At 43.7% G+C, this 72,089-nt stretch overlaps 1 protein-coding gene across 2 annotated transcripts; it reads right to left on the bottom strand.

Annotated features, from left to right (window-relative positions):
* Nucleotides 1-37,743: 37,743 nt before the first annotated feature.
* LOC148145187 (insulin-like growth factor 1) lies at nucleotides 37,744-53,201 on the bottom strand. 2 transcript variants are annotated; one of them, XM_087973760.1, is made up of 4 exons: nucleotides 53,067-53,201; nucleotides 50,591-50,738; nucleotides 43,127-43,293; nucleotides 37,744-40,237 (listed from the first exon to the last, which is right to left on the bottom strand). In XM_087973760.1, the coding sequence occupies exons 1-4, from the start codon at nucleotides 53,109-53,111 to the stop codon at nucleotides 40,019-40,021; spliced, it is 579 nt and encodes a 192-aa protein (XP_087829886.1). In that variant the 5' UTR covers nucleotides 53,112-53,201; the 3' UTR covers nucleotides 37,744-40,018. The 2 variants fall into 2 exon arrangements, with proteins under 2 accessions (XP_087829886.1, XP_087829887.1); XM_087973761.1 differs by lacking the exon at nucleotides 53,067-53,201 and adding an exon at nucleotides 51,352-52,452.
* Nucleotides 53,202-72,089: the final 18,888 nt, after the last annotated feature.

The following is a 72,089-nucleotide window of genomic DNA, read 5'->3' as shown; positions in this document are numbered from 1 at the left end:
ATCAACTCAGCATCAACACCAATATCAGTGCCACTGAGATCTACACCAACTACAACACCAGCACTAACATCAATGTGAGCACCATAATCAACTCAGCATCAACACCAACTACATCACCAGCACTAACATCAACGTGAGCACCATAATCAACTCAGTATCAACACCAACTACAACACCAGCACGAACATCAACGTGAGCACCATAATCAACTCAGCATCAACACCAATTACAACACCAGCACTAACATCAACGTGAGCACCAACATCAACTCAGCATCAACACCAATATCAGTGTCACTGAGATCAACACCAACTACAACACCAGCACTAACATTAATGTGAGCACCATAATCAACTCAGTATCAACACCAACTACAACACCAGCACCAACATCAACGTGAGCACCATAATCAACTCAGCATCAACAACCATCTACAACAACAGCAATAACATCAACGTGACCGCCATAATCAACTCAGCATCAACACGATCTACAACACCAGCACTAACATCAACGTGAGCGGCATAATCAACTCAGCATCAACACCAACTACAACACCAGCACTAACATCAACGTGACCGCCATAATCAACTCAGCATCAACACGATCTACAACACCAGCACTAACATCAACGTGAGCACCAACATCAACTCAGCATCAACACCAAATACAACACCAGCAGTAACATCAACGTGAGCACCAACATCAACTCAGCAACAACACCAAATACAACACCAGCAGTAACATCAACGTGAGCACCAACATCAATTCACCATCAACACCAAATACAACACCAGAACCTACATCTACGTGATCACCATAATCAACTCAGCATCAACACCATTATCAGTGCCACTGAGAACAACGCCAACTCCAACACCAGCACGAACATCAACGTGAGCGCCGTAATCAACTCAGCATCAACACCAACTACAACACCAGCAGTAACATTAACGTGAGCACCAACATCAATTCACCATCAACACCAACTACAACAACAGGACCAACATCTACGTGAGCACCATAATCAACTCAGCATCAACACCAACTACAACACCAGCACTAACATCAACATGAGCACCAACATCAACTCAGCAACAACACCAAATACAACACCAGCACTAACATCAACGTGAGCGCCATAATCAACTCAGCATCAACACCAACTACAACACCAGCACTAACATCAACGTGAGCACCAACATCAACTCAGCAACAACACCAAATACAACACCAGCACTAACATCAACGTGAGCACCATAATCAATTCAGCATCAACGCCAACTACAACACCAGCACTAACATCACCGTGAGCACCATAATCAACTCAGCATCAACACCAGCTGCAACACCAGCACTAACATCAACGTGAGCACCAACATCAACTCAGCATCCACACCAACGAGAACACCAGCACTAACATCAACGTGAGCGCCATAATCAATTCAGCATCAACACCAACTAAAACACCAGCACTAACACCAACGTGAGCTCCATAATCAATTCAGCATCAACACCAACTACAACACGAGCACTAACATCAACGTGAGCTCCATAATCAATTCAGCATCAACACCAACTACAACACCAGCACTAACATCAACGTGAGCGCCATAATCAATTCAGCATCAACACCAACTACAACACCAGCACTAACATCAACATGAAGACCATAATCAACTCAGCATAAACACCAACGAGAACACCAGCACTAACATCAATATCAATGCCACTGAGATCTACACCAAATAAAACACCAGCACTAACATCAATGTGATCACCATAATCAACTCAGCATCAACACCAACTACAACACCAGCACTCACATCAACGTGAGCACCATAATCAACTCAGCATCAGCACCAACGACAACACCAGCATTAAAGTCAACGTGAGCACCATAATCAACTCAGTATCAACACCAACTCCAACATCAGCACTAACATCAACGTGAGCACCATAATCATCTCAGTATCAACACCATCTACAACAACAGCACTAACATCAACGTGAGCACCATACTCAACTCAGCATCAACACCAGCACTAACATCAATGTGAGCACCATAATCAACTCAGCATCAACCCCAACTACAACACCAGCACTAACATCAACGTGAGCACCATAATCAACTTAGCATTAACACCAACAACAACACCAGCACTAACATCAACATGAATTCCATAATCAACTCAGCTTCAACACCAACTACAACACCAGCACTAACATCAACGTGAGCACCATAACCAACTCAGTATCAACACCAAATACAACACCAGCACTAACATCAACGTGAGCACCAACATCAACTCAGCATCAACACCAAATACAACACCAGCATTAAAGTCACCGTGAGCACCATAATCAACTCAGCATCAACACCAACTACAACACCAGCACTAACGTCAACGTGAGCGCCATAATCAACTCAGCATCAACACCAACTACAACACCAGCACTAACATCAACGTGAGCACAAACATCAACTCAGCATCAACACCAATATCAGTGCCACTGAGATCTACACCAACTACAACACCAGCACTAACATCAACGTGACCGCCATAATCAACTCAGCATCAACACGATCTACAACACCAGCACTAACATCAACGTGAGCGGCATAATCAACTCAGCATCAACACCAACTACAACACCAGCACTAACATCAACGTGAGCACCAACATCAACTCAGCATCAACACCATCTACAACACCAGCACGAACATCAACGTGAGCACCATAATCAACTCAGCATCAACACCAATTACTACACCAGCACTAACATCAACGTGAGCACCAACATCAACTCAGCATCAACACCAATATCAGTGTCACTGAGATCAACACAAACTACAACACCAGCACTAACATCAACGTGAGCACCATAACAAAATCAGCATCAACACCAACTACAACACCAGCACTAACATCAACGTGAGTGCCATAATCAACTCAGCATCAACAACCATCTACAACAACAGCAATAACATCAACGTGACCGCCATAATCAACTCAGCATCAACACGATCTACAACACCAGCACTAACATCAACGTGAGCACCAACATCAATTCACCATCAACACCAACTACAACACCAGCACCAACATCGACGTGAGTGCCATAAACAACTCAGCATCAACACCAACTACAACACCAGTACTAACATCAACGTGAGCACCATAATCAACTCAGCATTAACACCAACTACAACACCAGCACTAACATCAACATGAACACCATAATCAACTCAGCATCAGCACCAACGACAGCACCAGCCCTAACGTCAACGTGAGCACCATAATCACCTCAGCATCAACACCATCTACAACACCAGCACTAACATCAACGTGAGCACCAACATCAACTCAGCATCAACAACAATATCAGTGCCACTGAGATCAACACCATCACTAACATCAACGTGAGCACCATAATCGACTCAGCATCACCACCAACCACAACACCAGTCCTAACGACAACGTGAGCACCATAATCAACTCAGCAGCAACACCATCTACAACACCAGCACTAACGTCAACGTGAGCACCATAATCAACTCAGCATCAACACCAACTGCAACACCATCAGTAACATCAACGTGAGCACCAACATCACCTCAGCATCAACACCAATATCAGTGCCACTGAGATCAACACCAACTACAACAACAGCACTAACATCAACGTGAGCACCATCACTAACATCAACGTGAGCACCAACATCAACTCAGCATCAACACCAACTACAACACCAGCACCAACATCAACATGAGCATCATAATCAACTCAGCATTAACACCAACTACAACACCAGCACTAACATCAACATGAACACCATAATCAACTCAGCATCAACACCAACTGCAACACCAGCACTAACATCAACGTGAGCACCATAATCAACTCAGCATGAACAATAACTACAACACCAGCACTAACATCAACGTGAGCACCATAATCAACTCAGCATCAATGCCAACTACAATACCAGCACTAACATAAACGTGAGCACCATTATCTACTCAACATCACACCAACTACAACACCAGCACGAACATCAACGTGAGCACTAACATCAACTCAGCATCAACACCAACTACAACACCAGCACTAACATCAACGTGAGCACCATAATCAACTCAGCAGCAAAACCATCTACAACACCAGCACTAACATCAACGTGAGCACCATATTCAACTCAGTATCAACACCAACTGCAACACCAGCACTGACATCAATGTGAGCACCATAATCAACACAGCATCAACACCAACTACAACACCAGCACTAACATCAATGCGAGCACCATAATCAACACAGCATCAACACCAACTACAACACCAGCACTAACATCAACGTGAGCACCATAATCAACTCAGCATCAACACCAACTACATCACCAGCACTAACGTCAACGTGAGCACCATAATCAACTCAGCATCAGCACCAACGACAACACCAGCCCTAACGTCAACGTGAGCACCATAATCTATTCAGGATCAACACCAACTACAACTCCAGCACTAACATCAACGTGATCACCATAATCAACTCAGCATCAGCACCAACAACAGCACCAGCACTAACGTCAACGTGAGCACCGTAATCAACTCTGCATCAACACCAACTACAACTCCAGCACTAACATCAACGTGAGCACCAACATCAACTCAGCATCAACACCAATATCAGTGCCACTGAGATCAACACCAACTACAACACCATCACTAACATCAACGTGAGCGCCATAATCGACTCAGCATCACCACCAACCACAACACCAGTCCTAACGTCAACGTGGACACCATAATCAACTCAGCATCAGCACCAATGACAACACCAGTCCTAACGTCAACGTGAGCACCATAATCCATTTAGCATCAACAGCAACTACAACTCCAGCACGAGCATCATCGTGATCACCATAATCAACTCAGCATCAGCACCAACGACAACACCAGCACTAACATCAACGTGAGCACCATAATCAACTCAACATCAACACCAATTACAACACCAGCACTAACATCAACGTGAGCACCATAATCAATTCAGCATCAACACCAACTACAACACCAGCACTAACATCAACGTGAGCACTATAATCAACTCAGCATCAACACCAACTACAACACTAGCACTAACATCAACGTGAGCACCATAATCAACTCAGCAGCAACACCATCTACAACACCAGCACTAACATCAACATGATCACCATAATCAACTCAGCATCAACACCAACTACAACACCAGCACTAACATCAACGTGAGCACCAACATCAACTCAGCATCAACACCAACTACAACACCAGCACTAACATGAACGTGAGCACCATAATCAACTCAGTATCAACACCAACTACAACACCAGCACTAACATCAACTTGAGCACCATAATCAACTCAGTATCAACACCAACTACAACACCAGCACTAACATCAACGTGAGCACCATCATCAACCCGGCATCAACACCAACTACAACACCAGCACTAACATGAACGTGAGCACCATAATCAACTCAGCATCAACACCAACTACAACACCAGCACTAACATCAACGTGAGCACCATCATCAACTCAGCATCAATGCCAACTACAATACCAGCACTAACATCAACGTGAGCACCATAATCAACTCAGTATCAACACCAACTGCAACACCAGCACTAACATCAACTTGAGCACCATAATCAACTCAGTATCAACACCAACTACAACACCAGCATTAAAGTCAACGTGAGCACCATAATCAACTCAGTATCAACACCAACTACAACACCAGCACTAACATCAACTTGAGCACCATAATCAACTCAGTATCAACACCAACTACAACACCAGCACTAACATCAATGTGAGCGCCATAATCAACACAGCATCAACACCAACTACAACACCAGCACTAACATCAACGTGAGCACCATAATCAACTCAGCATCAACACCATCTACAACACCAGCACTAACATCAATGTGAGCACCATACTCAACACAGCATCAACACCAACTACAACACCAGCACTAACATCAACGTGAGCACCAACATCAACTCAGCATCAACACCACCTACAACACCAGCACTAACATCAACGTGAGCACCATAATCAACTCAGCATCAATACCAATATCAGTGCCACTGAGTTCAACACCAACAAAAATATGAACCCAAACAACAAACTCAACACCAACTACAATATCAATGCCAGCACAATGACAGCACCAACATCAGAACAAAGCAACACAACAACACCAAAGCCAACATCAAACTCAACACCAATGCCAATATTAACATCAACATCAACAACAAAACCAACATCAGCACCAACACTACCATCACCAGCATCCACACCCGTATTAACAACACCAATATTGACATCAACACTGACACCAAAATCAATATTTACAAAAATATTAAAATAAGATTCAATGCCAACATCAATAACAGTAACACCAACAGTAACGTTGGCATTAATACCTAACTAGCACCAACAATAGATGCTAATCTCAACAATATTATCAGCATGTACACTGACATTAACATCAAAATGGACAACAACACTAAAGCCAACAGATTCCCCAAAATCAACATCAACTTTAACATCAACATCAGTACTAATCCCATTACCAACACTCACATCAACATCAACACCATTATATCAACAACAGCAACGTCAACACCCATACCAACCACAACACAAACATCTACTTTAACATGAAAACCAACATCAACAAACCCAACACCAAAAGCAATACCAACATAAACATGAACACCACCATTTAACATGGTAAACAACAACAATGCCAATACCAGCTCCAAACCTAACCAAATTCAAAATAAGCATCAACATTGACATCAGCACAATACACGTTCAACAACAGCAACATCAATGCAAACACCAGAACTAACACCAACACCAACACCAACACATCAAAACCAACACCAGCACCAATATCAACATGAACACTGGCACCACAATCAATAGCAAAACCACCATCCACAGCACCAAAATAAGGATCAACACCAACTGCAAAATTAGCACCAACATCAACGTCAATACAACCACCAACACCAACATTAACATCAACACCAACATCAACACCAACACTAGCACAACATAACTGTCACCATCAGCATTAACATCAACATCACCAAAGCCAAGAATAATGCCAACATTGACACTGACAGCAGCCTTAACACTACCATCAACACCAAACCAGCATGCAGAGCAATATCAATATTAGTACCAAAATAAACATGAAAACTGACATTACCATCAACATAAAACTTACACCAATGTTAAAATGAGCACCAAAATCAACACTAACATTAACATCAATGTCAACATTAACACCAACAATGACAAAACCAACATCAGCACTAACACAACCACCAAAATCAACACCAACAGCAACACCAACGTGAGAACAAAGAATCAACATGAAAAACAATGTCAACATCATCATCAACCTCAAAGTGAACAGCCACAATAGCACCCACAAGAACACATCATCAACATCTACATCAACACCAATACCAGCACGAATATTGACAGGAACACTGCCACCAAAATCAGGTTCAAAATAAACACCATCAAAATAGGCACCAACACCACAACCAATGTCAATAGATAGCATCAACATCAATAGCATAAACACCATCATCAACTTCCACATGAACAGTACCAAAAGCTCCAACATCATTGTCAGCACCAACATCAATGCCATCACTGATGTCAACCTTAACATCACAGCAAAACCAACAGCAATCAACATGGACACTAGTGACAAAACCAGCAACAACAATATCAATAATATCACCAGCATCAACACTACCACCAACACCAAGAATATCGTGAGCACCAACACCAACATCAACATAAACACCAACATTAAAACCAATACCAACATTAATATCAACACCAACACCAATGTTAGCATGAAGACTCATCATCCGCGTCGAAAGTATAGAGCAACACCAACAACTGCAACACAATAGCCAACTCCAACCCAAGAACCATCTACATGAACATCAAAACCAAAATCGATATGAACAACTAAATCAACATCAACATCAATGACAAAATGAGCACCAAAGTCAACATCGACTTTGACTTCAACAGCGGCATTATCAACACCAACACCAATATTGATAAGAACATCATAATCAAAATCAATATTAACATGAAGACGAATATCATAACAAGCATTCGCACCAACAGCAATATCAGCATCAGCATCAGCATCAATAGCAGCACCAAGACCAACACCAATATCATCATCAACACCGACATCCACTTCAACATAAAGCATCACCACCAACAACAGCTGCAATCCCAACAGCAACACCATCATTAAGTTCAACATAAACAGCATCACCATCATCACAAACACCCACTTTAACACCAACGCCAAGAAGAACACCAAAATCAATATCAACACTTACAGCAAAATCAACATGAAGACCAACAGAAATACCAACATCAATGCCAAAATAAACATCAATACCAACATCGACCCGAACATTGACATTAATGTTAACATGGACACCAACACCAACGTTAACATGGACACCAACACCAACGTTAACATGGACACCAACGCCAACATTAACATGGACACCAACGCCAACGTTTACATGGACACCAACACCAACATTAACATGGACACCAACACCAACGTTAACATGGACACCAACACCAACGTTAACATGGACACCAACACCAACGTTAACATGGACACCAACACGGTGGCACAGTGGTTAGCACTGCTGCCTCACAGCTCCAGAGACCTGGGTTCAATTCCCGCCTCAGGCGACTGACTGTGTGGAGTTTGCACATTCTCCCCGTGTCTGCGTGGGTTTCCTCCGAGTGCTCCGGTTTCCTCCCACAGTCCAAAGATGTGCAGGTCAGGTGAATTGGCCATGCTAAATTGCCCGTAGTGTTAGGTAAAGGGTAAATGTATGGGGTATGGGTGGGTTGCGCTTCGGCGGGGCGGTGTGGACTTGTTGGGCCGAAGGGCCTGTTTCCACACTGTAAGTAATCTAATCTAATCTAATCTAATCTAACACCAACGTTAACATGGACACCAACGCCAACGTTAACATGGACACCAACACAAACGTTAACATGGACACCAACGCCAACGTTAACATGGACACCAACACCAACATTAACATGGACACCAACACCAACATTAACATGGACACCAACACCAAAGTTAACATGGACACCAACACCAACGTTAACATGGACACCAACACCAACGTTAACATGAGCATCAACATCAACAGCAATTTTAACATCAACATTGTCATCAACACTAACACTAAAGTCAAAAGTAACTTCAACACCAACACCAACAGCAGCACCAACACCAATATCAAAACCAACATTAACACTAATGCCAACACCAATATCAATGTAAACATTGATAGGCCGGTGAGTCTCACTTCTGTTGTGGGCAAAATCTTAGAGAGAATTGTAAGGGATAGGATTTATGAACATCTGGATAGGAATAATGTGATCAAGGATAGTCAGCATGGTTTTGTGAAGGGCAGGTCGTGCCTCACAAACCTTATTGAATTCTTTGAGAAGGTGACTAAGGAGGTGGACGAGGGGAAAGCGGTAGAGGTGGTGTATATGGATTTTAGTAAGGCATTTGATAAGGTTCCCCATGGTAGACTACTGCAAAAAATACGGAGGTATGGCATTGAGGGTGAGTTGGAGGTTTGGATTAGGAGTTGGCTGGCTGGAAGAAGACAGAGGGTAGTAGTTGATGGCAAAGGTTCATCTTGGAGTGCCGTCACTAGCGGTGTTCCGCAAGGATCTGTTTTGGGACCATTACTGTTTGTCATTTTTATAAATGACCTGGAGGAGGGGCTAGAAGGTTGGGTGAGCAAGTTTGCGGATGATACGAAAGTCGGAGGAGTTGTAGACAGTGAGGAAGGATGTGGCAGGTTACAGCGGGATATAGATAAGCTGCAGAACTGGGCAGAAAGGTGGCAAATGGAGTTCAATGTGGCTAAGTGTGAGGTGATTCACTTTGGTAAGAGTAATAAAAAGATGGGGTACTGGGCTAATGGTCGGATACTTGGTAGTGTCGATGAGCAGAGGGATCTTGGTGTCCATGTACACAGATCTTTGAAAGTTGCCACCCAGGTAAATAGTGCGGTGAGGAAGGCATATGGCGTACTGGCTTTTATTGGTAGAGGAATTGAGTTCCGAAGTCCTGAGGTCATGTTGCAGTTGTATAAGACTCTGGTGCGGCTGCATCTGGAGTATTGTGTGCAGTTTTAGTCGCCATATTATAGGAAGGATGTGGAGGCACTGGAACAGGTGCAGAGGAGGTTTACCAGGATGTTGCCTGGTATGGTAGAAAGATCGTATGAGGAAAGGATGAGGCACTTGGGGTTGTTTTCATTGGAGAAAAGAAGGTTTAGGGGTGACTTGATAGAGGTTTACAAGATGATTAGGGGTTTAGATAGGGTCGACAGTGAGAATCTTTTTCCACGTATGGAGTCAGCTATTACAAGGGGGCATAGCTTTAAATTAAGGGGGGGTAGGTATAGGACAGATGTTAGGGGTAGGTTCTTTACTCAGCGAGTCGTGAGTTCATGGAATGCCCTGCCAGTAGCAGTGGTGGACTCTCCCTCATTATGGGCATTTAAGCGGACATTGGATAGGCATATGGAAGATAGTGGGCTAGTGTAGGTTAGGTGGGCTTGGATCGGCACAACATCGAGGGCCGAAGGGCCTGTACTGCGCTGTATTCTTCTATGTTCTATGTTCTATGTAACACTGACACTAAAATTAACATTAAGGTCAACATCACAATAACCATCAACACCAACAGCATCAACATTAATATCAACACAATATACAACATCAACAGCAGGATCAACATTATCAATACCAGCACCAACACCAACACCAACACCAGCACCAACATCAACAACAACTTCAACAAGGACACAAAACTCAACACCAACAACAAAATGAACACCACATTAAAATCAACATGGATATCCATATGAGCACCAACACCTGCACCAACATAAACACCATAACCAACACCAACACTAATACCAAGTGCAACATCAACAGCAATACCACCACCAGCAGCAACATCAGCATTAATATCATCAACATCAACAAAAACATCAACATCCAGCCAAACATCAACCCCAGCCCAATATCAACCCCAGCCCAATATCAACCCCAGCCCAATATCAACCCCAGCCCAACATCAACCCCAGCCGAACATCAACCCCAGCCCAACATCAACCCCAGCCCAACATCAACCCCAGCCCAACATCAACCCCAGCCCAATATCAACCCCAGCCCAACATCAACCCCAGCCCAATATCAACCCCAGCCCAACATCAACCCCAGCCCAATATCAACCCCAGCCCAACATCAACCCCAGCCCAATATCAACCCCAGCCCAACATCAACCCCAGCCCAACATCAACCCCAGCCCAACATCAACCCCAGCCCAACATCAACCCCAGCCCAATATCAACCCCAGCCCAACATCAACCCCAGCCCAACATCAACCCCAGCCCAATATCAACCCCAGCCCAATATCAACCCCAGCCCAACATCAACCCCAGCCCAACATCAACCCCAGCCCAACATCAACCCCAGCCCAATATCAACCCCAGCCCAACATCAACCCCAGCCCAACATCAACCCCAGCCCAACATCAACCCCAGCCCAATATCAACCCCAGCCCAACATCAACCCCAGCCCAACATCAACCCCAGCCCAACATCAACCCCAGCCCAATATCAACCCCAGCCCAACATCAACCCCAGCCCAACATCAACCCCAGCCCAACATCAACCCCAGCCCAATATCAACCCCAGCCCAACATCAACCCCAGCCCAACATCAACCCCAGCCCAATATCAACCCCAGCCCAACATCAACCCCAGCCCAACATCAACCCCAGCCCAATATCAACCCCAGCCCAACATCAACCCCAGCCCAACATCAACCCCAGCCCAACATCAACCCCAGCCCAACATCAACCCCAGCCCAACATCAACCCCAGCCCAATATCAACCCCAGCCCAACATCAACCCCAGCCCAATATCAACCCCAGCCCAACATCAACCCCAGCCCAATATCAACCCCAGCCCAATATCAACCCCAGCCCAATATCAACCCCAGCCCAACATCAACCCCAGCCCAATATCAACCCCAGCCCAACATCAACCCCAGCCCAACATCAACCCCAGCCCAACATCAACCCCAGCCCAACATCAACACCAACACAAACATCAACACCAACTTTAGCTTTTATTATGAAAACCAAGAACAGAACTAATCCATTGTCAACACCAGCACTAACTGTAACATCAACATCAAAACTAACATCAAGGTGAACACCAGCACTAACAGCGTCATCAACAGCAACAGCAACATGGAAATGAATACTGGCACCAAAACCAACACTGACACAAACATGAACAAAATGCCTCAAGAGAACACCAACATCAACACAAGCACCAACATTAACATCCCAAAAACCAAACAAATATCTACAGGACCAGTAACATCAATATGAGCACCAACTCCAACACCAACATCAACTCCAACACTAACATTAACACCAACATCAACTCCAACACTAACATTAACACCAACATCAACTCCAACACTAACATTAACACCAACATCAACTCCAACACTAACATTAACACCAACATCAACTCCAACACTAACATTAACACCACCAACTGTACCAAAGCAAATACAAATAACAAAAGTACCAAATCCAACACCAAAATCAACTTGAACACCAGAACCAAACCAAAATCAGCACCAATATTAACATGAACACCAACTCCATGCTCAAAACCTACACCATCAGCAACAGAAATACCAACACTGACCAACATTAGCAAGCACCAACATAAACAACAAAATCTAATTTGACCTCAACAGTAAACCAATACAGTGCCAACATTATCATCAATATCAAAATCAACACCAACAACAATATCATTACCAAAATCACCAACAATAGCATCACATCAACAGCACAGTAACACCAACAGCAACTGCACACAATCACCAATGACAACTCGAGCACTATTATCAAAACCATTAACACTAACATTAAACTAACTCTTAAGTCAATACCAACATCAAAACACTAAAAACAACAATACTCATTTTGATGCCAACATGAACATCAACAGCATCTGCAAATCCAGCACCAACATCAGCACCAACAATACCAACAAGACCAACACCAACAAAAACATCAGCAAAATTCATTCACATCAAGAGAAATATCAATATCAACAACATCACAACCAAATTCAACACCTCCACTAACAGCAATATCAGCACTATCACCAATGTGACCAATATCGGCATCAACAACATCCTCAACACCGTCAACATTGAAGTTAACATTAACAACAATAACATCAACACCAAAAGCAGCCACAACTCCAATGCCAATACCAGAACTAACATAATTGCCATCATAAGCATCAACTCCAATATCATTATCACTAGCATCAATCCAAGCATCTTCATCAACACCAATGTCAATGCCAACATCAACACCAACATTAACACCACCATCAAGATCAACACCGAATCCAAAATCAACATTCGGACCAAAATCAACACCAACTGCAACACTAGCACCAACAAAGCCAACATAACTACGGACACTAATATCAATTTCAACATTAAACCAACACTACCAATATTGACATGAACACCAACATCAAAATCAATATCAACAGCAACAACATCATAATCAGAATCACAACAGTGATATCAACACCAATTCATTCCTGAAGAAGGGCTCATGCCCGAAACGTCGATTCTCCTGCTCCTTGGATGCTGCCTGACCTGCTGCACTTTTCCAGCAACACATTTTCAGCTCTGATCTCCAGCATCTGCAGTCCTCACTTTCTCCTATCAACACCAATACCAACATGAAAATGAATACCAACACTGACACAAACATGAACAGAACACATTAACCTCAAATGGAACACTAACATTAACATGACCACTAACATTTGGAGATGCTGGTGTTGGACTGGGGTGTACAAAGTTAAAAATCGGTACCGATAGGGAGGGCCTCAACCGGGACCTTGGGTTCATGTCACATTACAGGTGACCACCATTGCTCTATACACACACAGAGACACTCCTACACACACACTCCTACAGACACACACACGCCCACACTCACACAAGCATCGTCTCACAGACTTAGACCCCTTTATTCTCACACGCATACATATACACTCTCTCTCACAGACACGCACCAATCCCCACCCCAGGCACACACACACACACAAACCCACTTGCACACATACACATATACACTTGTGGGGTGAATCTGTACTTACAGTTACATTGTACTTTGTTCAAAAACTGCATGAATCCATGTAAGACTATGTTAACACACTTTTTAGATTAGAATCAGTCTAAATGTTATGGCACAGACAGGGAACACAGGGGGCTAACACCTTCAATATATTATCTGGCTGACACCAATTGTTACAGTTAACCTGAGAATGTAACTTTGAAAAAAGGTTTTGTGATTTACATCTGAAAGAAGTGAAACTAACATGGTCATTCTAACAGATGAGAGACTTAACAAACAACACCAATACCACCAATACCAGTATTTGTCAATGTATAATTTCAGTTACATCACACTGTAAACTTTTGCTATAAATTCAGTGTTTTACAATCAAGCCCTCCACAACCACCTGATGAAGGAGCGTCGCTCCGAAAGCTACTGTGCTTCCAATTAAACCTGTTGGACTATAACCTGGTGTTGTGCGATTTTTAACTTTGAACACCAACATTAACACCACACCAACATTAACATCAATACCAACATTAACACCACACCAACATTAACACCACACCAACATTAACACCACACCAACATTAACACCAAAGCTAATGTCAACACCACCAACAGTACCAAAACAAAATCAGTTACAACAGCACTAAATCCAACACCAACACCAATACCATCAACACCAACTTCAGCACCGATAGTCTTAGAAAAACCAAGAACTGAGCACAAGATCAACTTCAACATCAAAGCTAACACCTACACCAGCAGCATCAATAGCATCTGCTTCACAATTACCAAGACCAACCCAGGCACAATCATCAATACCAATTGCAATTGAACTAAAAGCACCAGAAACTTAAATAAAACCACAATACCAACGAATGCCAAATCCAATATCAACACGAATACAAAATAAAACCAACATCATGATGAACATAAGCACCAATACCAACAGCAACATCAATAGAAACAAGAAAAAACAAGACCAACATCAACTTCAACACAAACACCAACAGAACCAAAACAGATACAAATACCAACAAAAGCATCAAACCCAAAACCAAAATCGACATGAATGCCGGCACTAAACCAAAACCAGCACCAATATTAACATGGGAACACTGACACCAACATTATCACCAACATTAACACTAAGACTATCACCAGTTCCATCATTGTAATCAACACCAACATCAACATCAGCACAAACCACACAAAACAAGCACCAACATGAATAGTAACAACAGTCCCACCATCAGCACTAATATCAACATAAACACCAATATCAAAACCAGCATCACATCAAAACCAGAAGAAACACCAGCACCAACATCATCACCAAAACCAACGCTAACATCAACATAAAAACAAACAACAGCATCAAAACCAGTACCGACACGAGCCATCGACATCAGCAGCACAGTAACACCAACAGCAACTGCACACAATCACCAACACCAACCCCAGCATCATCATCAATCAAATTCAACACTAAACCATCAACAATAGCAGCACCCATTTTGATGCCAACATACAGCATCTTCATGTGGATGAGGGTAGGACAGTCGACATGGTATACATGGACTTCAGTAAAGCCTTAGATAATGTTCATCATTGTAGACCACTGGAGAAAGTGCAGAGGCATGGGATTGAAGGTAATTTAGAAAATTTGGATTAGAAACTGACTTTCTGTAAGAAGGCAATGAGTGGTGGTTGACGGAAAATATTCAGCTTGGAGTCTGGTTATTAGTGGTGTGCCACAAGGATCTGTTTTGGGACCATTGCTGTTTGTCATTTTTATAAACAACTTGGATGCAGGCATAGGTGAATGAGCTAGTAAGTTTGCAGATGACACTAAAGTGGATGGAGGGGTGGACAGTGTGGAAGAATGTTATAGGTTGCAGGGGGACTTGGATAAACTGCAGAATTGGGCTGAGAGGTGGCAAATGGAGTTCAATGAAGATAAATGTGAGGTGATTCACTTTGGGAAGAATAACAGGAAGGCAGAATACTGGGTCAATGGAAAGATTCTTGGTAGTGTGGATGTGCAGAGGGATCTTGGTGTCCATGTACATAGGTCTCTGAAAGGTACCACCCAGGTTGATAGTGCTGTTAAGAAGGCATACACTGTGTTAGGTTTTATTGGTAGAGGGATTGAGTTCCGGAGCCACAATATTATGCTGCAATTGTACAAAACGCTAGTGCGGCCACACTTGGAATATTGTGTACAGTTTTGGTTGCCCCATTACAGTAAAGGTGTGGAAGCATTGGAAAAGGTGCAGAGGAGATTTACCAGGATGTTGCCTGGTCTGAAGTGAAGGTCTTCTGAGGAAAGGCTGACGGACTTGGGTCTGTTCTCATTGGAGAGAAGAAGGCTAAGATGCGATTTAATAGATACATACAAGATGATCTGAGGATTAGATAGGGTGGACAGTGAGAGTCTTTTTCCTAGGATGATGATGCCAGCTTGTACAAGCGGGCATAGCTGCAATTTGAGGGGTGATAGATTTAAGAGAGATGTTAGAGGTAGGTTCTTCACTCAGAGAGTGGTAAGGGAGAAGGGCCTGTTTCCACGCTGTAAGTAATCTAATATAAAAAAAACTCTAATTAAACACCACCCTCCCCTCCTCCCTCATACAACTCTCTGTGGTAAGGAGTAGCAAAGATCATCTTGCTCATGGGCACAGTTTCTACAAATATATAAAATGAAGAAGTGTCTAAAGTAAACGCTAGTCCTTTGAAGTCGAGGTGTGGTGCTGGAAAAGCACAGCCAGCCAAGCAGCATCCGAGGAGCAGGAGAGTCGATGTTTCGAACACAAGCACTTCACCAGGAATGTAGACATCAGACATTCCTGATGCTCACAATGTTGACTCTCCTGCTCCTTGGATGTTGTATGCCCTGCTGTGCTTTCCCAGCATCGCACTCTTCGACTATGACCTCCAGCATCTGCAGTCCTCACTTTCTCCTAGTGGGTCCTTTGGAAGATAAGAAGGGGCAATTCGTTATGGGATATGATGAAATAGCTGAGGCGTTGAACAGATATCTTGTATTGTTCTTCACAGTGGAGGATACTGATAACATGCCAGTAATTGACAAAGAGATGAAGGTAGGTGACAACCTGGAAACAACCATTATTACGGAAGAGGTAGTGTTGGGCAAGATAATGGAGCTAAGGATAGACAAGTCTCCTGGCCCTGATGGAATGCACCCATCGGGAGCTAAAAGAGATGGCGGGAGAAACAGCAAGTACACTTGTGGTAATTTTCCAAAATTCGCTGGACTCTGGGGGGAGTCCCAGCAGGTTGGAAAACAGCAAATGTGACGTCACTGTTCAGAAAGGGGGGTAGACAAAAGATGGGGAATTAATGACCAGTTAGCTTAACCTCTGTAGCAGGGAAGATGGTTGAGTCCATTATCAAGAAAGAGATACCGAGGCATCACGATAGAATTTGTCCCGTTGGGCAGTCGCAGCATGGGTTCATGAAGGGCAGGTCACGTTTAACTAATCTTTTGGAATTCTATGAAGACATTACGAGCAAGGTGGACAATGGGGATCCAGTGGATGTGGTGTACCTAGATTTCCAAAAGGCCTTCGATAAGGTGCCGCACAAGAGGCTGCTGCATAAGATAAAGATGCATAGCATTATGGGTAAAATATTAGCATGGATAGAGGATTGGTTGACAAACAGGAAGCAAAGAGTGGGGATAAATGAGTGCTATTCTGGCTGGCAATCAGTAACTAGTGGTGTGCCTCAGGGATCAGTGTTGGAACCACAATTTATATAGATGATTTGGAGTTGGGGACCACGTGTCGTGTGTCAAAGTTTGCAGATGACACTAAGATGAATGACAGAGCAAAATGTGCAGAGGACTGTGAAACTTTGTAGAGGGACATAGATACATTGGGTGAGTGGGCAAAGGTCTGGCAGATGGAAGATAATGTGGCACAGTGGTTAGCACTGCTGCCTCACAGCGCCAGAGACCTGGGTTCAATTCCCGCCTCAGGCGACTGACTGTGTGGAGTTTGCACATTCTCCCCGTGTCTGCGTGGGTTTCCTCCGGGTGCTCCGGTTTCCTCCCACAGTCACAAAGATGTGCGGGTCAGGTGAATTGGCCATGCTAAATTGCCCGTAGTGTTAGGTTAAAGGGGTAAATGTAGGGGTATGGGTGGGTTGCGCTTCGGCGGGTCGGTGTGGACTTGTTGGGCCGAAGGGCCTGTTTCCACACTGTAAGTAATCTAATCTAATCTAATCTAATCTTAACAAATGTGAAGTCATCCATTTTGGTAGCAGTAACAGTAAAAAGGATTATTACTTGAATGGTAAGAAGTTGCAGCATGCTGCTATGCAGAGGGACCTGTGCATGAAATCACAGAGGATTGGTCTGCAGGTAAAACAAATAATTAGGAAGGCAAATGGAATTTTGTCCTTCATTATTAAAGGGATTGAGTTAAAAAACAGGGAGGTTATGTTGCAGCTGTACAGGGTGCTGGGGAGGTCACACCTGGAGTACTGCCTGCAGTTTTGAACTCCTTACTTGAGAAAGGATATACTGGCACTAGAGGGAGTGCAGAAGAGGTTCACTAGGTTGTTTCCAGAGTTGAGGGGGTTGGCTCGTGAGGAGAGACTGAATAGTCTGGGATTATATTTATTGGAATTTAGTAGAATGAGGGGAGGGGGGGGATCTTATAGAAACATATAAAATTATGAAGTGAATAGATAAGATAGAAGTAGAGAGGATGTTTCCGCTGGCAGGTGAAACTAGGACAAGAGGGCATAGTCTCAAAATTAGAGAGAGCAGATTTAGGACTGAATTGAGAAGGAAGTTCTTTACCCATAGGGTTGTAAATCTATGGAATTCCTTGCCCAGTGAAGTAGTTGACACTACTCCAGTAAATGTCTTTAAAACTTGAAGGATTAGACAGCCAGCTGCTGCTCCCTGTTCTTATGTTCACACAGGATTGCATTCTAGTTCAGGCCTCAGTATCCCAGTGCCTGCTCCATCAGGTAACTGGGACTTCCCAGAGAGTCAGCTGCCCTGACGTAGAGCCCAGTGTACTATCCAGGGAAGGACCATGGAACCTGCCATAGCTTCACCTGGGGCACTCATTAACAGGAACCTCGACATTTCCTGGGATTCATGGGAACCCAGGTATCAATCCACCACTGATGATGATTTTCAACCATTGAATAGAATATCTATCTTTTAAATCCTCTCTTCCAACCCGAATAAGGTTGGGCTTCAATGATTCACTGATTTCACTAACCCATCAACAACAACAGCAATAACAATACGCTTTAACTTCCTTAGTGTCATAAAATATCCCAGTGGTATATATTTTAAGCAAAGGGATGGCAAATGGCTCAGTTGTCAGCACTGATGTCTTACAGCATCAGGAAGCTGGCTTCAATTCCACCCTCCAGCAACTGTCTGTGTCATGTTTGCACACTCCTTCGCTGTCTGCACGGGTTTCCTCGGGATGCTCCGGTTTCCTCCCATAGTCCACTAATGTGCAGGTTTGGTGGATTGGCCATGCTAAATTGCCCACAGTGTCACAGGGATGTGTATGTTAGATGGATTAGCCATGAGATATGCAGGGTTACAGGGATAGAGCTAGGGGCGGTGAGTGTGGATGGGATGCTCTTCGGAGGGTCGTTATGGACTCAATGGGTCAAATTGCCTGCTTCCACACTGTAGGGACTCTATAATTTAGGGGAGGTGTTGTCTAGTAGCATTACTATTAGAGTATTCATCCACAGGTCTCGGCAATGTTCTGTGGACCCGGGTTCAAATCTGCCAAGGCAAATAAAATCTGAATTCAATAAATATCTGGATATAAGAGTCTAATGATGAGCATGAATCCATTGTCAGTATAAACCCATCTGGTTCACTAATGTCCTTGAGGGAAGGTAACCTACCATCTTATGTCATCCAGACCCACAGCCCACTGCTAAATAATGATGGGCAATACATGGTGGCTCAGTGGTTAGCACTCCTGCCTCACACACCAGGGACACGGGTTCAAATCCACCCTCAGGTGACTGTGTGGAGTTTGCACATTCAGCCCGTGTCTGTGTGGATTTCCTCGGGGTGCTCTGGTTTCCTCCCACAGCCCAAGAAGTGCAGGTTAGGTGGATTGGCCATGGGAAATGCAGAGTTACGAGGATATGGCGGAAGATTGGGTCTGGGTGGGATGCTCTTCGGGGAGGGGAGTTGGTGTGATACGGTGGGCTAAATGGCTCATTTCCATACCAGACGGATTCTGTACAAATGCAAAAATGCTAAACTTTTAGAAAGTTGATATCAAGAATCTTCAAACATGTGATGAAATAGTTGATGCAAGAAAGTAGACCTTAAGGATTAGGACTGGAAGAGTGGTGTGATCGTGTTTGCATGGCTGGGGTAATTTAAAAAGGCAGAGAGAGGTGATTGACACATGGATGATGTGTATTGTATGATGTTCATTAGGCAACACTTTTTATTGAGACACTGCTCACCGTTTGACAGGATCCTCCAAGGTCAGACAGAGGAATTGACAAGTTCTGAACAACGCCCCACAATGGGGAAGGATACTGGACGACAGTGCTTTGTAGTTCTGAGAATGGGAGTTCTTTGGAGGGATGGGATACAGAGTGAGATTCTGTCAAAGAACTGAGGAGTAGAGAAAATTGGTTCTAACACCTCTGTTGAAGTCCACCACCCCCTTTCCCAACTCATTCCCTCACACAGCCTCTAAATTGTGAATTCCTCACCCTCCCTAGTCTTCTCCTGCCTCCTCCAGCAACCAACCCCCACCCATCTCCACCAACGTACCCATTTATTAACTTTTATTCCCCTAAATTTGGTGTTGTCCTACACTGTGTCACTTTGACCTCTTTACCTCAGTTTCTCCATAAGAAAACAAGAAATGATTAATTGAACTGGTATTTCATCCCTGTGTTTTTGTCTGTGGTATTTCCCACTGTTACATTGTTGGATGTTTGCATCATTTTGAGTCTTGTAATGAAATCCATCAAATTTGATTGAATGCCAATTTCTCTCTTTTTCACAGATGTGTTACTTTCATTCCAAACTTTCTTGAGTCAGCAAATAGCGAGCTCACTGGCACTGACTGATACCACATTGAAACGCAACCTCAGGTTACAGCCATAACCTCATAGCAAAGGATTTTCAAGTTCTGCATTATTAATTATCAGAAGCTTTGATCAGCATATTTGATGCTTTATAGACCATGGTTCATTTACATTCAGTCAGATGGACCCCATCCAAGAATTCCCCTCAGAAAAACAAACACATGTACCGCGGAAGCAGGAAATCTAGGATGAAAACAGAAAATGTTGGAAATACTCAACAGGTCTGGCAGCATCTTTCCAGGCTGAAACCGAGTTAATGTTTCAAGTCAATGACTTTTTGCCAGAATGCGATGATCTGGCAAGTATTTGACGAAGGGTTATTGACTTGAGACAATGGGCTAAATCTTACTTTGTTTTTGTCTATGCCTGTGTTGCGTTGAGTTTTTTGGAAGTTTTGTTGTCATTGTGAGGTTAGCAAGGTCTCTCACTCTATCTTACCAAGCTCAGCTCATTAATTACCCATTGCATCTGAATTTTCTGCTCCATCTTACCCACACACCTTTCCCAGGCATTATGCCAATGCTGGGATACCCTGAATTCACTGGCATCTCTTGCCTCCATTGAACATCTGAGCAAACACTATCAGTCTGGAGATGCCATGCACAGTTCCTGGCATTTGTCCTGGGCCTGGCAGACAAGGCAATCATACCCCAGTTGGCATGCAAGGTCCTTATGTCCTGCCGGATGAGCTAGCACTGTCACAGGACTCCCTTCTTTTCCCAGGACTGGCAGTGGAAGCCATGCCAGTCAGGAAATCTGCTGTCCTCACCTAGTCTGGCATCCACACTCTCAGCAATGTAGTTGGTTCTCTATTGGCCTCTAGGCAATTCGGGGTGGGTAAGAAAATGGTGGTAAAAATTGTACCATTTATTGCAAAAGTGAATACTTCTGAAAGGGTTAAAACAGGAAACTGCATTAAGCTCCACTCAAACGGCAGCAGAGTGGCTCAGTGGTTAGCACTGCTGCCTCACAGCGCCAGGGACCCAGGCTTGATTCCATTCTTGGGCGACTGTCTGTGTGGAATTGCACATTCTCCCTGTGTCCGTGTAGGTTTCCTCCCACAGTCCAAAGATGTGCAGGTTAGGTGGATTGGTCATGCTAAATTGCCCATAGTGTCCCGGGATGTGTGAGTCATCCATGGGAAATGTGGGGTTACGGGGGTGGGGTGGCAATGGGTGGGATGCTGTTTGGACTGTTGGTGTGGACTCGATGGGCTGAATGGCCTGCACACTGTAGGGATTCTGTGATTCAAACTGATGATGTCGTAAAGTCTTAGTTATTGAGTTATGTATGTGTACAGCACAGTAAAATGTCCTTTAGCACATCAACAAGCACCTGTATATTTTAATCTCATTTCCAGTGCATGGCCCAGGAGTTTAGCTCAAAATTCCCGTGGGGTCAAATATGGCTCTTGACAGTCTCAGTAATTCTGCCTGTAACTATCTAATTGCTATCATGAAATAAACTACATCTTGTTAAGACTAACTAGTTGCCGTTCCTTACAACTGGAAACCAATCAGGCCTTTAGACCCAGTCAAAGAAATAGGATTCACCCACAAATACCACATTTGCGCACTAACTCAAGATTTATGAGGTTGTGTTCGGCAATTCGCTAGCACAGAATAATTTCTCTATCTTCAGGCTTGTCAATTTGCCAAAGATCCTTTCGCTGTGGTTGCGAAAACCTGATGAAATCAAAACTGAGAAAGGTTTTTGTCCATCCATGCATGATTCTGTTCATTGGAAATTACAGGTAACTGTCTGGTGACCTAGAATGCTTACATTTCCCAACCAGCAAATGCTTTATTTTATGAGAGAATTTGCACATGTAAATTTGCACAACCCATCTTTATTCTGTTTACAACCAGAAGAGTTGGATTCACTCACTCCTGCCAGGGTAGGATTTGGCAAACAGTGCCAACATGCAGTTGTAGCTGCATTGTAAATTTGATAAAATGACGAATTAACTTGTTAAGAAATCTGCAGTATTTTCCTGCCACTTAATGGTCAATTGGTCTTTGTTTACTAACATTCTGATGGTGTGATGAACTTGAGTCCTCAAGTCCATCCATCAGGAAATGCATAGAGTTCAGTCAATTCCAATTCCTCGTGACAGTTTTCAATGAGCACTGGGCGAAAGGTACAACTATTTTCTGAAGTATTAACACAAACTGCTCATAAAACACAATCTTGCTGTACAACAAATTTATTTAGTTCAAAACTAGTGAAAGACTTCAGCGATTGCTATTTTTGACCTCTGTGATGCGCCAAGGTTATATTCTTCCATCAAAACGTTCATCCTTCTCGACCTTTGACAACTGTGCATTTTCTACTTTTGCATCAAAGTAATTATATCGTGTTTCTCCCCTCACCTTCTTTCTGGTTTACTGGGTGCCATTATGGCAGGGTGGGATTTATAATGTACACAATGGAATATTAGAAAGTTACAAAAGAGGCCAACGAGGGGGATGATCAGGCCTTTACTGGGAGCATGACAAACTGTGCTGACCAACTAACTTCTGAACAGCTTCCAGATGTAGAAAAGAGGATTCACATTACGAGTATATCAGAAATTCTGATTAGTAAAGAATGCCGATTGTTAGAGAGCCAGATAACGGAATGTTTACATATGAAAACGCTGCCTGACCTACTGAGCCTTTCTGTTTTTATTCCAAGATTAAGTTTCCTGTTACCCTGACTTCGAATGATGGTCAGTGTTGCTAAGTATCAGAAACTTTCTGGCATCTCACTCAAGTTTTGTTTGTTATCTAATTCTTAAGATGTAGCTGTCACCAAAACTGTTGCCTATCATTAATTGGTCTTCTGTATAGGTAAAGGATGTAACTAAAGACTGATTAGGGATGGTCAACAAACTCAAAACAAATTAAATGAAATAAGGATGGAGGGTCAGGTGATTTGTTGTTTCTGCATGATGTGGGAGCTGGTGGACCCCATTGTGGTTCCCAGTGACCATGTCTGTGGTAAATGTTGGTAGCTGCCAGAACTCTGGCTCAGAGTCAATGAGCTGGAGTCTGAGCTTCAAACATTGTGATACATCAGGGAGGGGGAGAGTTACCTGGAGATAGTCACACCCCCCGAGACTAACCAACTCGAATTCGGCCAGGGATCAGGAACAGGAAGAGGTGGCTATGACGGAGACAGGTAGAGGGATCTGGGAGTAGAGTTGCAAGAGCCTCAGCCCCTGTCCTTGTCCAACAGGTTCCCTGTGTGGATGGGAATGGGGAGTGACCACAGCACTGTGGTGCAGGGAGCCAGCCAAGTGGGGGAAGCGAGGAGAAATGTTGCTGCAATTGGTGATAGTCTAGTTAAGGGCATCGACACAGTTCTCTGTGACCAGGATTGAGAGTCCCGAAGGCTGGGTTGTCTGCCTGGTGCTCGGGTTCAGGAACCTAGAATGGGAGGATAAAGACCCAGTGGTCGTGGTCCACATAGGTACCAACAATACAGATAAAACTTGGGCAGAGGTTCTGCTACGGGAGTATGAACAGCTAGGAGCTAAATTAAAAATCAGGACTACAAAGGTAATAATGTCTGGATTACGACCTGAGCCATGAGCTAATTGGTACAGAGTCAATAAGATTGAGCAGATAAATGTGGATCTCAAAGATTGGTGTGGGAGAAATGGGTTTGAATTAATGGGACATTGACACCAGTACTGGGGAAGAAGGGACCTTTTCTGATGGGATGGTCTTCATCTGAACCGTACTCGGACCAGAGTCCTGGCCAATCACATAACGAGTGCTGTAGACAGGGCTGTAAACTAAATGGGGGGGGGTGGGAAGGGGGAGGGGGGAGGGGGGGGGCAAGTGGAAGGGGTCACTTCAAGGGGAAATTAGAAAATCTGAATTAAAGGAGAAGGTAAGAGGTTATTAAAATCTCCAGAACAGACACAAGTAGGACAGAGTGTACGGAAAGGGTTAGCTATCAAACTGGAGGAGAAAGTGAGGTCTGCAGATGCTGGAGATCAAAGTTGAAACTTTATTGCTGGAACAGCACAGCAGGTCCCTGATGCTGCCTGACCTGCTGTGCTGTTCCAGCAATAAAGTTTCAACTTAGCAATCAAACTACAAACACACTGGACAAATGAATGACAATGAGAAGAGAGATGGAGAGCTGAAGGTGTTGTATCTGAATGCACGCAGTAAAGGAATAAGGTCAATCAGCTTATGGCACAGATTGAAATTGGCAGGTGTGACATGATGGACATCACGGAGATGTGGCTGCAAGGGGATCAGGATTGGGAGCTGGATATCCAAGGATATACGTCCGATCGAAAACATAGGCAGATGGGCAGAGGGGGTGGGGTCGCCTTAATAATAAGAAATGAAATTACATTAATCATAAGAAATGAAGTAGGGTCAGATGGTGCAGAATCTGTGTGGGTAGGATAAGGAACCACAAAGGTAATAAACCATAGTTGGAGTTATGTACAGTCCTCTAACCAGTAGTCAGGAGCTGGGGCACAAGATACACCAGGAGATAGAAAAGATGTGTAGGAAAGGCAAAGTTACAGTGATCTTGGGGGTGGGGGGTTCAATTTTCAGATGGACTGGGAATACCATGTTGGTAGTGGATTGCAAGAAAAGGAATTTGTGGAATGTCTATGAGATGGCTTTTTGGAGCAGCTTGTGGTGGAGCCCACTAGGGAGCAGGTGGTACTGGATTTAGTGTTGTACAATGAGGCAGACTTGATAAGGGAGCTTAAGGTGAAGGAACCCTTAGGAAGCAGGGATCATAATATGATCGAATTTACTCTGCAATTTGAGAGGAAGAAGGTAGAATTAGAGGTAACGGTACTTAGCTGAATAAAAGCAACTACAGAGGTTTGAGGGAGGAGCTGGGCAGAATGTACTGGGAAAGGAGCCTAACAGGAAAGACAGTGGAACTGCAATGGCAGGGGTTTCTGGGAGTAATTCAGGAGACACAGCAGAGATTTATCCCGAGGGAAAAGAAGCCTGGTACAGGGAGGGTGAGGCAGCCATGGCTGACTGGGGAAGTCAGGGATAGCGTAAAAACAAAAGAAAAAGCATAATGTGGTGAAGGGTAGTGGGAAACCAGAGAATTGGGAAGCTTACAAAGACCAACAGAGAGCAACAAAACAACAAAATAAGGAGGGAAAAATGTAAGTACGAAGGTAAGCTAGCCAGTAATATAAAGAAAGACTGTAAGAGTTTCTTCAGATCTATAAAGGACAAAAGATAGGCAAAAATGGATATTGGGTAGCTGGAAAATGATGCTGGAGAGATAGTAGTGGGGAACAAGGAAATGGCTGTAGACCTGAATAATTATTTTGCATCAGTCTTCAGGGTGGAAGACACGAGTAATATCCCAAAGATTCAAGAGAATGAGGGGGCAGAGCTGAGTAGGATGGCCATCACCAAGAAGAAGATGCCAGAAAAACTGAATGACATGAAGGTGGATAAATTACCTGGGCCAGATGGACTACACCCCAGAGTTCTGAAGGAGATAACTGAAGAGATAGTGGAAGTGTTCGTGGTGATCTTTCAGGATTCGCTAGAATCAGGGAGAGTCCCAGGCAACTGGAAAATCACTAATGTGACACCCCTGTTTAAGAAAAGAGTAAACAAAAGATGGAAAATTACAAACTGATTCCCTCACCTTTATTGTGGGTAAGCTCCTGGAATCCATTGTAACGAGCAGATTAGACCAAGGAGAGCCAATGGATATTATCTACCTGGACTTCAAGATGGCCTTTGACAAGGTGCCACACAGGAGGCTGCTGAATAACATAAGGGCAAGGTGCTATAATGTATGGAAGCTTGGCTATCTGGCAGAGAGCAGAGAGTGGGGATAAAAGGGTCATTTCTCAGGATGGCAGCCAATGACAAGTGGTGTTCCACAAGGCTCAGTGTTGGGCTACAACTTTTCACTTTATATATTAATGATCTAGATGGAGGAACTGAGGGCATTCTGGCTACGTTTAAAGATAGGTAGAGGGACAGGTAGCAATGAGGAGGCAGGGAGGCTGCAGAAGGATTTGGACAGGTGAGGAGAGTGGGCAAAGAAGTGGTAGGTGGAGTACAACGTGGGAAAGCGTGAGGTCATGAATTTTGGGTGGAAGAGTAGAGGCATAGACTATTTTCTAACTGGGGAGAAAATTCAGAAATCTGAAGTGTAAAGAGACTTGGGAGTTCTAGTCCAGGATTCTCTCAAGGTAAACTTGCAGGTTGAGTCAGTAGTTAGGAAGACAAATGCATTTATTTTGAGAGGTTTTGAATATAAAAGCGGGATGTACTTTTGAATATAAAAGCAGAGGCTCTATAAGGATCTGGTCAGACCACATTTGGAATATTGTGTGCAGTTTTGGGCCCCATACCTCAGGAAGGATGTACTGGCCCTGGAGCGTGTTCAGAGGAAGTTCAAGAGAATGGTCCCAGGAATAAAAAGCTTAACATATGAGGAACATTTGAAGACTCTGGGTCTATTCGCTATGAAATTTCGAATGATGAGGGGTGATCTAACTGAAACATACAGAATACTGAATGGCCTGGGCACAGTGGATGTTGGCAAGATGTTTCCATTGCTAAAAGAGACCAGGATCCGAGGGCAGAGTCTTAGAGTAAAGGGAAGACAAAAGAACAAAGACCAAAGAAAATTTACAGGCCAGGAACAGGCCCTTCGGCCCTCCAAGCCTGAGCCGATCCAAATGTACTGTGTAAACCTGTTGCCCAATTCCTAAGCATCGGTCTCCCTCTGCTCCCCACCTACTCATGCATCTGTCCAGACGCATCTTAAATGAATCTACCGTGCCTGCCTCTACCACCTCTGCTGGCAACGCGTTCCAGGCACCTACCACCCTCTGTGTAAAGGACTTGCCCTTAAACCTTTCACCTCTCATCTTGAAAGCGTGACCTCTTGTTATTGAATCCTTCACTCTGGGAAAAAGCTTATCTCTATCCACCCTGTCTATACCCTTCATGATTTTATAGAGCTCAATCAGGTCCCCCCTCAATCTCCTTTTTACTAGTGAAAACAATCCTAACCTACTCATTCATTGCTAGCACCTTCCATACCAGGCAACATCCTCATAAACCTTCTCTGCACCCTCTCCAAAGCGTCCACATCCTTTTGGTAATGTGGTGACCAGAACTGTACACAGTATTCTAAATGTGGGTGAACCAAAGTCTTGTACAATTTTGACATGACCTGCCAGCTCTTATACTCAATACCCCGTCCGATGAAGGCAAGCATACTATATGCCTTCTTGACCACTCTATCCACCCGTGCAGCAACCTTCAGGGTACAATGGACCTACCTGAACTCCCAGATCTCTCTGCTCATCAACTTTTCCCAAGGTTCTTCCGTTTACAGTATAGTTCGCTCTAGAATTAGACTTCCCAAAATGTATCACCTCACATTTGCCTCACAAGACCTTTTAGAATGAAGATAAGGAGAAACATCTTCAGCCAGAAAGTGGTGAATCTGTAGAATTCATTGTCACAGAAGGCTGTGGAAGTCATTGAGTATATTTAAGACTAAGATAGATAGGTTCTTGATTGTCAAGGGGATCAAAGGTTACAGAAAGAAAACGGGAGAATGGACTGAGAAACTTACCATCCATGATTGAATGGGGGAGCAGACTCAATGTGATGAATGGCCTAATTTCTGCTCCTATGTCTTATGGTTGTACGATCTTTTATCTGGCACTTTGTCAGATACCTCTGGAGATCTAAGATAGCACATGTACATTATGGTATTATAATAGTAGGCCATTCAGCAACCTCGAGCCTGCTCTGCCATTCAATAGCATCATGGTTGTGCTAACATTCCTCGCGTCCACTCTCCTGGTCTTTTCTCATAACCCTTGATTCCCTTATTGATCAAGAATCTATCGATCTCCGCCTTAAATACGCACAAGGACTCTGCCTCCACAACTCTCTGTGGCAAGGAGTTCCAAAAAACCATAACATTCTGGGAGAAGAAATATTTTCTCATCTCAGAATTAAATTGGTGCCCCTTTATTCTGAAATGGTCCCCTCTGGCCTTAAACTCTCTCATGAGGAGAAACATCCTCAGAGTATTTATCCTGTCAATCCCGTCATGAATCCTATATGCTTCAATAAGATCACCTGTCATTCTTCTTCACTCTAGTAAGTAGCGCTCCAACCTGTTTAGCCCTTGCTCAAGAGAACCTTTGCTCCATATTGAGATCATCTGAGTGAACTTTTTCTGAACCTCCTGCAATGAAATTTTCTTCCATAAATCTGGGGACCAGAACTGCTCACAGTAATCCAGACATGATCTGACCAGCACCTTGAACAGTTGATTAGATTCCCTACAGTGTGGAAACAGGCCCTTCAGCCCAACGAGTCAACACCGACCCTCCAAAGAGTAACCCACCCAGACCCATTTTCCCTCTGTCTAATGCACCTAATACGATGCGCAATTTAGCATGGCCAATTCACCTGACTTGCACATCTTTGGACTGTGTGAGGAAACTGGAGCACCCGGAGGAAACCGCACGCAGACACGGGGAGAATGTGCAAACTCCAGACAGACAGTCGCCTGAGGCTGGAATGGAACTTGGGACCACTGTGCTGCCCCAGTTGCAGTAAGACTTCCTAAATCTAACACTCCAACTGCAGACTGAGTCTGCAGCAGGTAGAGGGGGAACGAACAAGAGGGAAAAATGTTCTTGATCTCATCGTCACCAATCTGCTGTTTGCAGATGCATCTGTCCATGACACTATCGGTAAGAGTGACCACTGCACAATCCTTGTGGAGACAAAGTCCTACCTTCACATTGAAAATAACCTCCATTGTGCTGTGTGGCACTATCACAGTGCTGAATGGGACAGATTTTGAACAGGGCGAAAGTAGGTACTGCAGATGCTGGAGATTAGAGTCAAGATTAGAATGATGCTGGAAAAACACAGCAGGTCAGGCAGCATCCGAGGAGCAGGAAAATTGACGTTTCAGGCAAAAGTCCTTCATCAGGAAACGTCGATTTCCCTGCTTCTCGGATGCTGCCTGACCTGTTGTGCTTTTCCAGCATCACTCTAATCCAGACTTTGATCAGATCTAGCAATTCAAGACTAGGCCTCCATGAGGCGTTATGGGCCATCAATAGCAGCAGAATTGTACTCCAGCACAATCTGTAACCTCATGGCCTGTCATGTTCCCCCACTCAACCATTACCATCAAGCCTGGGGATCAAACCCGGTTCAATGGAAAGTACAGGAGGATATGCCAGGAGCAGCACCTGAAAATGAGTCGTCAATTGGTGAAGGTGCAAAAACAGGCCTACTTGCATGGCAAACAGCATAAGGAGCAAGTGATAGATAGAACTAAGCGGTCTGACAATCGGATCTAAGCTTTCCAGTCTTGCCACATAATACCAGTCATGAATGTTAATGGATGAGGAGGCTCCACAAATATCACCATCCTCTGTGCAAAAGACAAGGCTGAAGCATTCACAACAACCTTCAGCTAGCAGTGCCAAGTGGATGATCCATCTTGGCCTCCTCCAGTGGGCTCTAGCATCGCAGGTACTAGTCTTCAGCCAAGTTGATTCACTTTACGTGATACCAAGAAACAGTTGGAAGCACGCATATAGCAAATGCCCTGACAACATTCCAGCAACAGTACTGAAGACTTGTGCTCCAGAACCTGCTGCTCCCCTAGCTAAGATTTTCCATTACAGTTGCAATATTGGCATCTACCCGTCTATAGAAAATTGCCCAGATATGCCCTGTATACACAAAACAAGACAAATCCAACACAGGCAATTACCGCCCCATCAGTCTACTCTTGATCATCAGTAAAGTGATGGAAGGTGTCCTCGACAGTGCTATCAAGCAGCACCTGCTCAACTAACGATATAAAAATTGGTAAGACGTTACGTGATAAAAGTAGAAGAATGACAAACATTTGGCAAAAGGAGTTTAATGGAGGAAACTATGAGGTCAGAAAAATCAAAAGACAAACCACTATTTAAATAGAGCGTGATGTCAAAAATAGTGCAGTGCAGGTGGATCTTGGTGTTCTTGTGTATGAACACAATATTAGCATGCAGGTGCAGCAAGTAATGAAGTAAGCAAATAGAATTTTGGTTCTTTATTGCCACATGATTGAAGTTTAAATATAGGAAGTCCTGTGCATGTTGTTAATGAGGCCACCCCTGTACAGTTTTGGCCCACATATTTTTAAAAAAGGATAGACTAGCACTGGAGGTTATTCATGATGATGATTCATAGAATGAGTTATCAAGAACAGCTAAACAGGTTAGACCTTTATTTCTTACAGTTTAGAAGAATGAGGCATGATCTTGCTGAAACGTTTGAAATTCTAATGGGACTTGACAGGGTGGATGTTGGGGAATCTGAAACTAAGGGATGCAATAAGGCACCACTTGTTTAAAACTGAGATATAAAGAAAGTTCTTCTCCCCAAGGGTGGGAGATGTCTGGAATTCTCTTTCTCAAAGAGCTGTGGAGGCAAGATCACTGAAAGTATTTAAACAGGTGGTTGGAGTTTTAAAATATCAGGGAATTAAAGTTATGCTGAGCTGGCAAGAAAACGTTGAGACCTCAGCAGAAGAGCAGTGGTCGTATTGCAGAGGGGCTGAATGGCCTATTCCTGCTTTATTTGATTCTGTTTTTTGATTTCTATGTTTGAAGTGAGCACTGGATATAAATCCTCGAGCTCTGTTTCCTTGACATAGTTTCTTACCTAGACATCGAGGTACGTAAGTAGCAGGTTCAGGGAACAAAGAGATAACCGTGGTCAGTTTCTCCAAGTACTTTCTATGATTTGTCCTTATAGGATTCTCCTTGTTTGGAAGGTTCAAAAACATAACTGGAGCAACCATTTGATACTGTGTCTACATGAGCTAATCAGAAGCTAGGAATTCCATAGAGAGTAACTCACCTCCTGACTCCCTTCAACATCATCCAGATCAAACAGCCCATTTGATTAACACCCATTATTTTCAACATTCACTACTTCCACTGTGAACAAATTGTGGCTGCAGTGGACACCACTTAGAAGATGCTCTGCGGTAAACTGACAAACCTGTTTTGATAACATCTTCCAAATTTGTGACTTCTACTATCTCGATAGACAAGGGCAACAGATTCATAATAACGCCACCAGCAAGTTCCCCTCCAAGCCACTCATCATCTGAGTTGGGAATATCATAGAATTCCTACAATTTGGAAGGAGGCCATTCAGCCCATCAAGTCCACCAAAGACAAACCCATCCAGACCCACCCCTACCCTATCCCTGTAACCCTGCACTTCCCATAGCTAATCCACTTGGCCTGCACATCTCTGGACACTATGGGCAATTTAGCATGGCAATCTACCTAACCTGCACATCTTTGGACTGTAGGAGATAACTGGAGCACCAGGAGGAAACCCCTACAGACATGAGGAAGATATGAAAACTCCACGCAGACGGTCACCTGAGGGTGGAATTGAACCCAGATTCCTGGTGCTGTGGGTCAGCAGTGCTAACCACTGAGCCACCATGCCACCCTATATATCTCTTTTCTTCTCTGTTGCTGGGTCAACATCCTGGCGTTGTCCCCCACACAACATTGTGAGTGTCCCTACATCTCAAGGACTGCAACGGTTCAAGAAGGGAGCTCACCACCACCTTCAGACCGAAGGTTCTGATTCCATGCTGTACATATCTATGACTCTAAGACTCTACAACTTTGTGAGAAGATTTGTAGCTCGGGTGCTCGTTGCTGTGGTTCTGTTCATCGAGCTGGAAGTTTTTGTTGCAAACGTTTCATCCCCTGTCTAGGTGACATCCTCAGTGCTTGGGAGCCTCCTGTGAAGCGCTTCTGTGGTGTTTCCTCCAGCATTTATAGTGGCCTGTCCCTGCCGCTTCCAGTTGTCAGTTCCAGCTGTCCGCTGTAGTGGCCGGTATATTGGGTCCAGGTCGATGTGTTTGTTGATGGAGTTTGTGGATGAGTGCCATGCTTCTAGGAATTCCCTGGCTGTTCTTTGTTTGGCTTGCCCTATAATGGTAGTGTTGTCCCAGTCAAATTCATGTTGCTTGTCGTCTGCGTGTGTGGCTACTAAGGATAGCTGGTCGTGGCGTTTCGTGGCTAATTGATGTTCATGGATGCGGATCGTTAACTGTCTTCCTGTTTGTCCTATATAGTGTTTTGTGCAGTCCTTGCATGGGATTTTGTACACTACATTAGTTTTGCTCATGCTGGGTATCGGGTCCTTTGTTCTGGTGAGTTGTTGTCTGAGGGTGGCTGTTGGTTTGTGTGCTGTTATAAGTCCTAGTGGTCGCAGTAGTCTGGCTGTCAGTTCGGAAATGCTCCTGATGTATGGTAGTGTGGCTAGTCCTTTGGGTTGCGGCATGTCCTCGTTCCACTGACACCTTCATAATCATTAAAAACATGGAAATAGAGAAAACACACCGGATCATCAACTCCACACTCACAGGAATCCGATTCACGAGAGAGGAAGAAAAGGACAACCAACTCCCATTCCTGGACGTGATGGTACAGAGAACACCGAACGGAGATTCCTGTGTTGACTGTATAAAGTGTCTGGATCCGCTGATCAGGTGTTTCAGTTTCTGCTGTAGTTCTTTAGCCAGTTTGTGTGATGGTGTCCCTGGCAGTGATACTATGGGTCTGAGTGGGGTGTCTGGTTTGTGCACTTTAGGTAGTCCATAGAATCTGGGGGTGTTGTTGCTTTCAGGTTGTTGTTGCTATTCAAAAGGGCCACAACACACTGCAGTACACCAGAACTGCAAAAAGAGGAAGAGGAACACCTATACAAGGTATTCGCCAAAAATGGATACCCGCGCAATTTCATCAACAGATGCCTAAGGGAAAGACAACGGAATGAGGACATGCCACAACCCAAAGGACTAGCCACACTACCATACATCAAAAACATTTCTGAACTGACAGCCAGACTACTGCGACCACTAGGACTTATAACAGCACACAAACCAACAGCCACCCTCAGACAACAACTCACCAGGACGAAGGACCCGATACCCAGCATGAGCAAAACTAATGTAGTGTACAAAATCCCATACAAGGACTGCACAAAACACTATATAGGACAAACAGGAAGACAGCTAACGATCCGCATCCATGAACATCAACTAGCCACGAAACGACACGACCAGCTATCCCTAGTAGCCACACACGCAGACGACAAGCAACATGAATTCGACTGCGACAACACTACCATTATAGGGCAAGCGAAACAAAGAACAGCCAGGGAATTCCTAGAAGCTTAGCACTCATCCACAAACTCCATCAACAAACACATCGACCTGGACCCAATATACTGGCCACTACAGCGGACAGCTGAAACTGACAACCGGAAGCGGCAGGGACAGGCCACTATAAATGCTGGAGGAAACACCACAGAAGCGCTTCACAGGAGGCTCCCAAGCACTGAGGATGTCACCGAGACAGGGGACGAAACGTTTGCAACAAAAACTTCCAGCTCGGCGAACAGAACCACAGCGACTCTATAACTAGCGATGGGCAATAAATGCTGGCCCAGCCAGCAACACTCACATCCTGAGAATGAATAAAAGAAATTGCTACAATAGGTTTAGCACATTCATTAAACGATAACAAATACATCAGTAGCAGTAGCACTGTGTTTCTTTTACATTAGCCATTTATACTGAGCTCCTTCATGTAGTAGAAATTGTAAGTATCCCATTGTTGATCTGCTATAGACAGATAGAAGGTTTGTTCATTTTCTCACTATTTAGTCTCTCGAGCTTACCTTATTGGACAGGCTGTTTGGTTTAAACGAGGTGAACCTTAAACAACAGAGATTTGGATGAAATAGGTGTTCAAATACAAACTTGAACAAGTCTACAAAATGCTTGTCTTTGAATTAAATAGGATAGCTTAGCTCTTCGTTCACACACTAGGCACATGTATTTCTGTAGCACTTAACCAAACATGATGCTGGGTAAGTTATATGATCAAAACAAATGACAACAGACAGGAAAGCAGATTGAGGTTGACAAATGAAAAGTTGGCCTTTTTTTGCAAGGGGAATGGAGTAGGAATGGAGGGAAAGATTGTGCAACTGTACACTGCACAGGTGAGACCTGTATTACCTGGAATACTGCATGCAACTTTACTGAATAATGGGCTGACAATGTTGTCTAATGTAGTAAGATTGAGCAGATTGAACTCTACTCATTGGCATTTGGAATCATTGGAGGTGATTTTATTGTAACATAAGATGCATCAGAGCTTGATAATATGGATACTGAGAGGATGTTTCTCCTTACTGGTGAACTGAGAGACCACAGTTTCAAAGTAAGGAATGTGTCAGTGAAGACACTGATGGGAAGGAATTTCTTCTCTCTGAGTGTCCTTTATTAGCTAATATCGCCTGAACTTTTGTGGCATATAACAATCACACTGAATGCAATTGCATGGTACCAAGTTGCAGCTCTCAGACTGAACACTGCAAATTCAAAACTGATGGAGTACAGTCTGCTGCTGATTTCCTCTGAGGTGCTCAATCAGCTTCTGCAGTATTCACGTTGAGGAACTACCTGCTTTGTGTTTGAGATTCATAGTCAGAGGTACATCTTCTCCGTCCTATCCCTTTCCCTCTCAGGTTTCTCAACTCCACTGATGCCATTGTCTGCTGCTGGCACCAATGCTTCTGAAAGACCCCTCCCATAGGAAAAGGAGAAAGTCATTCAGCCTGTCAAGCTTGCCACACTATCCAGTTAGATCATAGCTGGTCATATACGTTCCCACACTATCCCAAATCCCTTGAGCCAGGAGTGGTGATATCACTGGATGAGTAATCCAGAACCCAGGCCACATGGGTTTGAATCTTACCACAACAGATGGTGAAATTTGAATTCAATAACAAATTGGATCAGAGAGCTGACCAAATGGCAATCATGTTACCTCTGTCAATTCTCACAAAAACCCATCTGGTTCACAAATGTCCATTAGGAATTCTGCTCAGCCTATATGTGACTCCACACCCTGAACAATGTGGTTGCATTTTAACTGTGCTCTGGCCGATGAGGGACGGGCAGTAATTTCCAGCTTAGACAGGGATGCCCACATTCCATGAACAAATAAGACAAAATACATTAGCCAATCAACATGCAGCAGAACTGAACACCCTCACTAGGAGTGATGTCTAATGCAGAGCCATCTATAAAACATCCTGCTCCTTCCTTCACAGATCAGAAAATAAAAGTAGGCAGGTTTGTTAAAACTATACTTGGCACCAGTCAGATCTCAGCTTGGATACTGTGAACAGTTTTGTGCCCTTTACCAAGGAAAGATATGTTGGCATTGAAGGCAGTCCACAGAAGATTCAATAGGTTGATCCCAGCCATGAAGGGACTGCCTTCTGAGGACAGGCAGAGTGGGTTGGACTGATACTCTTTGGAAGTACAAACACACCAGCATGTTCGGTAAAAGCTTCTTCCTCGCTGTTATTAGACTTCTGAATGGACCTCTCAAATTTCAAATCTAACATTGATCTTGCTTTTTGTGCACCTTCTCTGCAGCTGTACGCTGTATTCCTCACTCTGTTCAATCACCCTATGATCTTTCTATGTTGTGATCTGTACTGCATGCAGAACAAAGCTTTTCACTGTACCTAGGTACATGTGACAATAATAAATCAAATCAAATCAAATCAAAAGGATAAAAGAATGAGAGGTGACCTTCATGAAACCTTGTTTCTTCAAGGATTTGAATGAATAGATGTAGAGGGATGACTTCCCCTTGTGGGAGAGCTCAGGTCCAGAGGGCATCATCTCAGAATAAGGGTCACATAATGAAGACAGAGATGAGGAGGAATTTCTTCTCTCAGTGGGTAGTGAATCTGTGGAGCTCTGTACCGTGGAGGGCTATTGGGATTGGATGGTTAAGTACACCATGGCTGAGATAGACAGATTTTTAATCAGGTGGGGAATCAAGGGTTATGAGTAAAAGCAGGAAAGTGGAGATGAGGATGATCAGATTAACCATATCTCATTGAATGGCGGAGCAGACCTGATGGGCTGAATGACCTCTTTGGTTCCTATATTGTATGATCTTATTGGGAGTGAATCAGGACTCTTCTTTATGAGTGAGATTTTGCAGGGTGCACCTCCAGCCCATTGTCTCACTGCAACCGTATGTAAAATAATTCCCACGGAGATATTATGGTGCAAAATTTCTGTCTCCAAAATAAAGCAAAGGCAATATTTGGATATCCAATTAGGTTGGCAACACACCACCCTTCTCATTTTGTTAAATGCTGTAGAGATTTATTTTCTGTCCAATAAAAATTCGAAACCAGTTCCAGCTTGCTGCTGATGTACAATGCATTGATTTCACAAAAAGCGTAAAGAATTATAAATAAATCACAGTAGAACATGACAAACTCATTCATCACAAACTCGAAGACCATCACAAAGGTACAGAACATTTTCATTGGCTGTTCTATGCTTGCGACATCGTGAAAAGACAGGAAGAATCTCCATGTTCTCTCCTCCCAGTGAAATCATAGAAATATTTTGAAGAGATCAGCTCCCTGTTTTTTTCCAGGAGGTATTATCACCACTTTATTGATAGAAATGGGCCCACTCAGTTGTTGGGTAGGAAATAGGCCTCTAAATGCAGTTGGGACTCCTTACTGACAAAGAGGGACGGGTAATGACTGGTTGAGCCAAGGTGTCTTTTTCTGGGTCATAATCTCTATGCAATCCGTACTCAAAATGAGCAACAACACCTTTGTTCTCCTGACGTTTTATGGTGACAAAATGATTGACAATGGAGTTATTAGAAAAATGTCTAACTCAGTCAGTGTCAATTTCCCCTCTCGACATTGTGGCATTTTTGCCAAGGTTCTCATAACAATTTGCATTCATACATTGCCTTTGACCTTGTGAAATGTCCCATTTTGTTAACAGGAGCACAAACTGTGGTTAAGCTATAAAAAATAGAAAAATGTGAGCAAAAACCTCACCAAAGAGGTAGATTTCAAAGTGAGTCGAAATGGAGGAAAGACTATGAGAGAGATGGAGAGGATTAGGGAGGGAGCTCCGTGCAATCGAAGCTGACAAAAGAAAGCAGTGATGAGAGTTTCAGCAGCTGATGGAACTGAGACCGCAGCAGAAACGAGGTGATATTACAGAGATGAACATCTTGGTGTTGGTGAGAATATGGGGTCAGAGGTCACAGCGAAAGAGGATGCTGAGACTATGAACTGGTTCAGCCTGAGATAGTGCTAGATAGAATTGGTGCCAAGGAAAATGATGGTTTAATGAGTTGATTGATCTAGATAAAAGCATTTTGGAACCTCAATTCCATGATATCATCGATGGCTATGCCCAAGCAATCATGGACCAATGGTATTCATCTTTTATCCTTGCAAATGGAAAGGTGAGGAAATGTTGTGGATTATAAAGTACCTATCAGGAATATTGAGGATGAATGGGAAAGTGACATAATGCCGCGTAACATAACATTAATGCATTATAGTAATGTCACGCTTAAACGTAATGTAGTAGGGTAATACTGAAGTGTAATGCTGGTACATGATACTGGAGAAATTACAATGGAGTACATACAAATAATTCAACAGGCATTAAATATATGAGCAGGAAGTTTGACATTATAGACACAATCAACATCAATACCACCCGCTGACATCAACCAATGGCAGGTAACATTTTCAGAACTGTCAATATTAAATAAGGTGCACTTAATAGTCTTTGCAAAACTGTCCAATGGGGTACTTCCTTCAATTTCATTTTGCTCCTGACTTGGACAGATGAGTAGGTCTGGAGAATGGTGCCCATCGCAAATGTATTCACACCAGCCTCGTGAATAATCGGCATTCAGTCACTTGAACTGTGCAGAAATTGGGAGAGGGATTTTTCATTCACTCAGCCCCCACCCAACACCTCCTCACAGCATTCTACCATTCCAGTCCATCTTCATAAACTAACAGTCTCTGTTCAGGCCCACGGTCACAGCACAGGATGACAAGGGCCAAACTCCTGTTCCTTGGTGCTGCTCTCTGCTTGCTTGGTTCCTGTTGATGCTTGTGGAGACGTAATTCTCTTGTGTTTAGTTTTGAGATTCTCAGTGAGCTCATGTGTGATATTACATTTGGTCTGAATTTCTTCATTGTTCTTTAAATAAGGAGCCCATAAAGAATACTGTATTTACTGAGGGCAATTTGACAGTGAACAGTTTGAAATTTCTCTGTCCCTTGCATTGTAGAATTTATGAGGGATATCTTTTCCAGGTGATTAAGTCCAGCATTCAACTTAGACTAGGTGTTACGAATGTGAGGTTGTGGGGGTAGGTGGTGGCTGAAGAGAATGGGGAAACAGCTTGAGCTAGAGTGAAGAGCAAAATGTTTCAATGAAAGAAGAGGCATTGGTTCATTCCAACTCCATTCTCCATTCCAAGTTTCAACACTAGTGTTGAATTCACAGTAACATTGAACAAGAAAGGGCAGTGGAATCTAGTGCATCCTGCCTTCTCTCCTTCCTTAGTACTATCGCGAGTTTGTTATCTGAAGTTCTGGAAATTTCTTTGGTGACTTGCTCAACAGTGCCATCAAAGGTGTTTGACTCTGGAATGGATTCAGGTCTTGCATTTCATGTTGGCTTCTCACTGAGGGTCTGCTTTCCACCATTGTTTTATGCCCCAGTAATTTGGAAATCCACTTGGCAGACTTGGACATCTCTTTATATGAGTTCTTTAAAATTTCAACCTGGAACAAAGCAAAATTCTATCAGAAGGTTGTTCGAAGAACAGTAATCAGGTGTGAGCTAAGATGATGGCTACATTAGTTAGGGGATGGGAGTCAGGAACTCACACAGACATCCCTACAGAGTCAGTTCCCAACAGCCAACTCTTTTAAACAATCTGACTTGACACAAAGTCCCAAAGAAGAACATAGTGAAGGGTGGAAGGTATAGAGGGGATGTCAGGGGTAAGTTCTTTACCCAGAGAGTGGTGGGGGCATGGAACGCGCTGCCTGTGGGAGTGGTAGAGTCAGAATCATTGGTGACCTTTAAGCGGCAATTGGATAGGTACATGGATGGGTGCTTAAGCTAGGACAAATGTTCGGCACAACATCGTGGGCCGAAGGGCCTGTTCTGTGCTGTATTGTTCTATGTTCTATGTTCTATGTCCTATCACCCTTTCTTTCACTTGAGGAAGCGCATGGTAGATTTTACAGTGACATTCAGAATTCAGAGGATACAATGATCAGGAAAGATTAAACAAACTTGAATAAATTTCTCTGGGAATGGCAAGACCGTGAGGAGCAAAAGCAGAAAAAGTGCTGGAGAAAGTCAGCGGGTCTGTGGAGTGAGAATCAGAACTAACCTTTCCAATCCAATATGACTGTTCAAAATATTAACGCTTGTTTCTCTCACCACAGATGCCGCCAGACCTGCTGAGCTTCTCCAGCACTTTCTTTTATTATGTTTATTATTTCTAGAAAGGATGTACTGGCGGTGCAGAGAAAGTTTACTGGGTTGATTATGGAGTTGAGAGGGTTGGCTTATAAGGAGAGATTGAGTAGCCTGGGGCTATACTCATTGGAATTTAGTAGAATGAGGGATGATTCTGATAGAAACATATAAAATGATGAAGGGAATGGATACGATAGAAGCAGGGACGTTGTTTCCACTGGCCGGGTGAAGTGAGAACTAGGCAGCACAGCCTCAAAATAACGGGGAGCAGATTTCGGACTGAGTTGAGGAGGAACTTCTTCACCCAACGGGTCGTGAATTTGTGGAATTCTCTGCCCAGTGAAGCAATTGAGTCTATTGACTGAATGTTTTTAACACAAAGATTGTCGGATTTTTGAACTGTAAAGGATTAAGGGTTATGGTGACCAGGGGTTAAGTGGATCTGAGTCCACAACAAAAGACCAACTTATTGAATGGCAGAGCAGGCTCCAGGGACCAGATGGCTTACTCCTGCTTCTCATTCTTATGTTTTTTATGTTTGTAAGACCAGGTTGAAATCTGATCAAGATCTTGGGCATTAGGAAAAGATTCGCGAAGATGGACTTGGAGTAACTCTTCTCGTTTGTAAGCAAGGTTGGAACCAGCAGGCATGGATAGGTAGTGACCAACCCATCAAATAAAATAACATAGGAGGGATTCCTTCACACGGAGTTGCAGTGTCACAATCATTAGGACATTCACAGGAAGATCTGAAGCAAGAGGAGGGGGCCAGGGAAGATGGGCAAAATGGAAATAGATGATGAGTGCAGGAGGAGCTCGTTTATATGGAGTTCAAACTGCAGGTTACATCAGTTGAATGACTGCACTGTTTCAGTGCTATAGGTCTGGACTGTAGAGCATGAATAATGCATTAAGCCCTGTATCATGTTGTACTTCGTCTGCTGGTTTAGAATCAACACAAAACAATTCTGATTTTGCACTCACTACTAAACATGTAGCCCTTAGAGTTTATTGATGATTTGACAAAATATGAGGGAGAGACCCTTGATCATTATTCATTGCATTGGAAGCAAATTTACGGGGGCACTTTTGTATTTAGCTTCTTTGAATATTTTCATTTCAAAAGGCATCTTCACTATCTGCTTGGTTAGTTCATGGAGATGTCACGGGAATGGATGTATCAGGTAGCCATAGGGTGGCAAATGATAGCAGACATCTAGAAACAGGATGTCATGTGATAAAAGCTCCAGGCATATTATGTTGTGTTTACAGCACAGATGAGTTGGGCCAATCCTCTTTATTTCACTCTTCTTACTGTTTCCTCCCTCATGTCTTTGCTACCCCTTAAATAAATCAAAGCTATTCATTTGCATCTTGCCTGGGCTGTGTTCAAATGGAATCAGTGCCTTGTCCTGACAGGTAGAAATGATAATGTTCACAGAGTGTAGAAGGGTTTATAAAGTGCCCTCAGAGATGGACACCTCCCAACTACCCCAATTCACTTCTTCCTCAACACTGTTCTAACTTAACCTCCATCTATACTCATCCCACCCACTCCTTTCCCAGCACCACTCACTCAATCCCCACTCAATGCCCCAGTGGCAGGCAAACGGAACCCTTATTTACCCTTGACAAGCTCTGTAACTATGACAAACTGCCTTTTAAACTAACAGTGCAACCAGTGGTGCCACATTGTTAGCATACATGTCAATTGCAACAAAGGTTAGCAATTAGTGACACAAAAAGCACAACGTTCCCTGCTTCTGTCAAGTAAATAGAAATCACAGGCTGACAAATATGAGCAAAATGGGAGGGACTCCCTGCCACATCCTACTGTGCAGGTGGCAAAATTCCCAAGCAACCCTCCCAGGAATCTGTCTGCTCAGTCACCATCTTCTCCCAGAAATCTCCCTGCTTGGTCACCATACCTGCGCAGGATCATTTCTGCTTGATCACCATCTACTCCCAGAATCCTCTCTGCTCCATCACTGTCCCCTCCCAGGATCCCCACTGCTCAGTCACCATTCCCTCTTTCCTCTCTACTCTGAGGAAGCCCTGGACCCATATATTCGACTTTACATCTGTTTGATCACCCATTTAACCATTAACTGTAAATCTCAGCACTTGGTTTCGCTAAGGGAAACCATGTGGCACCTCCTCATGGAAACTAGTCTCCTTACCTGGGGCTTGACGGTGGTTAAAGGTGGTACAGATCGCGATGTTCGGGGAGTGGCACAGTACGACTCCAATAACTGCAAGTCACAACTCCGAAAGCAACATTCCTCCACAATGCCTTTACTCTGCCTCTTTATGCTGTATTTGTACTTTATGTATGAAGAACTTTTACCTGGAGAGCAGAAGGTTACAGTTTTTGCTGGCACTGAATAACAACACATGTTTTTCTCACAAAATATTCTTTGAGGTTTTAAGTTGCACTGAGTTATCCTCACCAATCCTCACCAATCTCCATTAGGACATCTGGTTCACTAATGTCCTTAAGGGAAGGAAACTACCATGTTTTCCTGGTCTGGCCTACATGTGACTCCAGATCCACAGCAGTGTGGTTGACTCTTAACTGACTTCTGGGTAATTAGGGATAGGTATTAAATGCTGGTCTAGCCAGTAACGCACTCATCCCGTGAATGAGTACATTTTAAAAATCAGTCTGTTCCAAGTGTTTACAGAACCAGGCCATTCTGATCCAGGTTACTGGAACAGACTGCAATGATGTCACTACTGAGGGAGTGAAGACATTTAGCACTAATGTAAAACAAGAGACCTACAGTGAGCAAATTTGGTAACAATTAGATTAGATTCGATTACATTACAGCGTGGAAACAGGCCCTTCGGCCCAACAAGTCCACACCGACCCGCCGAAGCGCAACCCACCCATACCCCTACATTTACCCCTTACCTAACACTACGGGCAATTTAGCATGGCCAATTCACCTGACCTGCACATCTTTGGACTGCGGGAGGAAACCGGAGCACCCGGAGGAAACCCACGCAGACACGGGGAGAATGTGCAAACTCCACACAGACAGTCGCCTAAGGCGGGAATTGAACCCGGGTCTCAGGCGCTGTGAGGCAGCAGTGCTAACCACTGTGCCACCGTGCCACCCATAAATTAGATTGATTAATTATGATTATAATTCAGTTAGATCCAGAGGCATGATCAAAAAGGATAAAGATAGATCAGGAAGGAAAAGCAAATATAGTGACCACAACAAGGTCAGCCAGCTGGACCAGATAAAATCTGAGCTCCCTGATTGGTGCTGTTAACCTGGTCCAATCAGGGAACCCTGGCTGACAGGTATAAACAGGAGTGTCAACGATTCTCGCACTTTGGTACCGACTCTGGATGAGACTGTACTAGAATCAAGAAGTGTTCATATGTAAATAAAGGACGATTTAGTGAAGAGAAACTGACCTCCATGGAGGCTTGAAAGTAGACTTGACATATCTACTTGAAGAAAGTTTTAGCAATGGGAATGACTTAAGGAAGAGATAGAGGGATTTCTGGACAAACATGTCTCCAGAAAGAAAAAGAGAGTGATTCTCAATTCCGGACCGCCCAGAAGTGAAAGAACACCGTGATTGGGGAATAAAAAAGGAGGAAAGTTTAGCTCAGATGACAACGGCTCAACACTGCAGAAAAGCCAAGAGTACCTTAGAGAGTTTGAAGAATGCAGAAAACAAGAGAAAAGTATTGGCAATTAAAATCAAGGAAAACTCAAGTCTTATTTTAATAAATATATAAAGAGCAAGAAGATAGCTCAGTAAGGATTAGGGCCATTGACAGAAAGATAACCTATATGGGAAGGGAGAATATGCGAACATACAAATATTTTGTATTTGTTTTCACTAAAGAGTAATTGAAGCAGACCTTTTCGTTAAAAAGGAATGTGAAATATTGGATATAGGAGGTATTTAGCTTGAAAGTGGATAAGTCACCAGGCCTAGATGAAATGTATTCAAGGGTGTTATTGGAAACAAGGAAACATGTAGAAGCAATGACCATGATCCTCTCTGACTACACACTGCTGAGAATTGAAGGTCTGTAACATTGCACTGTTGGTTAAAAGGAGAAGAAGTAATGACAATGCATATTATTAGAAGAAATTCTGATCTAGTGCAAAACATAATTAAGAGACCTGTTCTACTAGCTTGTGCTGAGCTTCATTGGAGCAGCGAGTCTGAGACAGAGATGTTGGCCAAGGAACATAGTGATGTGTTGAAGTGGCAGACCACCCTGAAAACTCAGGGTCATTTTACCAACAGAATGTAGATGTTTTGCAAAACAGTCACGCAGTCTAGCTATCCTCTCCCAGTTTAGAGGCCAACAGATTGTGAGCAGATAATATACCAGTCTAGATTGAGAGAAATCAGTTAAATTGCTGCTTTACTTGGAAAGTGTGTCTGGGGCCATGGATGGTGAGGGGAGAGGAAGTAAATGGGTAGGTGTTACATCTTCTGCAATTGCATGGGAAGGTACTGTGATGCTGTTGGGGGCAGAGCAGGACTGGATCAGGGTGTCCTGGAGGCCGTGGCTCCTGCGGAAGGTTGCCCAAGGAAGGGAGGAGAATATGTGTCTGATGATGGCATCCTGCTGAAGGTGGTGGAAATGGAGGCTAATGCTCCTCTGGATGTGGTTGCTGGTGGGATGGTAGGTAAGGACAGGGGGCGCCCTATTGCTGTTCGAGGTAGTGAGGGTTGATGTACTGTAGATGGGTTGGACACAGCTGATCTCCTGTCAACCACAGTAGTGAAGAATTCCCAGTTGAGGAGGAAGGCGGGCATTCCGGAGGCCCTCTTGTAGAAGCTGGTATCATCAGAACAGATGCAACAGTGATGGAGGAAATGGGAGAATGGAATAGAGTCTTTACAGGAAGCGTGAGGATGTACAGTTGAGGTAACTGTGAGAGTCGGTGGGTTTATAGTGGATATCAGTGGCCCAGAAATGGAAACAGAGATGGCGAGCAAGGGAAAAGAGAAGTCAGTGATTGACCAGGTAGAGGTGAAAGTGGAGTGGAAATTAGAAACGAAATAGATAAATATTTACATTTCCAGACAAGAGAGGGAAGCAGCATTGTTGATGTCATTGATATTGCACAGGAAGAGTGGGCTCCCTTGTAAGTGTGTAAAGATTAATTGACTATTCTTTCAATGAGGAAGGATACATATCAACATGCAGGTAGGAACAGAGTACTAAAGAATGAAATCCAATAGGAAGAGCTGAATTGAGAAGGAATAGTGATGTTTCCCTGTTCAATGTGGAAAAGGGAAAGTCTCAGTAATGGTGCTGGATTACTGGTTTTCCCACCTCCATTAGCCAATGCTGACACTTCAGTTTTATTTTGATGTACACTGTTTTGAATGAATTCAAGTCATATGTCACATGATCTTTGCACAAACTGGGCTGAATTAGATACAAAAAGAGGTGCAGTTTAAATCTGGCTTTGAGCCCAGCATCTGCTTTAAAGTGCTTTCATGCTGAGTATAGTTCCACATGGAGTCTCCTTGCAGGAAATAAGCAGGAGGCCCTGGTCCTGAAACAATAACTGCACTGACTCCTATATGCTTGGAACAATCCTAACATATTGTTCGTTTACATGTGGTTCCTTGACAGAAGCTGGTAAAATTTCAGACTGTGGGTGAAACAATCCAATAACTCACTGTGGAGAGGACCCAGTCCTTCTTATAACTTAATCATTGCTTAGAAACCCACAATACAAATCTTATTCTGAGGACTGCCTCAGAAGTACAGCTCCCAGAACTGTTAGCAGATGAATGATAGCATCTGGGAATACAGAATGCACACAGCAAATCAGGACACATCACATGGTGTGTTCCTACAATAGTGGAATGTCAGACCCACTGCTGTAACTGCATCTCAATGGATGCCATATTGCCAAGTAATTACTTGGACAATAAAGCCTTTTCCTGGGACATTTCATAAGGCATTGAGGTCAATCATGCAGAGTCTGACTGGAGTGATGTGCAAGCAGGAGTGCATAGGGAGTGTTTACTGGGAGTGTGAATTTATTTTGTCACAGTAGTGACAGTCATTGTTAAGAGCTACATAAAGACACAAAGAGGCCGTTTCCCCTCAGAGTCAGTTCTACCATGCAATCAGATGAGCATGTGGCCAGAAATGGCTTTGAACCCCCTCGGGAGAAGTTATTTCTGAACTTTGTCAAGAGAGGGGGCTAGCAGATTAACCCCCCCCATTCTACACAGCAGTGATTGGCCAGTGTGCATTATGGAGGGCAGTACTGTGCTTTCCAAATTTACTCACCAATTCCAGAAGCTACAATTCCCTCCCACGTTCCCTATTCACACAGTCATTGAGTCCTGATCAAAATTGCAATCATTGGCCTCTTGTGAGTTACTCAAATTTTCTATTTAGATTTCAGATTTCTGACAGTCAATATTGCGATCCCAGCGGAAGCTGGAGTGAATATGATCCAAATGTTGGGAGAGCATCACAGCACAGATTGAGCTGGCTATCTTTTTTTCAATTCGTTTGGGGGATCAGCATATATTGCCTGTCAATAGTTACCCCGGTAAAGAGTCAAAAACATTGCTGTGCGTCTGGAGTCACAAGCAGGCCAGACTGGGTAAAGATGGCAGTTTCCTTGATAAAGGGCATTAGTGAACCAGATGGGTTTTCTCCAACAATTGGTAATAGATTCATGGTCATCATTTGACTCTTAATGCCAGATATTTATTGAATTCAAATTTTATCACCTGCCATGGCAGGAGTTGATCCCAGGTGCCCAGAACATGACCTGGGTCTCTGGATTAACAATCCAGTGATAATTCCACTGGGTCATTGCCTGTCTCTTGGTAGTTCAGACCGGGCCCAAATTTCCTATGTCTGTGGGTTAGCAGACGTGAGTATTTCCCAGGTATGATGTGGTAGCCATAATTCAATGGCTATCATTCTTAGCACCAGGTTAATAATTGAGGGTCAACTTGACAGACCTGAACACCAATTAAGGCTGATACTCCAGTATAGTACTGCACCATCAGAAGAGGAGCATTGAATAAAGGTCCCTTCAGCCAACTCAGGTGGATGTAAAATATCTTAAAGCACTACTCAAGAAAGAAGAAGGAAGATATTTTTCCCAGTGTACTGGTCAGTATTTTTCTTAATGCCTGTCTCGAAATAGATTAAATGCCCATTATCACATTGCTGTTGGATGGTCTCTTGCTTTGTGTGAATAGGAATCATGTTTTCTGCACTACAACAGTGACTATATTTCAAAAGTACTCCATTGCTGTGAAGTTCTTTTGAAACTGTGAAAAGCATAATATAAGTAACGTCAGTAAGGATAGGTTTTCATTGAGAATTCACTTGATCCACATTGGCTTGGCAGCTGACTATAAAACTTTGTATAAAAAGGAAGAGAGTATCTAAAGTAAGTGTGGGTCCCTTAGGAGTTGAGACTTGGTTATTAATATTGGGAAAACAAAGAAATGTGCAGACTTTGATTAGTACTTTATATCTATCTTCACCGTAAAAAATGGAGAACACATCCCATGAAGAGTGGGAAATAACAAGGTAAAAAAAAAAACTTAAAAACAATCCCAATCATTAGAGAAAAAAAATATTAGGAAAGTTAATGGGACAAAAGGCTAACAACGCCCCTGGATCTGATGGTCTGAATCCTTGCACCTAGCATACTAAGAAGGTGATAACAGGAAATTTAGGAAGTCATAACACCATCAGGCAGAGCCCACATGGTTTTGAGAAAGGGCTTTTTTAAAATGAAATGTTTGATAGATTTATAAGTGTTCTTTGAAGGTGTGACATGCAGGGTAGATAAAGGGGGATCAGTATTGTATTTGAAAGTCAATAAGGTGCCACACTAAAGGTTACTGCATAGGATATAGGCTCATAGTGTTGGGGGTAATAACAAGTGTGCAAATAGGATTGTCTGACTAACAGGTAATAGACAGTTGGGGTAAATACATCATTTTCAGGACAGCAAATTGTAATTAGTAAGGTACCACAGGAACCTTAACTCTTTGCAGTCAGTGAGAAAGCTGATGGCTTAGTGGTATTGTTGCTAGACAAGTAATCCAGAGACTCAGATAATGTACTGGGACCCAATAGAATTTGAAAACAATTTTAAAAAACTTGAACATAGAATCTAATGATGACCTTGAAATGATTAGTGCAAAAATCCATCTGGTTCATTAATGGCCTCTAGGGCTGGTCGACAGATTCCAAATATACAGCAATGTGGTTAACTCTTAACTGCCCTCTGGAATGGATCCAGCAAGCCACTCAGTTGTATCTGTGTGCAATTAGGGATTCCTAATCCCATGAGTGAAGAAAGAAAATCAGTGAGTTGGATGAAGGAATTGACTGTATTGTAGCCAAATTTGTTGAAAGTAATTTGCCAGGAGTATGTAAAGAGCTTTCAAAAATACTAGGATTAGTTTAGTCATTAGGGAAAAATAATTAGGAAGGCAGATGGATTTATGGAGTATAGGTTTTACTACATCTGTACAGGGCATTGGGGATGCCATCCTTGCGTACTGTGTACACATTTGGTCTCCTAACTTAAGGACTTCTTAAGAATTCAAAAAAAGGTACACTAAGCTGTTTCCTGGGATGGGTGGGATTTGTTCTAACGAGGATAGGTTGAGCAGATTGGAGCGATACTCTTTGGAGCCTAAAAGAGTGAGAGGTAATCCCAATAAGACAATTAAGACTCTGTGGGGTATCGACAGAGTGGATGCTGAGAAGGCGTCTGTTCTCATCTAAAGCCATGGGATAGTTTCAGAATAAGGAGTCTCCACTTTAAGATGGAGATGAGGAGGAATTTCTCCTCTCAGGGAGTTGAAATACTTGACCCAGAAGTCAATAGAATCTGGGTCATTGAGTATATTCAAGGTTGAGTTCGAAAGATATTTGATCCACAAGTGAGGCAGTGGTTATCAGAGGTCAGCAGAAATATAGGTCTGAGGTCACATTCAGATCAGCCATGGACATATTAAATGACAGAGCAGGCTTGAGGGGCCGAATAGCCTACTCCTGCTAATATGGCGTCAGATTTTATGAGGTTTTGACTTTTAGAATTCCCACAGTGTGGAAGCAGGCCATTCGGCCCATCATGTTCACACCACCCCTCCAAAGTGCATCCCATCCCCCTACCCTATCCCTGTAACCCTGCATTTCCCATGGCTAGTCCATCCAGCCCACATGCCCCTCGACACTATAGAGCAATTTAGCCAATCCACCTAACCTGCACATTTGTGGACCAAGGGAAGACACTGTAACACCCAAAGGAATCCTGCATAGACATGGGAGAATGTACAAACTCCACACAGTCTGTGGCCCAAGGCTAGAATCGAACCCTGATTCCTGGTGGTGTGGGGCAACTGTGCTAGCCACTGGGCCACTGTGCCAACTTTTCCAGGTGACTTCTTTAAATGTGAAGCCCTAAGGCGCACAGATATCAAAAGCGACAATTTCGCAGCCAAATGAGTAACCCGCAAAGTGGGAAAAATATTTTCTAGCATGTTTTCCTGCGGTCTGTAGAAGTGTACGCATTAATTTAAATGAATGTAAGGCGGGGTTGAAATTGAAGACACGCGTCCAAATTAAACGGTGTTAACCAGAAACTTACTGAAATAAAAACCCCGATCACCACATACGAACTGGAGTGTATCCACCAGCTCCGAGCCACAGAGAGTCTCAGCAACCACTGCCCACTGTGGCACAGCGACAAGGCACAGCAGAGGGTACAGCATCCAGAAGTGAGTCAGTGCGTGGACCTGTACAGATTGGAAACAAAGAGACTCACTGAGGGAACGTTCAATGTTTTCAATTTAGTCCCCCACCCCATGATCAGCTTTTATTTATAGACACCAGTAATATGGCTGCCCACACAACTAGGATTGGCAAAAGGGCTCAGCTCATACCAAAATAACAATGAGCGAGCCACTGTGAACGCTCATGCAGACAGAGACAGGGTTAACATTACAAAATCCTGATAGCCTCTTATCAGAACAGTCCCATCAGCTGCGCCGATGCCAGGCTGGTGGTCAGCTTGTTAACATTAATCTCAGTGGTCTCCCTGCTGCCCAAACCCACCCCTTGGGCAAAGACTCCAAACACTAAACAGTGGTCCCAGAGTCCATTAACAAAAGCAGGGGATTCCTGATAATGACCCAGGCTCGTGTAAGATGTTGTAACGTGCTTGGATATTCTCCATAAGGAAATCCACTCCTGACATGACTCACAGGGTAGGATGGTGTACACACAGGTACATGCAGTCACAGGGTAGGATGGTGTACACACAGGGACATGCAGTCACAGGGTAGGATGGTGTACACACAGTCATAGGAATGGATAGTTTATACACAGTCAGAAGGGGGGAGAACTTACACACAGTAACAGGGTGAGGTCAGAAGAAATCACACTGGACTCGAAGCATTAACTTTGTTTTCTGTCTCCAGACCTGCTGAGTTTCTCAAGCCTTTTCTGTTTTTTTAGCACAGAATGGGATGGGATGGTGCAGTTATAGAATGGGATAGTGTGCGCACAGCCACAGGGGGAGGTCATATACACAAGGGGATTTGTAACACATACCTTCACAAAATAGATTAGTACACACAAATAGCCACAGGGAGAGATTATATATAAATAGATGCACAGAGTTACAAGTTATAACTATACGTAGACTGCACATGGGTAGAGAGTAGACAGGCTTAACATAATACATGCAATACACATTTGGTATATTGAGTGTTCACAGCTGTCTATGGACTTTGCAACAAATATATACAGACTGATTTCATACAAACTATTCACGCACTGTTCACCGGATATATACAGATTACAGAATATACACTTCTTAATAAAAATGTACATAGATACAGACTGAACACAAATTGTACACAGATTCTGGACAGACTTTCCATGATTGCACTCAGATTCTCTGCAGACTGTTCAGACTGTTCCTAGATTATAAGAGGCTGTAATACAGGCTTTACACATTTTCAAAACAGATAACATAGACAGACTTCACACACGCTATATACAGAGATGGTTACAGTTACAACTCCTGCAAATAGCTATTTTAATTTTGTTTTGCCCATTCAACCCATTTCATTCTCTCAAATTGAACACTGTTTAAGTTTCTTTGCAGTTTTGGGATTTGTTTAGCTGTTCGCATTTGATAAATCGAGCAATATGTTACAGTTTCAGAAAGCTCTCTTAGTCGCTGGCTTCTGGACTGCCTGCCAAACCAGCTGTAAATATTTCTCTTGCCACTAGTAAGAGAGTTAGCACACAGACATTTAACCAATTAAACACCCTAACACAGTTTCTGTCAATTGGATGGAAAGAGTTTTCGTATCTTGTCCTCAACCACTCAGTATCTTTGACAAGATACATTGCACTATAGTTCCAATTTCCAATCATATGAATATAATCAGTTAGGAAGTGCTGATGTGGATGAGGTTGAAAAACAATGTCTTCAATATTTCTCTTTTTTTAGTTTCTATCTGCTTTTATCTCTCCCTCCCATTGTCTCCCCTTCTATTTATCTTTCTTTCACTCCGTCTGCCTCTGTGGATGTCTATCTTCTCTGATTTTCTTTCCAAGGTTGGCCTCTTGCCATTCTTTAATATTTTTTGCTGCCTTTTTCTCCCTCCCTCTCTCTCTCTCTTGCACAGTTTCTGTGACTTTGTTTTTTCTTCTTCCCTGGCCTCCTTCGCTCTTTCTCTCGGTCTCTTCCTCGTGTTTCCTTTCTTATGTTTCCCTTCAGCCCCCAGTTCCTCCCCTCTTCCCATGAGCCACTTCAAGTTTATTTTCCACAATTTTTTTTTTGCTATTATGATCAGTCCTCCACATCCAGTAAAATCTAAACTTTGGAAATGACACTCTGACAGCACTAAAGTTTCTGGTCAGATGTCCCATTTGCTTCAAGCCAAACACTTTTTTTTTAGAAATAAGACAGAAAATAATGAAGACCTCCCAAAAATAAATCAAGACTTTCAACCAAAACCACAAGATTTATCAAAATTACAGCCACTGCCACGAGTTGATTTTAAACAACATGCACTAAGTTTGAGACAGGGCTATAGAAAGAAGGTCACCTTCAGTGCACAGTTGCAGCAGATGGAGCTGTGTGTAGGGTTCATGGTGGCGTATGCAGTCTGACTCTCCTCCCACAGTGATCCTTCGGTTTCTGCTGATGATGTGGTGGAAGTCAGACTCCTTCATTCTTATAGCTCAAGAGGAAGGACCTTCCCTCAGCTGCACCCGCCCACACAAGACCTCGACATACTTATCAAAGTTTAATTTAGGCAAAGAAAAACATAGTGGTTATGCTCACATTCCTCTGTTAGATTAACACAATCTGCATTTTGATTTGACTTCAGCTCTCGAATCTTGATATCAGCCCAACATATTTAATCATGCTGCACTTCGGCTGCTTGGCAGATCCCACAAGACACTTGGTGGATTCAGTTTTTAGCACTTTGTGATGTTGTGTCCCTTAGTCATTCTTTTCTACACTAGCCTCATCCTTACTCTCACATTGTCAAATGATTCATGTTGGTCCTGCAGCAGCCCAGTGAGCAATGAACCTTTACCACCAGCTAGGCTTCCCATTTGCGCGGCTGGCTGGATTAGCACTCAGTTGGCCTCAGTAGCCTCGTGCAACTCAAATTCCTGCTCCCCTCAGTCTCCGGCACTCCAGTTTTGAGATGTCAGAATCAAGGCAGGATCAACTGTGATGCACTCCATGGTGGAACGGACTTCAAAATCTCACTCTCACAATTTACCATTGTACAACAAAGAATTGGTTAAACTGTCAGGAGAAAGAGGTGAGCTGCATCTCATTACGTACACCAGAAATGTCTGACCATACCTCACCAATGATTGTTTCTGAAGTGATGTCACCATTAATATATTAATGACTATGGCTCCAATGGTGAGCAGAGCGAGATTCCACAGAGAATAAAGAGCCACGTGCTAATTGTTGCACGGTGGCTCAGTGGTGAGCACTGCTGCCTCACAGCACCAAGGACCAGGGTTCAATTCCACCCTCGGTCAACAGTCTGCGTGGAGTTTGCACATTCTCCCTGTGTCTGCGTGTGTTTCCTCCAGGTGCTCCGGTTTCCTCCCACAGCCCAAAGATGTGCAGGTTATGTGGATTAGCCATGTTAAATTGTCCATAGTGTGCAGACTAGGTGGATTAGCCATGAGAAATGTGGGGCTACTGGGATAGGATAAGGGGTGGATGCTCTTTGGACAGTCAGTGTGGACTTTAATAGTCTCAAAGCTCTGCTTCAATGCTGTGGGAGCTCTGTGATTCTAACTGCTCTTTAGTTGCATGAATTAAGACAGGAATGTCACGAAGGATAACAGGATGACTCGCCACTCTCCTTTCGACCGAACTGCGGGATTGTTGCTGGAACATTGTCAGTGGAGCTCAGCCTCGATGTGACTCAGAGCCTTTGAGGGTATTGGTTCAGAACTGATTCAAGGAGAAAACGTGACACACGGAAACTTTGATGGGCCATGCCAGAGCCCTGAGTTTGGGAGGACATAAGATGATGGATAAACTAGCCACAGGTTTCTTGGATTGTTCACATGAGATGAAATTTTCCAAGAAAATGCCACTGGTAGTGTATCAACTGTTCCTCGTTTAGTCAGTGTTGTTTCCAAACTATTTGAATACATGACTAATATTATTGCTTAAACTATTTACATCAGCTCTTGCAATGCTGAATCACTGACTACACTGTCTAAGAACTATCAAATCATCCCCATTTGTTAGTAATCCTCCCTGCTACAACTAACAATAAAAACACCAGTGACTCTTCCTCTTTCTTTGTATGTTTCTGCTCTGCTGAATGGGCTCCTCCTTGCTATGTTTATCACATAACATACGGCCATTGGGTGTATCAAGCTCATTTTGCAAGAAAGGCATCATACTTGAGCTAGTTCTTGTCCTCCACTTCTATAAGGCTATGGAGAAGTTAGAGAGAAAAATGTGGGTTTCCAGTTATGTCAAAGTACTGTAAAAGCTGAGCCACCTCCTACCCTTTAAAGCTTTTAAAACATTTCTGGAGGATTTCAAAAATTATTTGCTTGTTATTCCACTCTGCTTGTTGATGTAAGACTGAGGGTTCTATGACTTCAATGCCGGGGCCTGAATGATTTCACAACCATTTATTAGCACAGTAGGGTGTCTGTCATTTCATGATTTGATTGACAGCTACAAGTGGTTATAAGTGCTTTGATTTGGAAGTAGGCAGTCTAATGCTTTTTGTTATGAGGGGGGATTGAATATTGTTGTTATAAGGCTTTATTTATTTGAAGGAATATAAATATCTGGTAAATGGGTTTTTATAAATAAGACTTTGTTTCAAAAGTGTGAAGCCTGTAATTCTCACATTACTTTATCTCATAGAAGTTTACTTCACCTTTTCCCTGCACGGGTCCTGAGACTTTCCATGATGAATAATGGATGAGTTGGCATATCACTGTAAAAGCAATGGGTGAGTGCTGGGTGGTTTGGGTTGGCATGAGTTGGTATTAAGTTAACATAGGGCTATAAAGGGCCATGGTATCTGGGCAAAGAAGTATAGCTGAGTATGTAGGGTGTCACATGGCATGAGTTGGTGTGGATGAGTCATAACGAGTGAGTGTCGGGACAGGATTGTGAACAGCAAGGACAACAGGGATGCTATTTATTTTTCTGTGTTTTGCATCTGACAGCTTCCACTGTCAATCCAGCCTCCCTGACCCCAACTCCCAGGGACTTCATCGGCCCAAAACAAAAATCTGACTTTCCAGGTCACTTTTTCCCAGGTTGGGTTTAGAGTGCCAGGAAATGACCCAAATCTGTGCTCTTGATCTGGGGATCTTTATATGGTTTTATTAACATCCAGACATGGGCATTTTCACTGGACAATGGACTGGGAGTGAAAAATATTCACCTTGATTGCTATGTTGGCTGAGCTCACCTATTGCAGAGCACCTCCTCCAACCTGTTCAGCAACTCAGAATCACAGCGTTGTCACAATGCAGAACAGTCCACTCTGCCCATTGTGTCTGCACTCATTCTCTGAACATAGAGTCATTGAGTCATATAACATGGAAACAGACCCTTCAATCCAACCAAAATCCCAAATTAAACTGGTCCCACCTGCCCACACTTGGTCCATATCCCTCCAAACATTTCTTATACATGTACTTACCTAAATATCTTCAAAATTTTGTAACCACTGCTTCCTCTGGGAGTTCATTCCACGCACTAACCACACACTGTGTAAAACAAATTGCCCCTCGTGTCTTTTTGAAATCTTTCCTCTATCACCTTGAAAGTATGCCCCCATGTCTTTGAAATCCCTCACCCTAGGAAGAATGCACCTGCCTTATCTACACCCCTCAACCTACTAATATCCAGGGAAAAAAGTCCCACTTCTCCTTATAACTCAAACCCTCAAATCCTGGCAACATCCCAGAAAATCTTTTTCTGAACTGTCTCCAGCTTAATAATATCCTTCTGATAACAGGGCAAACAGAACTGGACACTCCTCCAGAAATGACCTCACCAACATCTTGTGCAGCCTCAACATGACGGTCCAATAGCCCTGTGCATTGTTTCTGTTTAAATGACCATCCAACGCCCTCCTGAACGCCTCAATTGAACCTGCCTTCCACGCATTGCATCCTAAATCCGAACCACTTCATATTTTCCCATCTTGTAATTGCAAAACACTTTAAAACTGAGACCTCTGGTTCTTCATCCTATATTACCCTATCTATTCTGCCAGATTGATCATGATTTAAAACATTTCTATCAAATTTGTACTCAGCCTTCTCCTCTCCAAGGGAAACAACCCCAACATCTCCAATATTTCCTCATAACTGAAGCTTCCCATCCCTGAAAACATTCTCTTCAATGTCTTCTGCACTCGGTACAGTGTTTGCTGATCCTTCCTATAGTGTGCCCCCTCGTTCTATCTGGTCACTGCTGATCTGCCTCCAGTCCATTGACCTGCCTTTGTTCCTTATCCCTATCCTTACGTTGCAAACTTCAATGAACCCAATCTTGGGAGGTTCAATTGGACTCCAAAGTTCCCAATCTTTGCAGGAGAAAGATCAAGATTGTCACGATATAGGAACGTAGCAGGGGGAGGTCATGTGGTCCCTTGAGCTTGCTGCACCATTCACAATTAGATTAGATTCCCTACAGTGTGGAAACAGGCCCTTCGGCCCAATCAGTCCACACCGACCCTCTGAAGATCCATTTCCCCCTGAATGATGCATCTAACACTATGGACAATTTACATGGCCAATTCACCTGGCCTGCACATCTTTGGACAGTGGGAGGAAACCCACACCGACATGGGGAGAATGTGCAAACTCCATATAGACAGTTGCCTGAGGCTGGGATCGAACCTGGCACCCTGGACCTGTGAGGCAGCAGTGCTAACCACTGAGCCACCATGCCGCCCAATGATCACGTCCAGTATGGTGTGGTCTTATTTACACTCCCTTGTCTGCACCCCCATAGCCTTTGAATCACTTGTCTATCAAAAAAATTATCTAACTCACACCTGAAAAAAGAGTAAATACCCAGCCTCCAAACTCTAACAACCATCTAACCTGCTCAACATTTCTTCATCTCAGGGATCCTCACTGAACTAAAGTAGACGCATCTCTTTACAAATAAGGGATAAAGTGGTACAAACGAGTCCATATGTGCTCTCACCAACACCTAGTGCCACTGCAGTAAGCCATTCCTACTTTTACACTCCATTTGCCATGCAATGACCAACATTCTATCACTTGCTGTATCTGAATACTAACTGTGTACTTCACCGACCAGGACACATTCCTCCCTCTGTGCCATTGGGGTTTGCAATCTCTCTCTACCTAAATACAAAATTAGTGCTTTCTTATTCTTTCTTCAAAAATGGACATGTTCACATTTGTTTACATTATACTCGAGCTTCCATTTTTGTCCATTCGCTGAAGCTGTTTAAATCCCTTTACAGACTGTCTACCTGCTCTTGTAAATTACCTACCTCTCTTGCTGTTATTAGCAAATTTAGCAACCATGTATTTGATCACTTTGTCCAAATCATTGGTATGTGTAAATAGTTGAGTACCCAGCACTGATCCCTATGGCAATCCACGAGTTACAACTCTTTGCTTCCTTTTAGCTAACCAGCCCTTTATCCATGTTAATATGTTACCCCACTATATAAGGCACTCCTTTATTTTGCAGCAACCTTTGATCGGAGTATGACTTTGGTTGTGGGTAAATTGTTGGAGGTGATTATAAAAAATAGAATTTTATGGACATTTAGAGAGGCAAAATTAATTAGGAATAGTCAGCGTGGTTTTGTGTGAGGGAAATTCAGTTTTTTGAGCAAGTTATCAAAAAGATTGATGACGGCAGAAAGGTAGATGCTGTTTATTTGGATTTTAGTGAAGCCTTTATCAAGGTTCCACACGGTAGACTAAGTAGTAAGGTTACTGAAAATGTGTTGCTGGAAAAGCGCAGCAGGTCAGGCAGCATCCAAGGAGTAGGAGAATCAACGTTTCGGGCATGAGCCCTTCTTCAGGAATTTCTGAAGAAGAGCTCATGCCCGAAACGTCGATTCTCCTGTTCCTTGGATGCTGCCTGACCTGCTGCGCTTTTCCAGCAACACATTTTCAGCTCTGATCTCCAGCATCTGCAGTCCTCACTTTCTCCTCTAAGTAGTAAGGTTAGGTCAAATAGAATTCAAGGTAAGCTTGCCAATTGGATACATAATTGGCTTAACAACGGGAGACAGAGAATGAGGGTGGAGGGTTACTTTTAGGACTGGAGACCTGTCGTTAGCGATGTTCCACAGGGATCAGTTCTGGGCCCTTTTTTGTTTGTCAGTTAAATAAATGTTTTGAGTGAGAATATAGTAAGTTTGTGGATGACACCAAAATTGGTGGTACAGTAGAGAGTGAAGAATGTTTTCAAAGATTACAAAGGGATCTTGATCAAATGGGTCAATGGGCTGGCAGATGGAGTTCAATCTGGATAAATATACTTCAGTACAACAAATAAAGATAGGGCTTATACAAGTAATGGTCAGGCCTTGGGTAGTGTTGTAGAACAGATGGACCTAGGGGTGCAAGTACATAAGTCTTTGAAATTTGAGCCACATACAGACAGGGTGGTTAAAAAAGGTGTTCGGCATACTGGCCTTCATTGCTCAGTCCTTTAAGTATAGGAGTTGGAAAGTCACATTGTGTTTCCACAGGACATTGGTGAGGTCTCTTCTGGAGCACTGTGTCCAGTTCTGGTCACCCAGTTATAGGAAGGATATTATTGAGTGAGAGAGGGTTCAGAAGAGATTTACCAGGATGTTGCTGGGTCATAGAGTCATGGAGTCCAACAACACGACAACAGGCCCTTTGGCCCAAACTGGTCCATGCTGACCAAAATGTCCATCCCATTTCCCTGCACTTGGCCCATATCCTTCTAAACTTTCCCGATCCATGTATTTGTCCAAAAGCCTTTTAAATGTACCCACATCAACCACTTCTGCTGGCAGCTCATTCTAGATGTGTAACACCTTCTGTGTAAAAACGTCACCCCTCAGGATCCCTTTTATTGTTTCCCTTCTAACCTTTAACTGATGCTCTCTAATCTTTGATTCCCAAACTCTGGGAAAGGGACTGAATACATTCACCCTTTCATTATCTTACTCACCAGGATGAGGTTCTGCCCCTTAGTCTCCTGCACTTGAAAGAAAAAAAGTTCTAGCTTGTCCAACCTCTCCTTAGATCCCATACCATTGAATCCCAGCAACATCCTTGTAAATTTCTTCAGCACTCTTTCCAGTTTAATAACATCCTTCCTATAACAAGGGGACCAAAACTGAACTCAATACTCCAAGTGCAGCCTCACCAACGTCCTGTATAACTACAACATAACTTCCCAATGCCATGGCTATACTCAATGCCCTGACTGATGAAGGCCCATGTGCCAAAAGCCTTCTTCACTGCCCTGTCTACCTGTGACTCCACTTTCAGAGAACTGTGAACCTGAACTCCAAGATCCCTCTGTTTCACTACTCCTCTTAAGGCCCTATCATTTACCATGAAACTCCTACCTTGATTTGACTTTCCAACATGCAAGATCTCACACTTATCTACACTGAACTCCATTTGCCATTTCTAGGCTCAGTTCCCCAGCTGATCAAGGTCCTGCTGCAATTTCTGATAACCTTCCTCACCGTCCACAATGCTGCCTATTTTAGTGTCATCTGCAAACTTACTAATCAGGCCTTGTACATTCTCATCCAAATCATTGATATAGATAACAAACAGCAATGGGCCCAGCACCGACCCCGATGCACTCTAATAGTCACAGGTCTTCAGTCTGACAAGCATCCTTCTGCTATTACCCTCTGCCTGCTACTATAAAGCCAATTTTGTATCTAATTGACCAGCTCACCCTGGGGATTTCATGCAATCTAATATTCCAGAGCAGCCTACCATGTGGAACCTTATCAAAGACCTTACTGAAATGCATATATGCTACGTCTACCACCCTGCCCCCATCAACCTTCCTGGTCACTTTATCAAAGAACTCTAACAAATTTTTGAGGCATGATCCCCCACTCACAAAGCCATGCTGACTATTCCTAATCAAACCCTGTCTTTCCAAATGCATGTATATCTTATCTGTCAGAATCTTCTCAATTGACTTACCTACCACAGAGGTTAAGCTTACTGGTCTATAGCTCCCAGGCTTTTATTGAATAAGGGCACAGCATTCACTACTCTTCAGTCTTCTGGGACCTCACCGATGACTAACAATGATGCACAAATATCAGTCGGAGCCCCTGCAATTTCTTCTCTAGCCTGTTGCAGTGTTCTTGAATATATCTGGTCAGGACCAGGAGATTTATCCACCTTCATACATTTTTATACATCCAACACCTCCTCTACTGTGATATGGACTGTCCCCAAGATATCACCACTAACTTCCCCAAGTTCCCCAAGCTATGGAGTTATAAAGAAAGGGACTTTTTTCACTGGAGTGTAGGAGGTTCACAGGCAACATGATATAATTTATAAAATAATGAGAGGTATAGATGGAGTTAACAGTAGTTGTCTTTTCCGTAGGATAGGCGATTTCAAAACTCGGGGGTTGGGGGGCACATCTTTAAGGTGAGAGGAGAGAGATTTGAAAAAAAACATGAGGGGCAAATATTTTATGCAGAGGATGGTTCACATGTGGAATTAATGCCTTGAGGAAGTGGTGGATGTGAGTACAATTGCAATGTTTAAAAGACACTTGGATAAGTACATGAATAGGTAAGGTTTGAAAGGGATATGTGCCAGGAGCAGGCAGGTGCGACTAGTTTAGTTTGGGATTATGTTCAGTTTGGACTGGTTGGACCGAAGGGTCTGTTTCCATGCTGTTTGACTCTATGATTCAATGATATCTTAAATGCTTTTTTTGGAAATTCAAGTATGACATGGCTTCAGATTCCCCTTTAACCACCTTGCTTGTTACTTTGTCAAATCATGCTAATAGATCAATCAAGATTTCCTTTTCGTAAAAAACATGTTAACATTGTGTGATCACACTGTGTTTTGCTAAGTAGCCCGCAATACTGCATTTAATGATGGATGGCAACACATTCAGTTGCAGATGTTCAGGAAAATGGTCCAAAATCCCTGCTTTCTATTTCCCTTCTTTCCTCAATAAAGGTGTTACATTTACAATTTTCCAATTGATTGGGATCCTACTAATATAAGGAATTTTGGAAGACTATAACCAAGACATCTCTTTTCATTTCTACTATCAACGTCTTTCACGACCTATGTATGCTATCTGGTCCTGGGGGACTGTCAGCCTTTAGAACTAGTAGTGTGTCTCCCATCTTTTCACTGGTGATGGCAATTATTTAAGTTCACCCCTTTCTATTGCATCTGGATTTTTAACTATATTGGTGACGCACAGTTTTAGTCATTGAGTCAGAGAGATTTACAGCATAGGAATGGACCCTTCTATCCAATTTGTCCATGCCGACTAGATATCCTAATCTAGTCCCAATTGCCAGCATTTGGCCCCTCTCTAAATCCTTCCTATTCACGTATCCATCCAGGTACCTTTTAAATGTTGTAATGGTACCAGCTGCCACCGCTTCCTCTGGCAGCTCATTCCATGCATGCACCACCCTCTGTGTGAAAACGTTGCTCCTTAGGTCCCTTCTAAATCTTTCTACTCTCACTTAAACCTATGCCCTGTAGTTTTGGAGCCTGGGGAAAAGACCTTGACTATTCATGCTATCTATACCCCTCGAGATTATATAAACCTCTATAAGGTCACCCCTCAGCCTCTGCGCTCCAGGGAAAAGAGCCTATTCAGAAGGGCTTTTGCCATAAACATTGATTTCCTGCTCCTCGGATGCTAGGTACAAACAATGACTGCAGATGCTGGAAACCAGACTCTGGATCAGTGGTGCTGGAAGAGCACAGCAGTTCAGGCAGAATCCAAGGAGCTTTGAAATCGACGTTTCGGGCAAAAGCCCTTCATCAGGAATAAAGGCAGTGAGCCTGAAGCGTGAAGAGATAAGCTAGGGGAGGGTGGGGGTGGGGAGAAAGTAGCATAGAGTACAATGGGTGAGTGGGGGAGGGGATGAAGGTGATAGGTCAGGGAGGAGAGGGTGGAGTGGATAGGTGGAAAAGGAGCTAGGCAGGTCGGACAAGTCCGGACAAGTCATGGGGACAGTGCTGAGCTGGAAGTTTGAAACTAGGCTGAGGTGGGGGAAGGGGAAATGAGGAAGCTGTTGAAGTCCACATTGATGCCCTGGGGTTGAAGTGTTCCGAGGCAGAAGATGAGGGGTTCTTCCTCCAGGCGTCTGGTGGTGAAGGAGCGGCGGTGGGCCTCCTTCACCAACCTGTCTACCTGCAACACCACTTTCAAGGAACTATGAACCTGCTCTCCAAGGTCTCTTTGTCCAGCACCTTACCATTATGTGGATACCTCGCGCTCTGACTTGCCTTACCAAAATGCAGCACTTTGCACCTATCTAAATTAAGCCCTATCTGCCACTTCTCGGCCCACTTGTGTTGTGATTGTGATTGTCCTTCAGAATGTAGTTTTCTATCCCTTCAGAAGACCCTTTACTCTCAAGGGTATGTTTTCATAAACAAAACTTAGCACAAAATGTGACCATTGACTGACATGCATCACATAAGGTCACCTGTATCTTGGTATGGAGTGACTAACTGACAGAATGAGGAAAGGCAGTATATAAAAAAGGGGTATTTGCTTCTGTACAAGCTGTTAGTCATGGGCTAATTGTGCAGGAGTGTAACTGCGATTGAGTCAAGCAATGCAATCAACCAAGATTAGAGTGGTGCTGGAAAAGGTCAGGCAGCATTCGAGGAGCGGGAAAATCGACGTTTCGGGCAGGAGCCCTTCATCGGAATCAACCAGGGCAGCGTGATGGCTTAGTGGTTAGCACTGCTGCTTCACGGGACCTGGGTTCGATTCCAGCCTCGGGTGACCATCTGTGTGGAGTTTGCACATTCTCCCCATGTCTATGCGGCCTTCCTCTGGGTGCTCTGGTTTCCACCCACAGTCTAAAGATGTGCAGGTTAGGGTGAATTGGCCACGCTAAAATTACCCATAGTGTTTAGGGATGTGTAGTGTAGGTGCATTAGTCAGGGGAATGGGTCTGGGTTTAGGTTAGAGTGGTGCTGGAAAAGCACAGCGGGTCAGCAGCATCTGAGGAGCAGGAAAATCGACGAATTGGGCAAAAGCCCTTGATCAGGAGTGGGTCTGGGCGGGTTACTCTTTAAGTGGTAGGTAGCCTGTTTCCATGCTTTAGGCATTCTATGATCTGATTCTTCAACGTTGAAGGGTAACAGCAGTGACAAATTACAGGACTGTAATTTTCTCAATCTTTTCATACTTGAATGCGTGTGACCCCTCGTGTTTATAATGGTCAAACCTTAAGACTCACCATTGTCTTTTTTCAAACACCTGCGGCAGAGCTCAAAAAAGGCCAAATGTGGTCTTCAAGCAAAGCAATGAAACAGGAAAGTGATATTAGGTCCAGTACGTCTGCCCATTTTTAAGATCACCTCCATGTTTTGTTTTGCCATTTTGAGTAATCCTAATGTACACATTGAAAATGAAAACTTCCTGTCCAGACTTCTCACCCTGTAATTTCCCCCTTCCCACCAGTTACAGCACTGCAATGTTTTGAATGAGGTGGGGGGATAGTGGAGTGACAAGTTTACAGAGATGATTTTGTTTATAGATGTTGCCATAGTTGCGAGCTATGGCTCGGTGGCAGTTACTCTCATCTCTGGGACAAAGGCTGAAGAGCTGCAGAGCTCCGGGTCCTCAATTAGTCTCATGCCAACGGCCAGAGTTTCCTCTTGGTGTTGGGAACCAGCAAATATAGGGTTGTGTACTGACTTTGTGTAGCCGATCATATCACATCCTCCCGCTCGCACTGTAATTTCATCTGCTTGCGATGTCAGCAGGTACGATCTACCACCTGCCTGTGTAAGCCCAAGGCTGCAGCAGGTTAGAATGCCTTGGATCTGAGAGGCATTAGCCCAGTACTCCACATGGCTGCTCAGCTGCCCAGCCCTCACCTTTCACCTCCTTCAACCCTCACCCACCTCAATGAACCCTCCATGCCCATTTCATATTCCTCCATGCTCCTCATTTCCCCATGCCACTTGCATTCCCGGGGAGCTGATGGCCGAATGGCATTATCACTGGACTGTTAATCCAGAGACCTAGGTAATGCCCTGGAAACCTGAGTTCAAATCCTGCCACAGTTTGAATTTGAATTCGATAAGTATCAGGAAGTAAGAGTCCAATGATAACCTTGAATCCATTCTTAATTGTCTGAAAAGCTCTTCTGGTTCACTAATGTCCTTTCAGAAGGAAACTGCCTTCCTTACCTGGTCTGGCCTGCATGTGACTAGATCCACAACAATGTGGCTGACTCTTAACTGCCCTCTGGGCAATTAGGGATGGGTAATAAATGCTGATCTAGTCAGTGATGGCCTCATCTCATGAATGAATAAAATTCACCCACTGTGTATATGGTCAGCACCACTGAGCCCTATGATAATGCATTGACCGGTCTTTGCTGGGCCTTGTCCAATGGGCTCTCTAAATCATCTGCTGTGAAAGTGTGTTTCACCAACTGTGCCACCAAAGGTTGGCAGCACTCTGTACAGCATTAAGAGCAGGTCCATGGGCTTCACTGTATTATAGGCCACTGTGAGGTCCTTCCAATGTATCCTTCACATTTTCCATCTTCAACACTTCCCTTCCCTTCTTCTATACCTGGAATTGGGTTATCAAAAATTATTCAGAAAAGCCCACTGCTTTCCTTGACTGCCTTAACTATGTTTCCTCCCAGCCTACACCCTGTGAGAACCTCATTACATTCTCCCAGTCTCTCTCTCTATGTTATCTATTCTGATGCTGTGACTTTCCATACCAGGGTTTCTTCTATTTTTACTCCAAATGAAATACACCATATCATTGTTTGTGATTGACCATTCCTGCATTTCTGCTTTAATCCCTTTCCGTTCTTCCCATATCTATGATCAGATTCCTGTTGTCTTCATTTTCCACCCCAACAACCACCGGACTGCCCTCACCATCTCCAGCATGGTGTCACCACAAAACACAACTTGCCGTTTTTCTACCCCCCCACCATTAGCATTCCAAGGGATTGATCCCTTCATCCCAGTCAACTCCTTGTTCACCTCAGAATCCCATTTTACCATCCTATGTCATTTTCCATGCTGGCACTGGAGAGGCAACACCGACCTGTTAGCTCCTCCAAATGCCCCAACAGTCCTTCAACAGTAATGCCATGATTGGGCCTCCACTACCTCAGTGTAGTGTTCTAGGCCCAACAATCTTCAGCTGCTTCATCAATGACCTTCCCTCTGTCATAAGCTCAGAAATGGGGATGTTCGCCAATGATTGCACCATGTTCAGCACCATTCGCAACTCCTTCAATACTGATGCAAGCCGTGCTCAAATGCAACAAGATCTGGACAATATCCAAGCTTGGGCCAACTAGTGGCAAGTAACATTTATGCCACACAAATGCCAGACAATGACCATCACCAATAAGAGACACTCTAACCACTGCCCCTTGACATTCAATGGTATTACCATCACTGAACCACCCACTGTCAACATCCTTGGGGTTACCATTGACCAGAAACCCAACTGGACTCACCATCTAAACATAGTGGCTACAAGAGCAGGTCAGAGACTAGGGATATTGCAGCAAGTAACTCACCTCCTGATTTCCCAAGCCTGTCCACTTTCTACAAGGCACAAGTCAGGAGTGTGATGGAATACTCCCCACTTGTTCGGATGGGTGCAGCTCCAACAACACTCAAGAAGCAACCCATTTGATTGGCACCACATCTACAAACATTAATCCTTTCACCACCAGCTCTCAGGAGCAGCAGTGTGTACTATCTACATGACACACTGCAGAAATTCACCACAGACAGCCCCTTGTGGGCGGCACGGTGGCACAGTGGTTAGCACTGCTGCCTCACAGCGCCAGAGACCCGGGTTCAATTCCCGCCTCAGGCGACTGACTGTGTGGAGTTTGCACGTTCTCCCCGTGTCTGCGTGGGTTTCCTCCGGGTGCTCCGGTTTCCTCCCACCGTCCAAAGATGTGCGGGTCAGGTGAATTGGCCATGCTAAATTGCCCGTAGTGTTAGGTGAAGGGGTAAATGTAGGGGTATGGGTGGGTTGCGCTTCGGCGGGGCGGTGTGGACTTGTTGGGCCTGTTTCCACACTGTAAGTAAGTAATCTAAATCTAATCTAAGTAATCTAAATCTAATCTTCCAAACCCACGGCCACTTCCATCCAGAAGGACAAGGGCAACAGGTACTTGGGAACACCACCACCTGCAAACATCCCTCCAAGCCACTCACCATCCTGACTTGGAGATATACCACCGTTCCTTCACAATTGTTGGGTCAAGATCCTAGAATTCCCTCCCTACCGGCATTGTGGGTGAACCCACAGCAAGTGGACTGCAGCGATTCAAGATGGCAACTCCTCACCACCTTCTCAAGGGCAAATAGGGATGGGTCATCAATGCTGGGCAGCCAGTGACACCCAAGTCCCAGAAATGAATAAAAAAAGTTTACATGTACTTCTTTCTAAATCTACTGGGTGACACACTGCTGCCTCATAGCACTAGGGACCTGGATTTAAATGCAGCCTTGATTGACTGTCTGTGTGGAGTTTGCATGTTCTCCCCGTGTCTGCATGGATTTCCTCTGGGTCTCTGGTTTCCTCACACAATCCAAAGATGTGCAGGTTAGGTGGATTTGCCATTTTAAATTGCCCAGAGTGTCCAGGGATGCGCAGGCTTGGTGAATTAACCAAAGGAAATGCAGAGATAGGGTGGGTCTGGGATGCTCTTCAGAGGGTCAGTGTGGACTTGATGGGCCAAATGGCCTGCTTCTACGCTATAGAGATTCTACGCATTTGCTGCTCGCAATGTAATCTGCTATCCGTAGGGAAAATCAACTGCAAATTGGATAACTGCTCCAAGGTACATCTCTGTTCAATCCACAACCATAGCCCCAAGCTTCCAATCACCTGCCATTTAATTTTCCAACTTGGAGGCAGGAAGGACTGCCAATGCTGGAAGCCAGAGTCAAAAGATGTGGAGCTGGAGAAGCACAGCAGGACTTAACTAAACTTAACTAAAACACTGCAGGATCTGAGAGAAGGCAATGTGAGAGCAAATTGGGAAATTAAATAGATGTGGAGCTGGAGAAGCACAGCAGGTCAGACAGCATCTGAGGGGCAGGAAGGTCAATGTTCTGATGCAGTGTCCCAGCCCGAAACGTGGACTTTCCTGCCCCTCAGATGCTGTCTGACCTGCTGTGGTTCTCCAGCTCCACATCTATTTAATTTTCCAACTTGCTCTCACACTGACGTCTCTCGTATCCTGCAGTGTTTTAGTTAAGCTCAACTGACGCAGGCTTTGTAATGGTGTCTTTTGGTCATTCATAAAGGCCCACCTTTATTATCCTTCCTCGTCCCCATTGCCACGCCTCATGTTCCTGCACTAACAATTATTTTGGCATTTACATTCTCCTGCCTCCTCCGTATCACGGTCATTGCCACTTGTTCTGTCTTCCATCTTTCTCAATTTCAATTCCCTCAAATTGCTTTAGTTTCTTAATTTTCCAAGTGCCAATGAGAGGTTTTTAATCTGAGATGCTAACTCTGATCCTCTCTCCACAGGCGCAGCCAGCCATGCTGAGTATTTTCAGCATTTTCAGTTTATCGTTCCGATTTCCAGCATCTGTAGCATTGTTACCTTTGTGGAGTTACTCACATTGGCAGGGGAACAAAAATGTCAAACATCTTTTCAATGGTAAGACACTGAGAACTCATTGCGTTCAGTGGAACGTGGGACATCCTTGTACAAGAAAAGTTAACACACAGATTCAACAAGCAATTGACATAGAAATGTAGAAAATAGTAGCAACAGTGGGCCTAATCATAGCTGATTGTTCAACTTAATACCATGTTCCTGCTTTCTCCCCATACTAAACTGGAGGCCTGTGACCAGGTGGGTGCCACAAGGATTGGTGCTGCGTCCACTTTTTTTCATCATTTATACAAACGATTTTGGATGAGAATATAGGAGGTAAGTTAGCGGATGACCCCAAAATTGGTGGCGTAGTGAACAGTGAAGAAGGTTATCTAATGGGATCTTGATCAATGGCTGAGGAATGGGAGATGAAGGTTAATTCAGAGAAATGTGAGACATTGCATTTTGGTAAGACAAATCACAGCAGGATTTACACTAGGGCCCTGGGGAGTGTTGTCCAACTGAGAGACCTAGGGGTGCCAATACATAGTTCCTTGAAAGTGGCGTCACAGGTCGACAGGGTGGTGAAGTAGGCACATTACACATGTGCCTTCAGCGAACCGAGCAATGAGTAAAATGGGAGGAAATGCTTGAAAGGGACCTGAGGGGCAACGTTTTCAGACAGAAGATGGTGGTGTGTGGAATGAGCTGCTACAAGGAGAGGTAGAGGCGAGCACAATTACAGCATTTGGACAGATATATGGAGAGGAATGGTTCAGAGAGGGATATGGGCCAAACGCAGGCAAATGGGACTAGCTCAGCGTAGGAAACCTGGTTGGCATGACCCTATAACCCTTTGATCCCTTTAGCCCCATGAAATATATCAAACTCTTCTTGAAAACATTCAGCTGCTTTCTGTAGCAGAGAATTCCATCAGTCTATGGGCAAAGAAATTTCACTTCATCTCTGTCCTAAATGACCTATTGTATATTCTTAGACTGTGACCCCCTGGTTCTGGACTCTCTAGTTATTTCCTTACTGTGTTTACCCTATTGAATTTTATAAATTTCTATGAAATCTCAATAATTCTTCAAAACTCCAGTGAATATAGTTCAAGCCAATCCAGTGTCTCTTCATATATAAACCTTCATTGCACTCCCTCCATAACCAGAACATTCATCCTCAGATGAGGAGATCAAAACTGCACACAATATTCCAGGGGCAGTCTCATCAAGGCTCTATACAATTGCATAAGTTATCCCTGCTCCTGTCCTCAAATCGCCACAACATGAGGGTCAACATGAGGCACAACATGGTGCTTTCTTCACCACCTGCTGCACCTACATGCCTACCTTCAGCGACTGTTGTACAGTGATTCCCAGGTCTCATTGCACCTCTATCTTTCCTAAACTATCATCATTCAACAAAAATTCACCTTCCTGTTTTTCGCTACCAAAGCGGATAACCTTCCATTGATCCACATTCTATTTCAGCTGCCATGCATTTGCCCCTCACTAAACTTATCCAAATCTGTATTCTCTTCGCAGCTCACCATCTCACCCAGTTTCCTGTGCTCTGCAAATGTGGAGATATTGCATTTTATTCCCTCATCTAAATCATTCATAAATATTGTGAGTAGTTAGGGTCAAAGCACTGATCCCTGTGGTACTCATCTAGTCACTGCCTGCCAATTGGAGAAACACCTGTATATTTCTACTATTTGTTTCATATCTGCCAAACCGCTCTCTGTCCATCTTAGTACATTACATTACATTACATTACAGTGTGGAAACAGGCCCTTCGGCCCAACAAGTCCACACCGACCCACCGAAGCGCAACCCACCCATAACCCTACATTTACCCCTTACCTAACACTACGGGCAATTTAGCATGGCCAATTCACTTGACCTGCACATCTTTTGGACTGTGGGAGGAAACCGGAGCACTCGGAGGAAACCCACGCAGACACAGGGAGAACGTGCAAACTCCACACAGTCAGTCGCCTGAGGCGGGAATTGAACCCGGGTCTCTGGCGCTGTGAGGCAGCAGTGCTAACCACTGTGCCACCGTGCCGCCAATTACACCCAAAATCATACAATTTAATTTTATGCACTAATCTCTTATATGGAACCTTATCAAAAGCTTTCTGAAAGTCCAAGTAAGGTACATTAGCTGGGCCCTCTTATCAACTCTACTAGTTACATCCTCAAAAAAAGTCTTATAGATGGGTAGCACAGTGGCTCGGTGGTTAGCACTATTGCCCCATGGCACCAGGAACCTGCGTTTGATTCCAACCTCAGGCAACTGTCTATGCAGAGCTTGCACATTCTCCCTGTGTCTGTGTGAGTTTCCTCCAGTTTCCTACCACAGTCCAAAGATGTACAGGTTAGATGGATTGGCTGTGCTAAATTGCCCATCATGTCCCAGGTTGGGTGGATTAGCCCAGGTGCAGGGTTACAGGGATAGAGTTGGGGAATTGGATGCCCTTCAAAGGGTCAGTGTGGACTTAATGGGCCAAATAGCCAGCTTTCACACTGTAGGTATTCTATGATTTGTCAAGCTTGATTTCCCTTTAATAAATTCAGTCCAGCCCTGTTTTCCTACTGCTCTATTTTTTAATGGCTTGTAGCATTTTCCCTACTACTGATGTCAGGCTAACCAGACCATCATTCCTTGCTTTCTCACTACCTTCTTTTTTAATTAGTGGCATTACATTAGCTACCATCAATCCATAGGAAATGCTCCAGAGTCTATAGAATTTTGAATGCATTGACTATTTCTAAGACATTAGTCAGATAAGGTAAATGATAAACTGCCTTTTATTGCAAAGAGATTGTGTGTAAAGTTGACCTTGGTTATAATCAGTTTGATATTGTTAAGGCCCTATGCATACCTTTTACCTCATTTTCTAAGAAAGGACAGACCTCTTCCAGAGTAGCAGACTGTACATTCATTAGACTTGTTCCTGGGATGAGGAAGTTGTCATGGGGGAGGAGATTAAATCGACTTGAGTTTATTACCTGGAGGTATTCCTTCAGGGACTTGAGAGGGTAAAGGCTGCAAAACTATTTCCTTGGCTGGGGAACCTCAATCTCAGACCAATGGGATGACTATTTAGCACTGATATTGGGAAAAATGTCTTCAGTCATAGAGTCATACAGTCATAGAGATAGATAGACAGCACGGAAACAGACCCTTTGGTCCAACCCAATCTGGTCCCACCTGCCAGCACCCGGCCCATATCCCTCCAAACCCTTCCTATTCATATAGCCATCCAAAAGCCTCTTAAATGTTGCCTCCACCACATCCTCTGGCAGCTCATTCCATACATGTACCACCCTATGTGAGAAAATGTTGCCCCTTAGGTGTCTTTTATATCTTTCCCCTCTCATCCTAAACCTATGCCCTCTAGTTCTGGACTTCCCGACCCCAGGGAAAAGACTTTGCCTATTTACCCTATCCATGCCCCTCATAATTTCGTAAACCTTTATAAAGTCACCCCTCAGCCTCCGATGCTCCAGGGAAAACAGCCCCAGCCTGTGCAGCCTCTCCCTATAACTTAAATCCTCCAACCCTGGCAACATCCTTGTAAATCTCTTCTGAACCCTTTCAAGTTTCACAACATCTTTCCGATAGGAAGGGGACCAGAATTGCACGCAATATTCCAACAGTGGCCTAACCAATGTCCTGTACAGCCCAACTCCTGTACTCAATACTCTGACCAATAAAGGAAAGCATACCAAACGC

This window comes from Chiloscyllium plagiosum, unplaced genomic scaffold, assembly GCF_037043375.1.
Source record: "Chiloscyllium plagiosum isolate Xiang-an unplaced genomic scaffold, Cpla_swu_hap1 HiC_scaffold_26, whole genome shotgun sequence".
NCBI lineage: Eukaryota > Metazoa > Chordata > Chondrichthyes > Orectolobiformes > Hemiscylliidae > Chiloscyllium > Chiloscyllium plagiosum.
The sequence above is the reverse complement of the archived record's forward strand: the minus strand, read 5'-3'. Positions and strand labels throughout refer to the sequence as shown.

What these genes read in the sequence shown, in the direction of transcription:
- LOC148145187 (XM_087973760.1), bottom strand. Translation starts at nt 53,111, where the DNA reads ATGAACCCTACACACAGCTCCATCTGCTGCAACTGTGCACTGAAG. An exon ending in GCTGCAACTGTGCACTGAAG is followed by an intron (nt 50,739 to 53,066) that starts GTGACCTTCTTT and finishes CAATCTGTACAG; the next exon opens with GTCCACGCACTGACTCACTT. An exon ending in TAACCACCGTCAAGCCCCAG is followed by an intron (nt 40,238 to 43,126) that starts GTAAGGAGACTA and finishes GCTTTGTTCCAG; the next exon opens with GTTGAAATTTTAAAGAACTC.